General features: G+C 40.1%; 1 protein-coding gene across 1 annotated transcript; it reads right to left on the bottom strand.

The window, feature by feature from the left end:
• Positions 1–32989: 32989 nt before the first annotated feature.
• On the bottom strand, positions 32990–35242 carry LOC148017640 (uncharacterized). The gene is made up of 5 exons (XM_087662705.1): positions 34730–35242; positions 34271–34536; positions 33866–33987; positions 33659–33741; positions 32990–33538 (listed from the first exon to the last, which is right to left on the bottom strand). The coding sequence occupies exons 1-5, from the start codon at positions 34958–34960 to the stop codon at positions 33236–33238; spliced, it is 1005 nt and encodes a 334-aa protein (XP_087518831.1). The 5' UTR covers positions 34961–35242; the 3' UTR covers positions 32990–33235.
• Between the last annotated feature and the right edge of the window lie 36847 nt (positions 35243–72089).

Raw genomic sequence — 72089 nt, 5'->3', positions numbered from 1 at the left:
TCTTTTCCATGACATTTGACTTGCCCACTCGAGTTAGAGATTTCTCCATTCCTGAACTAGTAAGTTTGAGTCTGAGGAGCTCTTAAAACACCCATAATACAACATTGCATGGCACATCAAAGCCCAACATTGGGCACATAGGAGCTCAGCATTGCCATTTCTTTTAGAAAATGCATAGTTTTGGACAACTTAAAGTTTATGATGTTGCTGTGGGCTCAAGAGGGTGCAATGATTTGTGCTACCATGGGGATCTGTGATCACCCCAAGTGGGCTATCTAACTCTAAAAGGGTTTCTCATAATTCCTCCTTAGCTGCTCACACAGAGCAAAACCATAACTCCAGGTCTTCAAAACCATGAAAGCTTCATTGTAAGCTTTAGGGTTTTCTTAAATCCAATCACTATTTCAACTCTAGCCATGATTTCAATAACCGATTAACTATCTCTTGTACTCATTGTAGATTTAGAAGCTCTAAACACACTTAGTGGACATCACTAAGTTTATCAAAAGCCAACTTCTAGGCATATATTGTGAGATGAGTCCTTGTAAGCACTGACGCTACATCTCTTAGTCATGATGTTGGTTCAAATCAATATGTGAAAGTTATTTTATTTCTTGAGGAGATTAGGTTTCTTACTTTAATCATACTCTCTAAGTTCTTAACTCTCATCATCTCACTATTGATCATTGTAAGGCTATGGATCAAATATAAATAGATAGACCATTTCCATCTCTTCATCTAATCTTTTTTGTCTAAGTACACACTAGTTGCTTGGATTGAAACATTAATTTAATTTCTTCCGCTCTTATTGCTTGCCTTTCCATTACCTTGTGCAATTGGTGAGACCTTCTTGTCATGGCCTATGTTGATATAAAGCCTCAAATCCACAAGTTTGATGGGAGAGACTTCCACCCATGGCAAGTATTAGTGAAATATGAAATGATGGAGAGAAGTTATTGGCCCTTCATCTTATTAAAGGGACCAAAACCATTGATCCATCCAATCCTATGGATGTAGAAGATCATGAAAGAGCCCAAGCCATAATAATATTGCACTTGGATGAATCTTTTAATTCACCATATTAACGAACTTGCAATTGCAAAGGAGAATTGGGATGAGCTTGAGAAATTCTATGGTGCAAGAGGAAAGAACTTCAAAATATTTCTCAAAATAGAGTTCTTCATCTTGAAATACAAGCAAGCAGAAGACTTGGGAAAGTTTTTTTTTCACATGAAGGATTGATGGCTCGATTAGTTTCGATCCAAGATATGGTTGCTGAAGATGATGCCATTACAATACTTTTGAAAGCCCTAAGAAAATCATTTTTAACTCTTATCACTAACCTAAAAATTCTACCAAATCCTACACTTGAAGGTATCATTCAATCTTGTTTGGATGAGGATAAAATAAACCAAAAATAAGGTAGCACTCGCTTAGTATATCTACCTTTAAAACCCAACTCTTAGTCCATACTATTACTACTATATCCTCCTTTTTGCAACAAAAAAGGACATATCGTAAGCAACTAATGGAGAAGATAACCCAACAATATGAAGTGCAACAAATGTAAACAAACAGAGCGTACCACTAGTAATTTTCCTAACTCTCCTGAAGTACCAAAAGAATTGGAGACCAACTATGTCTCCAAAGCACATGATGACCAAATTTTCAAGTATCTATTGTATCATCTTTCCATAAACATCATTGTCACCTTTTTTATAAAGTTATCCCACTAATTCATTGAGGGGGGGGAACCATGTACATGCTATGTAATCCAATGAAACTTTGGCATTAGGAGGGATGTTAAAAGTATAGCTTGGGAGGCTTGAGTAAGAAAGGGTGCATGAAGAAGGTGAGATGTCGAATGAATGAAGAAAATAGGTGGGTAAAGACTAGGGACAACATGATGTCCATGACAGGCATGCTAAGGTAAAATTGTCATAACTTTTGATAGGCTACTCCAAATGGGGCAAAATGCATGTCGAAACAAAGCTTATGACATGTACTTTCAGGCCATGTAGGAAATGCATTCCTAACCTTTGGGAAAGTGAAAAACTTTTGTAAAATAGTGTGCAGTTTGTAGGGAGGGGTTTGTAGGGAGGGGGTGGTCAAACAGGGCCAGAACTGGCTAGTCTTCAGTTGGTTGGGTGTCTTTGAGGTGTGGAAATTCATTGACAATAGTGATTGGGTTCTAGGAGGCTTCTTCCAAGGGTAGGCCTTGCCATTTGATGAGTACTCCTTGATGGATTGAGATCTTAATTTCTTATCTCATTGCCCAATGATTGCCTCATGGGATATATTGAATGAACCTTCTTTGTTGATGGGGGGAAGTTCTTCCACATAGTCCACTAAGGTGCCAATGAAGAGCTTCAAGTGGTTGACATGAAACACTTTGTGAATCTTGGTAGTAGGGGGAAGCTCTAATCAGTAGGCCAAGTCAGCAATTCTCTTAAGGATCTGATAGGTGCCATAGGAATGGTAGGCCATCTTGTTAATACTCCCCTATTTGGGGATGGAGTAATGGGATTTAGGCACATTCAAGAGGACTGCTTCCCCTTCTTGAAATTCCAAATGCCTTCTTTTCTCATCAACATAGAGTTTCATGTGAGTTTTTTCCTTTTGAAGATTCACTTTGTATTTCAAAAGTAGGGACTGCAAGTGATCTAACTCAGCTTTGCTCTAAGGGTTGGTCTTATCATTGAAAAATACTATAAGGAGGGGAACCTTATAACCATATAATTCCTCAAAAGGGGAAACCCCAATGCTAGAGTGGGTGGAGTTATTATTGGAAAACTCAGTCAAGTGGAGCCATGTATCCCAAATGTGTTGTACATCATGGAAAAAGTGCCACAAGTATGTCTCAATTATTTTCTTTACTCTTTCAATTTGACTATCTCTCTAGGGGCAGTATGCGCTGGATGGAGCAAGCTTGGTGTCCATATATGTGAAAATTGTTTTCCAAAGTTTCTCATAAACTTAGCATCCTGATCATGCATTATGACTTGTGGTAAGCCATGCAACTTGAAGACATATTCCATAAATTGAGTGGCCACCTGAGAGAGAGGCAGCATATCATGTCTTAGAGGGGATAAAGTGGGTAGCTTTGGTGAGGTAATCAACTAGTACATATATACTGTTCCATCCTTTCTTGGTAACAGGGAGGCCCATGATGAAGTCCATGGTGGTATATGTTCATTTCCCTTTAGGAAGAGGGAGGGGCTACAAGAGGACAGTGGGCCTAAGTGTGTTGTCCTTGTTTTATTGGGCATGGAACACATTTCGTCACAAAATCCTTGACATCCCTCCATAAGCCTTTCTAGTGAAAGCTCTTGGCAATCCTATCATATGTTTTGAAAACACCCAAGTGACTAGCAGTAGTGGGGCAAGAGTGCATCTCTTTCATGATCTTTTGTGTGAAAGGAGAAGTGTGTGTGATGATAATCTTTCCATGGGACCAAATAAGACTATGCTTGAGCCGATTTTGGGAGTTTTTAGCCATTTCCCCATTTTGTAATTCCTAGATGATGTGGCTGAAGTCCTCATCCAAAAAATAAGCTTCTTGTGAAGATCTTCAATCCAATCTCCATGCAACTTTGAAACGGAGGATACTCTGCATGCCTACATCCGAGAGAGTGAATCAACCATTATATTGTCTTTGTCGCGAGTGTGACAAATCTCAATATCATAGTTTTGAAATAATTCTTTGCTTAGGAGTTAAAGTAGACTGATTCAAGAAGTACTGAGGACTTAATGGTCACTCTTTTCTTGAAAGCAGTTGCCATTTCTTGATAGCATGGAGGATGGCCAATATCTCTTGGTCATAAACATTCATTTGCATCTCCTTGTCATAAAGCTTGTGGCTCTCAAATGCAATCACACCATGCTCTTGCAACAAGAATACACTAATACCCGGCCACCACTGGCATCGTACTAGATGGTAAACATCTTGGAGAAATCAAAGCATACAAGGATGGGGACTGAAGTAAGCATTTCATTCAACTATTTATAGTTATGATTAGTAGTGGCATTCCAAAAGAAAGATTCATTTTCTAGTCGATCAGTCAAAAGTGCTGCAATGGTGGCATAATGCTTAATAAAGTCTCTATAAAATGAGGAGAGACCAAGGAAACCATGTAATAAAGTAGTGGTGGATGGAGTGGGCCAGTCCTTAACACATTGCATCTTCTTAGGGTCAGTTTGCATGCACTTTTTGCTAATAATGTGTCACAAGTACTTCACATATGTCTTCATGAAGATACATTTACTTTCTTTAGCAAAAAATCGATGCTCACTCAATGTATCAAATATCCTTCTGACATGTGCCAAGTGCTCCTTTTGTGAATTGTTGTAAATGAGAATGTCATCAAAGAAAACAAGCACAATCTTGAATATGAAGGGGTGAAGAATTTTGTTCATGAGGCTCTCAAATGTGGTGAGGGCGTTAGTCAATAGTCAACCTAAAAGGCATTACTAGAAAATGATAAAGCCCACAATCAATCCTGAAAGCTATTTTGATCTCATCACTCTCCCTCATACAAATCTGATGGTAGCCAAAGCGTAGATCGGTCTTACTGAAAAGAGTCTCTATAGAGTCGATGCACATGCGAAAAGAGTCATCTTTCTTTTTGACTAATAGGACAAGGGATGCATAAGGGGAAGAAATCGGTTCAATGAAACCCATCTCAAGCAACTCCTTGACTTCCTTTGCAACCTCTTCATGCTCACATTTGGAGAGCCTATAAGGTGGCTTGTTCATCACTGGCTTGAAATGGGGCTCTAAATCAATTGGTTGGTACACTTGCCTCTAAGGGGGAAGGGTTGTAAGCATCTGAAATAAATCACTATAATCCTCAATGTAAGGCTGAATCCTTGGATACTTTAGAGGTTTGATCTAGATTTTCCTTATTCATTTGTAAGACAAAAATCTCTGAGCATTTCTTAAACTCCTATTTGAGTTGCTTTGTTGTAATGAGCTGAAAATAAGCATTATCTTGAATTCCCTCTAAGTAGATGATCTATTCATGCATCATACACTCCATATAGAGCTAAGAGAAGTCCATAGAAAATTTTCCCAATTGTTTAAGCCAATCACAACCCAAGACAACATTGATGGGGCCCATATCCAAGGCAATTAGGTCAACCAATGCTACATAATTTTCAGCCAAGCATAGCCAGATTGCAGGACATACATTTGTGTTGATTTCTTTCTCTCCATTTGCTACTTGAACTTTTAGGGGGTGTTGTAATTCTGTAGGGGTACATTTCAACCAATCAATGGCTGATTTATTGACAAAATAGTGAGTACTACCACTATATCCACAAGGATAAATACGTGCTTTCCATGAATATTTCCTTGAATGAGCATGGTGTTGGGGCTCAGAGAACCTATCCAAGCATCCAAGGAGATAAAGAAAAGGGAGGTGGTTAGACTGGATATCAAATCAAGTGCCTAGGATGGACAACCACCCAGGTCAAAGGAAAACCCCTCTTTCGAATCGTAGAGCTACTCATGATCCACATCCTCAACATGCCCATCATTGTCAATAGGTAAGTCATCCTCATTGTTGTGTCAATCTTCAATTACATACATGCTTATCATAGAGATACTCATGATCCACATCCTCAACATGCTCATCATTGTCAATAGGTAAGTCATCCTCATCGATGTTGTGTCAATCTTCAATTACATACATGCTATGAACCTTAACCTTGTCTAGTAAGTACACTTGGAGGCATAGTTGACAATGTACATATCCCCACATATCAAACATAGGATTTTTCCTTCTATTCCCTCACAACATTTAGTAACATGAACCTGGAGCCATGGGAGGGTGATGCAGTGGACTATCTATTTTAGCATTATTACTCTTAGTATTCAAGCCAAATGTTGTCCCAAAAGTTCCTAATTTTGTTTCAGCATGGAAAGGGGGAATAAATGGATATTTTGGGGTTGTTATTAGGTATAGAATGGCCTCTAAAACCACCTCAACATGGGGTTGATCTTAAAGGGTATGGGGCTATCCATAACCTTGCTTGAAATTTTCATTCTTATGATACTTCATTGCATATCTTTAAACCCATTCCATTGCATCAAATAGTATGGTAGGGTTTTGAGCCATGACATATGCAGATAGGCTTGGTTCCAACCCATAGATTTTCGGGACCTAAAATGGGCCTCACACTAGCTCTATGGCACTAGTCTACGGGCCTCTTCTACATGCCTAAAACCACCTTACATGGCCTTGCAGCCAAGAGCGTCTAAGGGGTATACTACCCTAACCTCGAATATAGAACTTTGCATTTTTATGGATTGTGATCCAACAGATATCCCTTCCCACACTCCTCAAAGGGAGCCCCTACACATATTGGTGTTATACACCATGTAACCACAACCAAAGGGGCCACCCCCTAGTTGATTGCTGTGACACCACTACAACTCTCTTACACCTTGGGAATTGGTCTCAAGATGTGCCCTGAACACATAAATACCATTCAATACATAATCCACTCTCTTAATCAATTGATCCAGAGCTTAGGATACCTCACACTCAACGTAGATCACCGCTCATGAAAACAATTTCTATGCATCCAGAGTGATACCATATGGTGTGTACAATGAAATTGTGTACACTATAGTGCTCAAACAAGTTTATTCATTAATAAGCAGCATTGTGAAAATGCAAAAACATGTCTTTTTATGCCTTTTTTCTAATCGAGATTGTTGCATTGCTTAGGGCGAGCACCGAGCATTCTGGTGTTATTGGACCCTCTTAATTTTAAATCACATATATCCTATATGCCATGCATTAAAAAATATTAAAATTGAGTGTATTATGAGCACTTAACATCATGAGTTCTCTCTTCATCTTCCATCCTCCATAGCTTTCGCCTTTTCCATGCTCTAGATCCCGCATCTCTGACATGGTATTAGAGCCCAGACGGGCATGGCATTACTCCTTCAGCTCCATTTCACTTTCATCTAGCTCAGCTTGAGCTCAGCCCAGCTCAAGACTTCATCTTCTACTCTTTTTTCTCACTGCCCTGTTTGGCAGCCATAGCCAAACCTGCACCTACCTGCCTTTGAGGCCTTGGATCTCCCAAACAAAGCAATATCTCCACATGCTTCCTTCTGGAGGATTGTTCCTAAACTCCCCGCACTTCCCTCTGTTGCATAACAGTCTGACATTGGTCCGCTGTCTACGCTCCAGCATTGCTCAGATTCATGATCGTTGTCTAGATCTGCGCCTGTGCTAGTCGTACGTCTCGACTCTACCTCTGTGCTGCACGATTTACCCTGCGGGCTTAGGGCTTTTGAAGCTTATCCCATAGGCTTGCTTCTCATCAACCAGCACGCCGAAAAATCCATCCCACGAGCTGCAGCAGCCCAAAAACCAATCGTCCTGACTCTAGAAACCCTAAAGCTCCACCATAGCAATGTCAAGTTCAAGCTCATAAACCACTTGAAATTTTCACTCCTGTCAAGCTATTGCCACTTAGACAAGGCTATTGCAATTCAGATCTGAAGCTTCCAGCATCAAATCAGTAAAGGAAGATTCGAAGACATCAACACCAAGTCTCAAGCTTCTTCCTCCATTTGGTAAAGCAAGTACTATCACTCTAATCTGAGTATTTACTCAGTGTTCAGCAAGATTTTACCAACAAGGAGGGGACTCAAACAACGCGTTCATCAAGCAAAGGATCGGCATCAAGAATCACCATCTTCAACTCTAGTATCCCTTGATACTTAAGAGTGTTGATTTAACACTATCTTCACTTGTGTCTTTTGACACATTGAAGATCAACTTGGTTGCCATTTACTCACTGATTTGAAGCACATTCTTGGTCATATCTATGATAACCAAGAAGATTTCTATGTGGATACACTTCATGAAAAGTAACATGACCTGTGTTGCTTATCTACACTACATAGAAGATTTTTGTGATCTACTTGCAGAGAGACATGGAGTTGCTCACACTAAAGTGCAATCAATGATTCCATCTAAAGTTTTTGAAGACACTCTAGCTACCTTGGCCATCATGAAGAATGAGATGTCTTTGCTTGAGGGGGACAAAGACATGGACATGAAGACTAAAGCTGCAAGCAAAGTCAAAGAAGAAGCAGACCAAACAGACAATGAAGAAGAGAAGAAGGACAAGAAGAAGATCTGCCATGAAGACCAAATGATCACATCATTCAAAGCTGAAGAACCAAAGATGAAAGACAAGAAGATTTTCCATGCTGACAAAGAGAAAGCATATGCTGAAAAAGACCACAAGGGCCTATCGGTCCTTGTCTCTCATTTTCTATTTTAAAAGCATTGTACCTACCTTAATGTTCCTTTCATAAGCTTGTAAAAACTCCTCATGTAGCCTTGTACTACAGCCTCTGTACACTTTGTGAGGCCCCTGTTTACAGCCTCTGGATGCCCACCATGTTTATGGTACCCACACTTAGCCTTTTCTACGACAGCCTATGGTGTTTTGCCATGTTTGTGGTATGCCCACACTTTGCAGGTGTAGCTCTCACTAAAGCCTCTACACACTTTGTACTTTCAGGTTGTGATTGAGGAGGGGTGTTGAGAATCTACCAATCACACCCTACGTATGCCCCTTTGTATGGAACAACTAGGCTAGGAAGATCCAGTTCATTCTAGGAAGAGAGATAGATCCCATAGGCAGAGTGATGTAGTGTGCTACCAAGCAATCCTATATAATGATGTACTTGACTATCACTTTCATATGATGATAATGCAATAGTACTTGTCTCTTTCTATCAAGTGTTTGTGTCATTGTCAGTACTACACAAGAATGTCTTTATGAGTCCAAGTCTCAATCTTGGAACCTAATTCACTTGTGTAATAACAGTTATCTTCTTTGTCAATGTCATCATGAGTTCTCTCTTCATCTTCCATCCTCCATAGCTTCCGCCTTTTCCATGCTCTAGATCCCGCATCTCTGACACCCCTTCTCTCATACATTAATCCATGGAAACACACAATTAGAGGAGAGAGAAGAGGGGAGAGAGAAAGACTAGTTCCTTCTCTGTGAAGGGGGCTAGGAGGGAGCGTCCCATCTCCTCTGTGAGACGAGGGACGTGATGTTGTCCCTGATTTATAACATCAAACCTTGCAGGGATCAAATGGGGGGTTAAATGAACTTCGATCGATGAACCAAAACTTTCATTGCATTCGTGGCATCAAAATCTAGCTTACTAATCCACAATCTTTTCATTTGCATGCAAAATTGATCTTTTACGCCTCCCAAGCCACTTTCTACTTCAAAATGGGACCTAAAAATCTGCTCTCATTGGTAACCAGGGGATAGGGAAACTTAGCCCGTCAAATTCCACAAATTGATCTACACAAAAAACAACCATAAAAAGCATCAAACTACCACAAAACAGAATACATGACAAAGCACAAGAATAACTCTCACCCTACCCCATGACAAAATCAATGCATGACAATCCTCAAGTGATAGGCCTAGCATAATTTGACAAATATCTAAAGTGAATTGCTAACCAACTACTCCAACACAAATTGGCAAAAAAGAACTATCAAAAGTCATCATAGGTGGTGGTCTGAACTATAGACTCGACTAAGGATGACTAGACCAGGAACTCCTACTAAACAAGGACTCCTATAGCCTAGTCATCATAAAATTTCCTTTAACAAATTATTCTTTCAAATTTTCCATATTTAGGTATGTAAAAAGGTGGGAGCTAAGCATAGTGACCCAAGGAGAATAGAGCATCAGTCTCAGGTCTTGACTTAGTACCCACCAAGAACCTATCAAGCCCTCACAATGCAACACTTCAATCTTTTTCTTTTCTGATCACTTTTATTTTTGCTCCAATCTTCCCTATTTCTTTATGTTGGCTAGGTGCTACCCCTATGAAGAGGCTGCCAGTGTGTTTGCACCAGGTCAGAAAGCTACCTCTGTTGGCTGAAAATCAAGCCATTGATCATCTACAAAGTACTATAAAGCATGTTTGCACACTTTAGAAGGTACTTGAACACTACAAGAAGCTATTGCTTGGGTAGGATCTCTGTTATGAGCTGGAATCATAGTATACAAATCTGTAAAACAATCTTGAACTATTGGAAAAGTGAAAGGACAGCTTGGATTTGATCATCATTGAGCTATAGAAGCTCCTGATCATGCCCAAAAGCATTAACAAGACTTAGATAATTGCTTGGAGGCCGTATGTACATGTTCTTATGTGTTGGAGCTAGTTTTTTATGACTGAAATATTCTGATCTGGAAGCCATTGACAGGCTCAAAACTGTCATTGAATGCGGGCAGCAAGCATCATCCTCTACTGAAGTATGCTATGACACTGTTGATCTTTAACAACTGTATGCTATTGGGAATATATCTGGGAATGCTTGGAGCATTGAATCGGGCATTGAGCATGATTAAAAACTGAAATCTGAAGCTAAAATTGAGTGCATTTACATTGTCTTAGCTAGGTACAAACTATAAATGCAATGTATGCCACTAGCTTTTGAAGACAGCTTATCTATGGGTGTCCATATGGTCATGCAGTGACCTTGATATTTCAAAGTGGATGTATGTTTGTTTTTGAGATATTTTGGAGCTAAAAAAGGCTTGACTTCACTGGGTATTTGCTGACTGCAATCTGTGAACAAGTTATTTGACAATCATACTTGCTGGTTATGCACTGTTTTGTAATCGTATTCGTATGTCCAGACTGCCACATGTACTAGCAGATATTATGGAGGGTTTGGAACATGTATGACATGTATACACATTGATTTTGGCCTTGAAATTGCTGCTGGTTACTCACAGTTTACAGTTTTTAGGCTGTATGTATTTACCCTCGCAGTGAGGTTGCAAGAGTTTAAGCTGAAGTCACTGCATAGCATATGTATTGACCTTTATACGTACGGATTAGACCACTTGGTTGTGAACTATTTTGAGCAGTCATTGGGCTAAAATACTATCATAAACAATTGAGGATTAAACTTGGTCCCAGTCATACTTGTTGGCTTGTAGGAAGTCAAGTAGTGACTAAATATTATCTGGTACAATATGGCTAATGCAGAGAGGATTGACAACATAACCCAGATAGTGAGGGAAAAGCTTGATAGTAACAATTATGCCATATGGAAGTTCTGCATGGAGAACTTCTTAATAGGGAAAGGCTACTGGGAGTTGGTGACTGGAGCAAAAGCTGAACCTGAGCTCCTAGATCGACCTACGGCTGATCAGAGACGATTACACTAAGCTTAGACACAAAGAGCTCGTAGAGTCTTGCACTGGCTCTCTTTATGTATCTCAGATGTGCCATGGTAATGCAGATAATGAACTGCAACTCTCCTAAGAATGCATGGGACATTTTGGTCAAGTATTATGGCACAACCACAAGTGCCAAGAAGATACAGTTGAAGCAGAAGTTCAACAACATGGAGAGAAAGAGCAGATCTATAGAGGATTATTTCATCGAGGTTAAGACCATTGCGGATCAGCTGGCATCTGTTGGTTCATAGATTGAAGATAAAGTCATGGTTGCTGTGACTTTGAATGGTTTGGGGCCTGAATATAAGTCTTTTGATACTTCTATGTCTGTGAGGGCTGAAATGCCTGATTTTAATGAGCTGGTTGCATTGCTTATCCATGAGGGGATGTAGTTTTCTATTTAAATCAACGTGGCCGTGGCAGTCGTGGTAGAGGCTATGGATCTGGTAGAGGAGGCCAACAGAATGCATCCTATGGCAATAACAACCAGCAGGTATCAAACAAAAGAGGTGGTGGAAACTTTAGAGGCAGGGGGAGATCTAGCCCTAGAGGTAGAGGCTCCTAGCAACAGCAGCGTCCATCTGACAATCCGAACAAGGATAAGGATTGTCATTACTGTGGGAAGTATGGGCATATTGCCAAGGACTGCTGGAAGAAGAAGGGCAATTAGAAAGGCAAACAACATGGACACTTTGCTACGTCTAGTCAGGTAGATGATACTCCAGGAGATAGATTGTTTGCCATGCAGTATGTAAAAGATTGAGTTGCTGAAAAATCCATTGATGATGTAGTATGGTATATTGATTCAGGGGCATCGAACCACATGACTCCTCACGGTGATTGGTTCACTGATATGGTGGCTGAAAAACATGGCTATGTCTGTAATAGTGATGTCATGCAGCATAGCATTAAACATAAAGGCAAAGTGCCTCTTGTGGTTCATGAGGGTAGAAAGAAGATTTTGCATGATATATTGCATGTTCCATCAACTATGAAGAACTTATTGTCTATTGGTCAGATGACAGAGCAGAACTTGCAGGTTAGATTCAATAAGCATGGCTGCTTTATTGAAGAGTTTGGTAATGGATGCAAGTTGATAGCTCGCGGTCACAGGAATGGTAGAGCTCTTTACTCTTGATGCTACCTTTCCAGAGCTAAATCCAGCTATGTTTGCCCATGGTTCTAGCACTATCAGAGATTTGGAAATTTGGCACAAGAGAGTGGGGCATGTGAATTTGCAAAGGCTGCAAATTATGCAGAAAGATGCTGGAAGAGATGGATGACCAAATGAAGTCAATAAGACACGACATCCAAGCCGCCAAGGATAGATAGAAGACATACGCGGATTTGAAACGTCAAGATAGAACCTTCGATGAAGAAGACATGGTCTTCATTCGCGTACGCCCAAAGAAGAGCTCCCTATCCTCCTTAGGAGATTGCAAGAAGCTAAGCCCAAGGTATTGTGGACCAAACAAGATCCTCAAGTGCCTAGGACCCAACGCTTATAGACTGCAACTCCCTGAGAACCTAAAGGTTCATAATGTATTCCATATTAGCCTACTGAAGAAGTATGTACCTAATCCTAGCCATGTACTTGATGACCAACAAGTTGTTATGCCTAGCTAAGGAGTCCTTGAGCTACGGCTTGACAGGATCTTAGATGTTAGGGAGAGACAATTGAGATCTAGAACCTTGAGAGAATGCCTCATCCAATGGAAATATTATCCCGAGGAGGATGCCACTTCGATGGATGAAAGCACTCTCAACCAACAATACCCCCAGTTCTTCTGGAGATGAGGACATCTCGATTCCTCCAAGGGGGAGAGAATGTAATATTTCTACTCGAAATATTACCAAACTTGACTCCCCACACGTCATGTAAACCCTATGCAAGGTTATCTTCCGCATTGTAATTGTCGGCAATTTAATCTATAACCCGCACGCACAAAAATGGGACCTCTGCATTGGGAAATCGAGCCCGGGGGTTCAAATCCGCATAACCCCGTGGAAACACCCTCTTGGGAGGGGACAAAATGGATAATTTTAATGCAATTTTTTTTATTATTATCCCTTTCCCCTAGTCGATGCATGGCTGGAGGAGATGCAGTGTGGGGAGGGATGGGCTAGGTGGGAGATGTGGGCTGCATGAGGGGGGGGGAGCCATGCATAGCCCACATGGTGGAGCTTCTCTCCCCACCCATTAAGCCCTATATAAACCCCCCTTAGCCTTGGGGGGGATAAGGAGGGAGCAAAGGATGACGCCGTGCTGCAAGATCGAGGAGAGAAGGGAAGTCACTGCTGCCGCGCGCCTGCTGTATGCCGCCACCATGATCGCTTCCAAACCATCACCCATCGCTACCAATCGTCATCATCATTAGCACCATCTAATTCGTCACCCTCCTCCCCATTCATTACTTACGTCACGTTCTGTATACATCAGAAGCTTCTTATTAAGCTTCTAAGGGAGGGGGGCTTCAATAAGTCCCATTCCCACAGCTTCTAAGGGATAAGGCTTTGGGCCTTGTTCCTGCGGCCTTCCCGGGTTTAAAACCGAGCTCATTAAGCTCTATTCCCGCAGCTTCCTCGTAAAAGCCCAATTCCTACAACCCTTTTTCATAAAAGCCCCATTTTCCACCAACAAAGCTCCAAGCCCACAAGCCCTCCCATAAGCCCAAATCCCGCAAGCCTTGGTATTCTCAAGGATCTGCATTTCGGTGAAGGGATCTCCTGCGTATGAGGGAGAAGGGCAAGATCTTGATTCTTCTTACCAAGGTTGAGGAGATTCATCGATCGCGTAAGGGTAAAGGCAAACCGGAAGTTCGTAGTCACGCCTACGATGGCCCCCAAGAAGTCAGAAGGCGCGCCTGCGGGAGGTTCTTCTCCTAACATTCACGTGCACATTTCCCCGAGCCCACAAACCTAGGTTTTTACTATTTTGATTCCACGCAAAAGTAACGCTTTAAGCACCTATGCATGTTCAAATTCACCTAGCCTAGTTAAATGCAATTGGAAAAGAATTGACTATTTGAACAATTACTAGAATTAATTCATGACATGCAAATGGGTCATTGGTATTTTCAATGTGATGAGAACGCAAATTGTCTATCCATCTTATGATCTTAATAGTATGTTGCCTTGTTGTGCATTTCAAAGTGACGAGCCTAGAACACCTATTGCCTATCATTATAAGGTTGAAATTATTAAGTGCACCTTTGACTAGACATGGAAAGATTAAGCGTATGTATCATTTTTAGGCAATATCTTCATTGTAATGATTCATTAGGGAAAGTCGTTAACATCCGTAGGAAATAGCAGAGCACGGAAATGATTTTATGAACTTGCAGGTGGTATGTGCTTGTAAAATGGAATAGGTTAACTCTAGCTTTAATTAGCATGAACTTCATTTAACTACGTTGTAGTTAGGAAAAGGTTGCATGTTGCACATTTGTTGTGCGTAAAATTCATTCATCAAGAGTTGCATTTAGGGGAAGGTTGCATGGTTTATTAAAGCATGAAATTCTAAAGCTTAGAAAAAGAGTTGTAGGCATGATTCTTGAATGTAAGTCCTAGTAGGTTCTATTAAAAGTATTCTACAAACTATCATGCATTTTGATTTTAACAAGAAAGGTTAGGGTTATTGCGAATCTAGTGGTATGAAGAAGCAATGAATCGCGTGTTTACAAGTATTGTGACATGTTGCAACTAGTTTTCTCTTTTAGATCAAGTTTATCATCTCTGGGAATGGCTCATCCTTGTCGCAAGACAAGCAGATCGAATTATCTAAATCACCTAAACCGCAAGGGATTCATATAGGCATGGTTCAGTCCGATATGATAAATAACCCAAGTGCTAACTAGGGTTTAGCTCGTTAAGGATTTGGCCTAGTTTCGCACTTGTTGCCAAGTCGAAACCCTCATACCCAAAGGTCCTACCCACATTCATAGAACGTAGGGTCAATTGGACGCTCATGCAAGTAACGATCTAGGGTTTCTACCCTAAGGATCATTCATTCAAATGCTAACACTCAGATTGAGTTGGAATCCCTAAGACCAAACGTCGTTGGCCTAGTGCAATTAGGATTGGGTTGGGTAAGAAGACACCCTAAACCCTGCTTCTTGTCTAATCATAATTCCTTGACTAGAAAACACCGTTCAATGGGTGAAATGATCCCTTGGAATAGATGCAACACTTGTGCAACAAGTTGCGACGTCGCATGGTCTTATGGTTTGATCACAAGAGAGTTTTGCCATTCCTTGGAATGAGGTTGGCAGGTTGTTGCGCAAGTTTAACTTACAAGAGGATGAGTAATCATCCTGTTACATCACCTTTCTTGGGTAAAATTGCCAAGTTAAGGAAAGTTAGGTATTTTGCTTGGAAGCAAAGGATCAATTAAGTTAGAGTGACATGGTCGCCAGGATTTACTATTAATTTATGAAATATATTGTATTGGTTAAGTTGGGTTAACATGGTATGGCCCTAACCTAAGGAAAAAAGGGTGAACAAACAAACCCTTGGGGATCTTGCCAAGTCACAATTGATCCCGGATCAAATGCTGGATGCATTCAAAGAGAAGGATTTAATCCTTACCAATTGGCCAAAAATAATCGACCACTAGAATTGATTGTACTTGTAACAGTTTAGGAGCATTGTTTGCATTGTTTGCTCAAGGAACTAAAGGATGGAAAGATATTTAATGCTTCAGGTTGAAGGCCTGAAGGGAGAGGCAGCTTCAGTTGCCCTTGACTATCTACCTGACCCTGACCAAGGGGGTTGTTAGCAGCGCTGGGAACGTGGACCCAACCTGATGCGTGAGGTCTCTCCGTTGAGCGCTACTTAGAGTAGGAGGACGCTTGGGTGCCAAGGGGGCTCTGGCCATAAATCCCTTGCCTTCCGCGCCCTGCACAAGAGGCCAACATGAATCGAGATTGGATCTCGAGGCCCGCATACTAGTCTACGGGCGGAATCTTGGATAAGTAGTCCCTGTGGATTATGGATAGCCTTTGGGTGGATTATGGATTAGCCTACGGGCTGGATTTTATGGATGTATTCCAAAGATAAATAAGATAACCTGTTGAAAAGGAACTTGTTTGACAATGTTTTTCTATGTCAAGTGCTAAGATTACATGAAGAAACCAGTGTCTAACTGGCTAATTAAGGAATCTGCATGATGCATGTCCAATTAAATGTGGTAGGTAATTAGACAACTAAAGCAACCCTGAGGAAAGCGCGGTGGATGTGGCCATGGGTCCGTCCTATGGATGGATGGTCCTGATTGGCCGTGAACTTTTCTCAATCGAAATGGACAGCAAGGAGCTCCTCTCGAAGGAAATGAATAGCAAGGGCGCTGACCTAGATTTTAGGTTACTAGAGCCCTGATTTATGCTCTTTTAGGGGAACGGAATGGGACTAGGCCTTATGGGCAGAGAGGTTGAGCCTTGTATCCCTCTCGTTTCCCATTCTCCTTGAACCAAGTGCAGCATGAATCCGCTTCGTCCCTGGCATTTTTGCATAAATTAGTTCACTTGGGGTTCGACACTACCTACCGTTTAGGAAAGTGACTATTAGGGGAAACCTTGATTCAAGTCGGTCCTAAGTGGGAAACGGTCGGAATACTTCCGCTACATGGCAGACCCAGGAAGTCCTAAATCTCAAATCCCGTAACATTCCATGGGAGTGCTGGGCAGAGCTTTCTAGACTCTCTTCCTGATGGAATGCTAAGACGTGTCCTGAAAGAGAACAGGTGGAGACGTTACATTTAGGAACTAGCAGTCAAGGCATGAAGTCCCAAGATCGAGTTATAGGTATTTGGGGAGGTCTCATAAATTGTCCACCTCATGTGAAGGCATTGTCTGGTATAAAAAGAGCTATTTTTGAGAGTCCTCCTAATGACACTATCTTTCTAGCCTACTAGGCATTTGTTTCTAGGAAACTCTATTAGTTGTGAGGTGAATAGAGAAGCCTGCCAAATAAAGGATAGAGATGAAACAATGAATATATCTGAAGACTTTAGTATAATATGGAGGTGTGTAAAAAGGGGTTTTAACCCTTGAAAAAAAGAAAAAGAAATGAAAGAAAAGGAAAAAAAATTTCTAAGAGCAGATTATCATTACCTTGTGAAGGGCTAGTAGCTTCCTAGGAATGAGTGACTTAGGACTGATACCTTGTCTTCTTGGGTCACGATACACTCAGCTCCCTCCTTTTTACATATGCGAGTATCAAGTCGAGAAGTATTAAAAAGTAGTAAATTAAAAGGATTTGAAAAGAAAAGACCAGGCTATAGGAGTCCTCTCCTAGTAAGTAGGAGTTCCTGGTTCAGTTGTCCTAGGTTAGGTAGGCAGGTCAGACCACCACTTGGGATGACTCCTTTGATAGTTCTTTTTAGCCTATCTATGTTGAAGCAATTAACTAGCAACTAGCTTTGGATATTTGTTAGGATATACTTGGCCTATCCCTTGTGGATCTTTATGCCTTGATTTGGTCAAGGATAGGGTGAGAGTTGTGTTTGTGTTTGTGTTTTTTTGTGTGCTTTCTTTTTAAAGTAGCTTGATTGTCTTTATAGCTTCTTTATGTGCAAATCAGTTCATGGATTCGACGGGCTGAGTCACCATATCCCATGTAGTTGCCAATGAGAACTGATTTTGAAAATCGATTTAAATGAGAAAAAGACCTCAAAAATAGAAAATTTCTCATGAAAAATAAACTATTGTATGCAATATTTCCACTCGAAATATTAAATTGACCTTAAACCCCCCTGCAACAAGGCACCCCAAAGTGATCTCCCACATCGTAAAATGTTGGCAGTTAAAGGCTTACCCTGTATGCGCGATAAAAGACCCCATTCGCGTTGTGCAAATAAGGCCGAGGTTAAAACTCGCAAGCCGCATGAGAAACACCCCTTACGTAAAATGATCTAACTTCAAGGAGCCTTTTTGGCATAAGATTGCTCATAACCCTTCTATAGATGCATCAGTTGCACATGGAATTCCTTAATCCAATCATGATGTTGCAAGATGGGTGCTTCACTCAGACACTCCTTCAAAGTGTTGAAGTCCTTGTCACACTCATCTCTCCAAATAGACTCCATATCTTTCCTCAGGAGCTTATGTAGGGGGGCGACCTTTGTTGCAAACTGTGCTATGAACCTTTTATAATAGCCCACATGGCCAAGAAATCCCCTCTACTTTTTGAGGTTAGTTAGTGTTGTCAAGGCTACAATCTTTTCAATCTTTGCAAGGTCTATTGTTATCCCTTGTGTAGAGACAATGTGGCCCAATAGAACTCTTGGAGAGATTCCAAAGGTGCATTTATTGGGGTTGAGAAAAATCCCATACTTTGGCATTGGTCAAAGCATTGCTCCAAGTGTCCCAAATGCTTAGAGACTAGGCTATATACACCAAAGTCATCTACATACACCTCAATGGAATCATATAGATGGTTTTGGAATGTGGCCATCATCACTCATTGAAAGGTAGTAAGAGTGTTATAGAGCCTAAACAGCATCACTCTATAAGCATAGGTTCCCCATTTTATTGTAAAGTTTGTTTTGGATTAATATATTTCTGCAATGTGGACATGGTTGTATCCACTAAATCCATCCAAGAGGAAATAAAGCTCATGTCCAACTAGTGTGTCCAACAATTGGTCTATGAAAGGAATAGGTAAATGATCCTTCTTAGTCTTGGAGTTTGGCTTTTGGAAGTCCACACATATTTGCATCTTTTGATTCTTCTTGGGTATTACCACAATGGGTGAAACCCATTCACTATTAGCCAACTAGATAGATAAACTCAGTTTTAAGGAGCTTCAACAGTTTAGCTTTCATTAGGGCTTGTAATTTGGATTCAGACACCTCTGTCTTTGCCTCATGGGCTTGGCATCAAGCTCTAAGTCAATATGATGTTGATATACCATAGGATCCATCCTCTTTGGATCTTTATAGTACCATGCAAACACGTCCAAGTCCTCTTTCACAAGGTCATGCATGACTGACATCTTCTCTTTTGAAAGACTGATACCCACCTTCAAGTGATGTTCAGTACTATCTCCATCCACAAATGTTAATTGTTATTCACCTTCCACTTTGTGGATGAAGGTCCCACGGACTGCTTTTGGGTATAGATCCACCAACTCTTTCAAGGGAGTGGCCTCCTCATCAAATGCTCCGCGAGAACCGACCCATAGCCAGGGACTATGCCTTTATTTTATTGGGAAAGATATGCTTAACAGCCTCTTCATCTCTCAATGTGCCATCTATTATCTCATTGGAAGAGTCTATTAAGACTTCAATGGAAGTGGATCCATTATCTTTTTGCAATCCATACATATTTAATTCCACTTTTTTGGGTCCTCTACCTAGGGTTACAATTCCTTTGAACCAATCTGTCCGTGCCCTTGCTTCAAAAACCCATGGTCTTCCTAGCAACAGAGGATATGAGGTCCCATAGGAATTTGGTTTTACTACCAAATAGGTTAGCCAATAGACTCTTCCTACGAGGGTTTTTTGCACATATGGAAGAATGTCCAAAGGCTTAATTCTACTTTGGTCTGTGAGTCTTATAAGCCATCGTGTAGGTTGCATACCTTGCAAGCCTAGATCCTTCATTATCACACCCATCATTATGTTCGTTGATGAACCTCTATAAATGAATTCATATGCAATTAAGCAACCTTCAATCCACACATTGATCTCTAGGGTGTTGAGTTCTGTAACGTGTCCCCTAGAATCATCCCGGACACGTCTTAGCAGTCCATCGGAAAGGATGTCTAGAAAGCTCCGCCCGGCACTCCCATGGAATGTTACGGGACTTGCGATCTAGGTCTTCCCGCGTCTGCCACGTAGCGGAAGTATCCTGGCCGTTCCCACTTAGGATCGACCTGAATTTGGGTTTTCCTGTTTGGTCATTAGCTAGCAGCAACTAGCGTCAGACCCGAGCGAACTACTTTACGCCGAAACGCCAGGTCCGAAGCGGAATCACGCTGCACTTGGTTCAAGGAGAATGGGAACGAGAGGGATGCAAAACTCAACCTCTCTGCCATAAGGCATAGTCCCATTCCGTTCCCCTAAAACAGCGTAAATTAGGTAAAACATAATTCTCGGTCATTGCTTTCGATGAACCTCCCGCTGCTCTTCCAGATCTTTGAGAAAAGTTCCCGGCTAACTGGGACCACCCATCCATAGGATAGACCCATGGTCCATCCTCCGCACTTTCCTCGGTTTGTTTTAGTTATGTAATTACCTACCACATTAATTCGACATATATCAAACAGCTTCTTTGATTAACCCTGTTAAGCACTGGTTCCTTCACGTAATCTTATCACAGGACATAAAGAAAACAATGTCAAACAACTTCTTTATTATCATTTTATCCTTTTATCTTTGAAATACAAGGAGTTCCGCCCGTAGGCTTGTTCATAATCCGCCCGAAGGCTATCCAGTAATCCACCAGGGATTACTATTCCAAGTTTCCGCCCGTAGACTAGTATGCGGGCCTCGAGATCCAATCCCGAATCACGTTAGCCTCTTGTGCAGGACCCGGAAGGCGAGGGATTTACGGCCAGAGCCCCCCCTGTCACCCAAGCGTCCTCCTGCTCCAAGTAGAGCTCAACGGAAAGACCTCTCGCGGCGGGTTCGGTCCACGTTCCCGGCGCGGTCAACAACCCCCTTGGTTAGGGTCAGGCAGGCAGTCGGGGGTAACTGAAGCTGCCTCTCCCTTCAGGCCTTCAACCTAAAGCATTTATATATCTTTTCATCCTTTAGTTCCTTGAGCAAACAATGCAAACAGTGCTTTCTAAACTGTTACAAGCACAATCAATTCCAGTGGTTGTTTATTTGGCCATCTGTTAAAAAGTGAATCTTTCTCTCCGAATGCATCCAGCATTCGATCTGGGATCAAATTGCGACTTGGCAAGATCCCCAAGGGTTTGTTTGTTCCCCCTTTTATCCTTGGGTTAGGGCCATACCTTGTTAACCCAACTTAACCAATACCTTAGGTAATAGTAAATCCTGGCGACCATGTCGCTTCAATTTATTGATTGGTCATTTGCTTCCAGGTAAATACCTAATTCTCCTTTTACTTGGCAATTATTCCCCAAGAAAGGTGATGTAACGGGATGATTACTCATCCTCTTGTAAGTTAAATTTGCGCAATAACTTGCCAACCTCATTTCAAGAAATGGCAAAACTCTCTTGTGAACAAATCACAAGTCTATGCGATGTTGCAACTTTTTGCACATGTGTTGCATCTATTCCACGAGATCTTTTCACCCCTTGAATGGCATTTTCTGGTCACGGAATTACCTCCAGCCGAGTAGCAGGGTTTAGGGTGTCTTCTTACCCAACCAATTCCTAATTATATTGGGCCATGGTCCTAGGAATTTCCAACGCAGTCGGAGTTTCATCATTTGAACGAGTGATCCTTAAGATAGAAACCTTAGATCGTTTTATGCATGAGCATCCAATTGACTCAACATTTCGTGAATGTGGGTATGATCTTTGGGTTTGAGGGTTTTGACTTGGCAACAAGTGTAAAACTAGGTCGACTCCTTATCGTACTAAACCCAAGTGAGCACTTGGGATATTTGTCATGTCGACTGAACCATACCCATGTGAATCCTTTGTGACTAGGTGATTTGGGTAATTCACTATGCTTGTCTCGCGACAAGGATGAATCCTTCCTAGAGATAATAAAGTAGATCTAAAGAAGGAAAAATAGTTGCAACTACCGCAATACATGTAAACATGTGATTCATTGCTTCTACGCATCATATGGTTCACAATAACTCTATCTTTCCTTGATATAGTAAAAATGCATGATAATCTGGGTACTAACTTTCCTAGGACCTACTAGGACTTACATCAAATAACCATGCCTAAAACCTTGTTGTCTACACTTTAGAATCTCATGCTTTGATAAACCATGCGACCTTTCCTAAAATACGGCTCCTGATGAATGAAATTTCTGCATGATGACTATGCAACACGCAACTTTCCCTTAGCTACAATGTAGTTAATGAAGTTCATACCAAACTAAAGCTAGTGTTAACTTATTCCATGTTACATGCTACTTGCAAGTCCATAAGATCATTTTCGTACTCTTCTATTTCTTTTCGGATAATATCTTATGGGTGTTAACTTTTCCTCATGAATCATTACAAGGAAGATGTTGCCTAAAATGTGGCACACGCTTATTCCCACCATGTCTAGTAACCAAATGCACTTATCAATTTCATTTCTTTGCCCTATATGTTTAGACTCATTACTTTGACAATGTTTCAAAATAGCAACATGCAGCTAGTCTTCTAAGGCGGACAACTCTGGACTTGTGGGCTCGGGGAGATATCCACTTGTATGCTTGGAGATGAACCTCCCGCAGTCCCGCCTTGCAACTTCTTGGGAGCCATTGTAGTCGTGGTTACGGACTCCTTTACTCTCGCTTTTCGAGACGGCTAGGGGATCGATATCTTCTCCTTGTTTGGGAATAGGGATTTCCCTAACCGGATTCAAAACCGAGAAGTCGCGTAGGATCAAGGCCTATGGCCTTAATCCTTAGAAGCTTCTTAAGAAGCTTCTAAGAAGCTTCTGGGGCCTGCAGCAACGTCGAGGGGGGGTATCCAATGATTGGGAAGGGTCGTCGTGAAGAGGGCGGAATGGCGGCGGACTATGGCGGGCTGGCGGACTGTGGCGGCAGCGCGGCGGCTTCCTGCACGACGGTGACGGCCTGATCTCCCTCCTTTCCCCAACGGCGGGGCAGCAGCGTCCTCTCCTCCTTCTCACGGCACCGTCCCCTCCTTTCTCTTCTCTCCCTAACGGGAGTTCATATAGGCAAGGGGGGGGAAAGGGAAGCTCCACCACGTGGAGGATTCATGCCATTCCCTCGTCATGCATTCCCTACTCACTCTTCCTTAGGCCATTCCTCCCCACACTCCCTCTCCTCCAGCCATGCATCGGCTGGGGGAAGGGATAATTTAAAAAAATTTGCCTAAAATTTATCCGATTGCCCCTTCAAAAAGGGTGTTCCCTCGCGGCTTTTACGGTCTTCAACCCCAGCCTCTAATTCACAATGTGGAGGCCTCATTTTTGAGCGTGAATGGTATGGATTAAGCTACCAATAATATGATGTAGGGGATACCCTTGCACAGGATTTACACGGCGTGCGGGAAGTCAATATTTACGGTACGCAGTGTGCGGGAATATTACAAGTTCTAAGAAGGCATTAGCCATATCCCCTTCTTTCATAAGATCTGGGGCTTTGTTAGGACTTAGGGACAATGGTAGCAGCAATCCTTAGGCCATGCCTTCTTGTGAGTATGCTTTTGAATTTCTTTCAATAGTTGGGAGACAAGATCACCAACTGTCGGAATGTTAGGTTTGGTTTGAATGTGTCTAGGTCTTTGACGAAGTTATATTCTTTAAAAGGATCCACCGATTTCTCCAATCAGCTGGGGAATAGGAAAATCCCCACTTTTATCTTCCCTCTTTCTTCTAGAAGTAGAAAAATTTGCTTTTCTTCTACTACTAGAGGCACTTCTGCATCCTCTATCTCTTGGAGATTTGGTTTTGTATTTGTAATTGTATATATATCCTTCTGTAGTAGTAATAGACGGCTCTGTAATGTACCATTTTGTTCTGTTTCTCCTTAAGAAGATTGAACTTCACCATTTTCCAAGATCCGACAAAATCTCTCTTGATGAGTCTCTAACCATAGACCATGAGAAAAATGGATCAAATCTGAGTGAGATGGGATTTTTAGCATGATGGGTTTGATGTGGAAATCTCATGTGTCATAGTTAGGATGAACGGGTTGGAAGGAAGTCAATCCATCGAATGTGCATGTGTTTTTGTTTTCATTGGGCAGGCTTGGATTTTTGAAAAAAAAAATTGATTTAAGAAAAATTGGAAAAAATAAAAAACACAAATTATTATTGCTTGTCTATAACCACCATATCTTGCATTTTAGGCAATGGTGAGTGATTCGTCACTTGAATGTGCTTCATGGACTAAAACTCCATAATAATTGCAAGTTTCTACTCAAATTTTACTAATTTCCATCAATTTTACCATGGGATGCATTGGCATATTGCAGGGTCGGGAATTCGATTAACAAGTAGCTAGTTGAAGTTAATGCTCGATGACCTTTAAAGACTCTTGCTTGTGAATATCAATGCTATTCATGGTTGGGGATAAAAGACACATAAAAGGGTCATGAAAACATGTGGAATTTTCTATAGCTAATTCACATTTATTGATTTTGGAGCTTGACACAAGAAGTACATGAAACTTGTCGCACATGTAATAACTAGGTGCATTACTTGCTTGTAGTGATTTTTGGGAATAATTGGAAAAGGGTTAAGAACATGAGTATTGCTGGTATTTCATTGATGTTTTTGATATTCTTTGATGAAAATATGTGGTTTATGGTTTGGAAAATAATTCAAGAAAGGGTAGTAAGAGGGCACAAACAATCTAATCATAATTACTACAGTTAGTGTGAGAAGACTACAACATGTATGCTTGACAAAACAAATAGCGATGATTGCTTACATCAGTAAATTTAGTAAAAAAAAATAAGACTTGAATGCCTAATATTCATGAGAAATCAAAATTCCATGTTGGTTGTTTTTTCTCTTATTATCGAATGATTGCTAATAATTGATTGCAGTGAAGATAATGTGCTTAACAAACTTGCAATTGAGACTATTTTTGTGAAGCCATAGGATGATCTGTTTACTAAAAATTAATTGTAAAAATTCTTAGAAAGCATTAAATTTTCTAAATTTTCATTGTTTTGAATGAACTACTTGCACAAGAACTAGTCAGGGGCTGACTAGTTAATCCATGGTACTTATGAGCAGCCTATTCTTGGATGTGTTGTTAACAAAATGGTCAATAAGGTTTTTTGCTATAATTTATTATGTATGATTAGTAAAAAATTTTGAAATTTTATTGGGAATAACATCATTGGTTTTAAAATCCACTAGGGATGAATAGGTAGACAAACTAGCTACAATTGTGTTACCATTATCTAGTCGGCCTACAGTGGTATTACCATTAGCTAGTTGGACTAGTGACAGGTAAGACCAAACTGTGTGAGTTCCTAAAATTCTTGATGTGCCCAGCCAAATCATGGCACAAACCTACAAATTCTCTTATATTTGTTGAGTATTCATCACAAGTGTTGTAGACTTCGCATATTGCATTGAGACAGTCCTTTGCAATGTTGACTAGCTCCTTTCTACAGTCCTTTACAATGTTGACTAGATCCTTTCTACATGGAGATGAGAGTGCATAGTTTGAAGAGGTAATGGCTGAAGTATGAGATGACTTAATTATCATGTTTATTTTAGAAATATTACTATTATTTGCAGTATGGGAGGTACATTGAGTTAGTTAGAATTGAGGGTGCTATTGCAAGCACTTGGGAGACTCTTTGGCTTGGGTAAGTTACTCATGAATATATATGTGTGCATCATGTGAGTTTAATTTTTTTTTTAAAGAATACCAATTTTATATGTTTTTTACATACAAAAGGGTGTAATATGAAGGGTTTTTTACAGATTGAATAGAAAAGGGTTATGTTTTATTCAAGAAAAATTCACAGATAAGGATATTTATAAATAGGCCTTGAACGCATATAATGTAAATGATATACACATAGTAACTTCCCCGAGCTCTTTGGGAGGCCCAAAAAAGATAGTTTGGGGCACCTAGGGGACATACTTTCAATCTATTCATGCTCCTTGGTCCTTGTACTACTGATAATTGTGAAATTACAGGTTTTTGGGGATGAATCATAGGTTCGATACCAGTAAGGAACCTCTCATGCTCACTTGCTGATTGGGAAGTGATTGATAGGTAGGAAGTGGTTGACTAGACACTATCTAGTTAAGAGCTTGCCTTTTCGAGTTTGGCAGGATGACTTGCATGTGGTTTAGTGTTCTACCTCCTTTTGTTAGAGATTACCAAGTCATCTGTGAGGATTCCACACTCTGAAGTCAAACGGGGTAGCTTGGGACCTTGCAGAATCACAAGCAGGTCGTGACCTCTAGTTGCACTATGCTACAAAGCACTACTAGTGGTTGGAAAAATGTCATGAGGTCTGATCAAACTCATGTGATGGATTGAGTACCTCCTGGGTAAGGATTTAGTAATTATGGACTCTCAAGATATTAGGATAACCCATATTGACTTGAACCCTAATGCATTTGTTTATTCCAACTGCTTGAGTCACACTTGGACTATGATTTTCTAGGCAAGACAAAACCCCATCGAGGTCATTCACCATATTATTCTTAACACCTCATGACTTAATGCTCATCATTTTAGTCATCCAAGAGACACTCTCTTGAGGTAAGTTGGAAACCTTGACTCATCTTTGAGTGTAATAATTCCAAAAGAGAGATGGTCATAGCACACATTCAGATCTTGACAAGCAGTACCATATACAAGGGCGAACAAGAAGTGCCTACTTAGCCACTGATGGCTACAAAGAAACTAAGCTTAAGTACTTGCAAGTCCTAACATTACACCACATTGAATCAAGATAGACAATATCTCAATCATGCAAGGAACATCAAATAGGAACCCCTAGTACTTTGTCAAGGCTCATTAGCCTCATTGAGACACTTGTCACGCAAGAGTATCCAAAAAACATGGTAAAAACAAGTTTAAATGTTGACTCTCTGGAGTTTGATGCAATGAACTTCTCTACAAATATCTAGAAGCTAATATCAATCTATGACCAACACACACGAGTTGAACATAGAGGAAGAGATCATGGCAGATGTAGAAGCCAAGAGGAAACTTGGAAGGGATCTTGTTAGGCAAGTTGCAAGGTTCATAGGAAATCAAAGACTTGATCCAAGAGGTTCAGAAGCCTCAATGACATAGAAAATAACAACTTTGATACTTCCAAGAATTTGTTACCGCTTCCAAGAACACTTGTATGTGGATTTTCCTAGAAGAAAAGCATCAACAAGTGGCTCAAACATGCCATTAGTTACCTTAGGAATTTTTGGAATAGAGACGCTTGATGATGATGAAACATCAAGGATTCTAAAATGTTCATGTGTTCCTCCTTGCTCCATTGGACATGCTCTTTCTCATGGGTCAGCATAGCTATAGTCCTCTTGAGATCTTCATGTCTTTTAGTGCCTTTCTCCCACTACTCGACCAATTTGAGGGTTCTGTCCTTCATCAGCTTCACTTCTTCATCATCTAGCCATAATTGTACATTTTTTCGGTCTTTCTCCTTTAGCCGCTCTTCCAACTCTGCCATAGTTTTTGAGGCCTCCTCATGGAGGGATTTTTATTTTTCTCTATTCTTTGTCTCTTTTCTATACTATGCAAGTAGCTCCTCATATTTGTCATTATCCATTATTTTTCTAGCCAAGGTGGCTAGTGCTATTCTAAGAGTGTAAACGCCCCTAGTGTATTACCATTGAAGTGTTACATAAGCTTCATTTTCCCTTTCTAGGTCTAACACCCCTTTGCTTCTTTTCTTCTTCCTTCTCATCCCTTTGCTCTTCCAAAGTCTTGAGAAGGTCATCAAAGTCATGTGAAGTCCCTTAAGTGATACGGGGAACCCATGACGAGGTGTCCTCTAGCCACCATGGCACCTTCTCCATCCTCTTTTCTAGTTCAAATTTTTTTGTTGCAAGCTTCTTTGACCCTATAAGGCTAGATCCCAGTGATGGACTTCCTCACCAAAATGAGTAGAATTCTTCCACCCCTATTCTCGACCTTCCCTTGGTATTTGACTACCTCCTTTCAACCTAAGAAGAGGTGTCAACAACAATGGGGAAATAGGTAGTGTGGTTCTTTCAGGTTCTTGGGTAGGCTGTGGTGGTGGTGATAAGGGATGAACTGGCTCTTTTGGTATAGTAGAGGATAGAACCCAGCTGGCAAAAAAGATCATGAGAATCCTATAAAAGAGTTTTGTAAAGACTCTCACAAAAGTCACCAACTCGGAAAAAGAGGACCCAATGGAGGGATTGATGAGAAAAATCCAAGTGGCTAGCGAGTCCCTTTAGAACACCTTGGAGCCACTACCACAACTACTTGAGTATGAGTCCAATTGAGATAAAGTGGCCCAGCACCTTGAACAAGAAGGCCTCACAAGGGAGCAACTAGTAAGATTGGGATTTGTGATTCACAAGGAGCTTGACCCTTCATTAGTACAAATTGATCGAAATGTGGAAGAGTCATCCTCTTCAAGTGTAAACAGAGACCCAAAGCAATATAGGAAAAACAACTAGGTGAAGTGGAATTGAAGCTTAAATTGGAGCCACAATATGTGCCAAAGGTGTCCTTCCTAAGAGGAACACAAGAAGCTAGCATAGGTTGGGAAGAAGAGCTCTTAGCCCTAGAAAGAATGTAGTCATGGGATGCACCAATGACCTTTATTTTCAATAAAACAAAAAAGCTCAAGCAGATACTCCCAATGAACATCATGAATGTTGAGAAATGTGCAATCACACCCATTATAGCCTCTTTGTAAGGAACAACAAAGCAAAGAATCACATTGCAAATAAGCCTTAGGCTAGGTCATGTATGCACAATTTATTAAAACCATAGTTGGCAAATACCATGGTCCCTTTCCACCTTTTTCACCTACCAAAACCACCTACTGTAAGCCTATAAAAGGCACTCATCCTCACACTTATTTGATCAATTATTCTCATTCACTTGTACTTGCATTATGCTTGGATAATATCAATTGTTCTTCTTTGTCCTTACTTATGCCTCATTATAATTGTCTCTTTGCTCATCATTGATCCACCTTAGCATGCATCCTCAATATTTTAACAATGAAGCAAGTGACTAAGATTGGGGTAGTGTTAGGGAGGAGATGGCTGGATCAAAAGTTGCAAGATCGTGACTCATGCCAAGGAGAGGAGGCAAGGTACTAGCAGAATAATGTGTTGGAAAAGCCTATGGGTTTGAATCATAGCCAGCTTGGAGACTATCTTGGAGGAGAGCAATGAGGCATGGATGGCCTTCTATTGAGTATTGCTACCTAAGGAAAGAGGAGATCCCATGCATTTACCCCACAGACGAAGGCATGGTGTTCACTACTACAACCTCAACACACATGAAAGTTACCACTTTCCCCTAATATTCAGTGTGAAAGACAGTTGACTTGAGGACCTGCCTCTAATGTCAAGAGTTAGACCTGGCACCTTCATTCAAGAAGTTTATAGACACATTTCAGAATTGCCCAAATCCAACCTTTGTGACAACTTGTAACTATCTAAAGCTCTTGTTGTTGTTGCTAAGTCAAAAGAAAGCAATTGAGAAAGGGTGATTCCACCCCTTGTTTTTTGATATAAATGCGGGAATAGATGGGTATACCATCGCAAGGCTCATACTTCGAGCTACCATGCTACTTGCCTACTGCATGAAGCTTTTGGAAGACATGAACAAAAGCCGGTTCACCATATGTAATCATCTCTTATTGCCTCAACAACAATCAATATCCACTTATCGATTAAGACATACATGATGAGCAAGGTCTTCATTGAGAATCCATGAGGCCCCTACTTCCATCAACCCAAGATCAAAGGAGAGCTAGGAAATAGTTGCCAAAAAGAAAAGAAAACACTCTTAGGGATTCCCACGTGGGAAATGACCCATGGCCAGATCCACTAGCTCCTTTTAAACCTCCAAAACCCCCCTTCACTCTTATTTCAATCCCCGCTTTCCTCACAGTCATTCAGGTTGAAGGGCAGGACATCCCAAGAAACTGGTAGACATGTCACCCTAAACACCACATCATTGCACCTAAACCTCTCACCAATTCAGTTAATGTACCCTTTCTATCTAATTTTATATGTAAATTATATCTCTTGATATGAAGTCCTTTTATAGATAGTTGTGTTACTATGTTCAAATTTTAGAGCATTAAATATTTGAGACTTGGAAATATCATTGAATAGGACTCTTTTCTAAATGCATATCAGCATATTTTCTCTAACCCTTGTATGTATAGTACCATGTGGTACCAGGATAACTAAATGGAATTTCCAATCCTATTACCAACTTCCTCCATAGCTTCTATTGCCCCTCTTTCCTCTTGCATACTTACCACTATACTAGCTATTTTGAGGCTAATTTTGTTTTTTCTTTTGTTTCTTACTAACCTCCATAGCCTTGTCCTCTAACTTGGCCTCTTGCATTACTATCACCACTTTTCTTGCGACCACCTATGATCATTCATTCTCTTCCCTCTTGCTAATGAACTAGTGGTTGCACTTCTAATGCTAGAAAAATATATCATCCTTGTTTACTCCCTTAATAGTGGGATGAGAGAATGATTTAATATTGTCTCCAATATCTAGTATGCTAGTGAAATGCTTTTTAACAATCCATATAGGCATGTTGCCACTAAACCATTGTCATCAACCTTCACAGAAAGACTACACAACTAGTCCATAATGGTGCAAAGCTTTAAAAAGAAATATTGAATACTAGCAAACTCTTTCTCTACATCATATAACTCCTACATCAATAGTGGGTTCTAAGACATTATGCTAGTCTTATCCTATACATGGCCAATAGAATACTTTGTTCTAGAGTGATAAATATGTGATGTGTTAACTAGTGTGTCTTATAAACCGTTGAATTAATATGTGGGTTTACATTGTCATATGGAAACTTCACCTTACTCTTTCATTGGCTGTTTGGCACAATTTGTTTACCCATATGCGTGTTTTTTTAATGTGAAAGTTTTGTGGTGGACAATTATTTCTATGTAGCTTTGCATCCTAGTTACATTTACATATGCATTTAGTAGCCATTTCATACAATGATTTTTTAAATAAAAATTATCGTGATGCCATCTCACATAGCAAAATGCATCCATTACTTCAATGGATACTAATGTGCACATAACCACTATCTCAATAACACCAAAACATGCTCTCAAGGGTGCTTAGATAGTGAGAGCTTCTATCCTACGTCCACATCTCTTCAACATGTATGAAAACATAATATCCTAATGCTCAATGCTAGCTCAAACCCTTAATAAAATCATCTACAAAGTACAATGTCACTAGTGGCATATGTCATACATTCAACCCACTCCTTAGCCAAGAACAACCTCAAATTTACATCTACTTGCTATTGGAATACATTATAGCATATGTATCAGAAAAATCTATTTACACTTCCAATACACTTGTGAGGCATATCTTCCAAAAGCTTGCAATTCTTTTATGACATATAAATGCTTCTAAAATGGTATGAATAGTGGATCCATAGCTTCTTACCTCATTCCTTATCAAAGGAGATCCACAACAAGATATTGATGATTCAAAATTGACAATAGATGCATCTAGAAACAACCAATTCTATGTTATTGTCCCAATAAAGGACTATTCTATTTTGTGCAAAACAAGAAGTTGTAAGACTCATAAAACAAAAATTGTGATCACACAAACATGCAGGTTTGTTGTGCTCTTTGTTTGACACATTAGAACTCCTCAACCCAACATTGGATGAGATAGTTATGGTTGAAATGGTGAAGGGATGCCAAACTACCATTTTTTTTGCACAAAGCTATTATAGCAAGCATATTATTGTGAAACTTAATTTTTTGTTTGTGAGTCCAAGATAGAAATGCTAGAACCTAATTCACTTGAGTTATATTAAATATATTTAGATGGATTGCATCCTCCCTAGCCAATCTAATGTACCTCTAAATCCACATGAATGGTTTCTTGATATTAGGACTACTCGAGGCTAGATTTGGCTAGATCTATCTTGGAATACGACTCAACATCATTAGAATTACCTCATCTATAATGAGCCATTTTAATTAGACTGGATGCCATAATTCAACCCATCTCTTTATCCCATTTTCTTGTTTTCTTTTGGAATTCATGGGATGGCTCTAAACAAAAAAAAAATCCCCCATCATAAGCATTGCCAAAGGACCATGTCAACTCTTTCACTTTTCATGTATTTTTTTTGGGCAACTTGGGATGGCCCTTGATAGAAATAAATCGCTCATTATAGGCATCACCAAAGGACCATGTCAATTATTGCAAAGGGGAATCATGCCTACCATCCACTTCACAAAGTCAAAATGGTTTCCTATATCTTGTTCTTTGAAACAATGACAATTGTCAATGCTTCCAGTGAATCCATCCATTAAGTTGTTACAGGAAGTTGGTAGTGTGACATCTAGTGTCTCATAACCTCAACCCATGGTTGGTCCTAAGCAACTCTCATGATCCTCGTGGAATTGTGCAGACCTTCCCCTACAAGGTAGACTCCAGTGATCTTAGGTAGTAAAGTCCACAACATTCCAAGGGAGTTCAGAACGGCGTTGCCTAGAATGATCTCTTGATGGACTACTCAATCGTGCTGTCAAGGGGGGATCTGGCAAGCACATTAAAATATTAACCTATCTGCTTAAATTACTAGAAAACATTTTGGTTTTTCTTATATGCCATAAAATGACTTTTTTCCTCATGCCTTGTAACCTCTATCTTGTTGATCAAGAAATTGTCTTCCCATTTTCATGTAGCAATAAATTAAAAGCCTTGTGATATCTGTTGCAACAAGACCCAATTCTCATCACTCATTCGGATATCTTGCTAATGGAGATATTCTCTTTTCTTTTCTTAGGAAGCTAGCATAAATATGTGTCTATTAAGGGTTTCAAAAGCAAACAACATCTAGCAAGGAAAGTAAACATGAGAATTCAATCTTTTTCATGCATACTGAGACATTACAATACCATCACTTTGGATGTTATTACAATTTACACCCAAAAGTTATTTAGGCTTCTAAGAGATTGAAGAGTAGTGTGAGAACTTCACACACAATGTCAAGGCGTTTGAGGAATCAAAGAAAGCCAACTTAACAATAATAATAGAAGGATAACTTTCAATAATAAAATAGCAGTGTAACTTTGCATACCGTTTTAATGGGCGATATTTATTAGGCATTCGAGGCATTCAATTACATTTTTTAGCTTATCAGAAGCACTTTTCCACCTCTGTTGTCCTTTTTAGACTCTCGGATGGCTGCCCCGAAGTCTTCCAGCGGGAACTTTTGGCCAGCCAAGGGCGTGATGACCTTCGCCTCCAGCAGCTTCAAAACCTCTGCGCACGCGCGAGCTCGTCTCTCTGCATCCTCGACGTATTGCCAGCCGTTCCAAAAGCTCACTTGCACTCCCCTCATCAGATCCAGCGCACTAAAGCTGATGTCCCATCCAGATAGCCCTCCATACACAAACACTTTCCCACCATCCCTTACACTCGCACCCACAACCTAAAATACAACAAAACAGACAATTACACAGCAACCCATCATGAAAGGAGATGCTTGCTCACAATCTCTCCTTATTAGATTGATGAATAAACAAGGAACAATTCAAAGGGCCTTACTTACCTTGGTCAAGCTGCCAGCAACGGCATCAAAAGCCCCATAGGCTCCTTTCCCACTTGTTATTTCCTTCACTAACTGAACCACATCTGATGTAGTGCGAACGCACACATGTTCCCATTAGTTCATATAACTGAATATTCTTGCCTCCATCTTTAAGCAAAAGGGGTCAATCAACGCCATCCATACACATACACAAATGCCTACAATTACCTTCTGTCTCGGAGTTGATCACATGGTCCGCACCAAGGGCTATCAATTCATCTTTATATGTGTCTCTTCTAACCACATTGATGGTCTTCAGACCCCAATGTTTAGCTAGTTGTATTAGCTGCCTGTTGCTCAAGGCAGGATGGAATGAAAATCTCTCTCTCTCTCTCTCTCTCTCTCTCTCTCTCTCTCTCGCATGCGTTCTGCACAAGCAACTATATTAACTGGTACAAGCAAACCTATCTAGCATCTAGCAAGTGCTTTTTAGACCATCACATATGCTGTCGTTCTAAACCTCACTGAGAACAGTAAGCAAGCATCGTCTCTATCGTGAGTTTCAGATGTTTGATATAAGATCACTGATCATGTTAATGCAGCATGCACATACAGGACTAGGGACACACAGACCTGCCAAGGACAGATGCCGCTGCTGTGTGTAATATGTATTCGCCCTTGGGAGCAGCCAGATCCTCGAGAAGGCCAAAGGCAGTCCAGGGGTTCACAAAAAACTGGGCAGCTGTCTCATCGCTGATGCCATCGGGGCAAGCCACGATGTGTTCCTCTGGCAGCGCCACATAGTCCTGCCAGGAACCCTCTCCCGTTTTCAAGTGCTCCATCCAGACAAGGGGGATGACACGCTGGCCAGGCTTAAACTTGCTCACATTACCGCCAATCTGGCCAAGGTTTGCAACAGACAATCAGGACTCAGGAGAAAGATTAACCCTAATTAATTACTGTACAAACGGTCAGAATGATCGACATGCTCACAGCTTATAACGAAGTTTTCAACTGTCAAGCAGGAGAAAGAAGAACGAACCCTAACTTACTGTACAAAGGGACGTCAGAATATGGTATCTATGATTATACCTCTTCGACTATCCCGAAGCCCTCCGTGCCAATGATGGGGTGCCTGTCGTTGAGCTGATGGACGAGGCGGCCCGAGCGTACAAAGATGAGGTCGACTGGGTGGATGGGGCGGACAATCATCCTCACAAGGACGTGCCCTGGCGATGGCAGACCGTGCTTCTCCTTGATGGTGACCAACTGCATCACCTCCTCGGGCTCTCCTTCTCTTGTCTGAACCAGTGCTCGAGCCATCGCTTCCTCTCTCTCTCTCTCTCTCTCTCTCTCTTGTCAGCCTGCTGCTGCTACGTAGGTATAGTAAGCTGCAATATCTCGACGTCTGGCTTCTGAAAATGAGCTCCTGCCGCACACTTATAATTAATTACCAACCCAAGTAGCATTACAATTTTTATATTATATGATCAGAATTCAGCAGTTTTGCTATCATGGGAGTTTCGAGTCACAACGACTCGTGTAAGAATTCCCAAGAGAAGTCACAATGAAGCCTAAGGAGAGTCCTATTAAAGGATCAATTTACAGATTGTGCCTCTTAAAAGAAAGTTATAACCTAGAGGAAAGAGGAGTTATTTACACATCATCGCACTCAATGTGCTTCTATTGGTAATATTTGTGGCATCTAAATTGATAAAAAGCACCCCATGAGAGGCCATGTCTTAATGCGTCCTTAAATCAAAATCCCTAGAATCCCCTCACATTCCCTTATCCTTTTTAGCTCCATGCTCTATCGGCCTTCCCCAAGCTTCTCTTACTAGGTTCTTCTAGCCTGCCACATGATGTCATTAGGGGTGGATTGGACAACTGACAACACCTCACTTGCTTATAGTTAGTCTAGTGATAGGGACAATGAGGCAAGAGGATAGGAGGGGAAAGCGTTTTGAGAGGAGGAGAGGGAAGCAAGCAACGCGAAGTGATGCAAAGCAAAGGATGCATCACTTGTCTTGCCCAAACTTTTCTATCGTGCGTGATTCATAGAACAAATTGAAAGTCGCCACGTCAACCAAATGCCCCTTCCTTTTGTATCCCAAATTGGCTTTCAGGGTGTGAATGTAACTAGCCTAAGATGTGGGACAACCGAGACTATAATACTAGCAAGTTGCAAGGGAAGTAGGGTCTCCCTAACCGTGTGATCATGCATGTTTTAAAGGTAAGCATACATTTGTGCACAAATGTGTCAGTCAATAGAAAAAACTTACTCTTATCTCAAACTACCAAATTGTTATCCACGTAAACTAAGTTAGTGTGTCTACATGCATATCAAACACATAATGTGCACATGCACATGCATATGCAAACATCATGTGTATATCCAGAATAGTTTTGGAATTCACATAAGATAGAGGTGAATTAGTTCGTGGGATATTTGAGAAACAATTATATTACTTGGTATAGGAGCATAATTGTCAATTCTTGTATGGAGGCATGTTCCAATTAGGAAATACCCAAAAAAAAAAACTTAGGAAATGCTATCACGTATAGGATGATGTCATGATTAAAAGAAAAGGCACGTGAGAAAGACATCTACTTAGAGATTTAAAGTATAGGGCCTTGAGACCAAGCAATGCAAGTCAATAAATTTGGTCTTCTTTAGAAAAATGGAGCTTGATGGAGATGGTCTTGCTTGACACTTTTAACATAGGAAGACAAAAAACACATGCACTTTCCTACTAAAAGGTGGTTACTTTCACTTCCTTTTGACGTGCATAAGAAGAAATTTCTTCATACACAATTGAAAGTATGCATATCTCTACAGTACACAATGAAGACTAGTCAAGTAATCTTGTTTGAAATTACAAATTCGTGAGTCTTTTTGAAGTAATGAGTAGTGGTAATAGTCAAGATGATCAAGGTATTCATTGTATTCAAAATTATATCTTAAGCATATGTATTTATTGAGCTATAGCATGTTAAGATGTGTTACAAACTTCAATGCAAGTTCACTCAATAATATAGAAAGCACAATAGGAAATTTATAACATTCATCCACAAAAACCCTTTGAAGTTGCTACTATATTATTCTCTAGAGAAAAAAATGATTGAAATATTAATGCTGCCCAAAGCTCATGATTGTCTATGTGCTACACAAAGGGTCAGGGAGTTATCTCTAAAGACATAGCAAAGCCATCACCATCTTAACTATGAGTGTAGACATTGAAAGGTGCACACATTCTCAATTAATAGATTACACCTAGTAAGCTATTATAAGGAAACCCTCGAAGTTTTGTTGGTGTTAAAATGAATTTCCAACATGAGGTCTAAATCAATCATCGGCTAAGTGATGTTATAATTGTACACAAGCTTTATACTTACAAAGTTACATCAACTTTTGAGATTAAAATTCTTTATGAGGAATGGTATTATTTGGAGAGTCAAAAAGAAGTTATGAGAGGAAGTAATATATAATCAAAGCTTGAAATGTATGCATTACATATTCGAGAACCGATAAGTTATGTTAATTAAAATGTAGACTTCTTGTCTTCATTGATATCCAAAGCAAATCACATACCTACAATCTTTCATGTTTTAATATATGGTACGTGATGGGAAAATTCGATTGCTATAATAAATTCTCTTTTATAAAGCTGGGAATGCATGGATTACATATTTAAGAATCGATAAGTTATGGTAACTAAATAAAGATTTTCATATATGTCTTTATTAATATCTAAAGCACACATATACCAACAATCTTTCATGTTTTAATATAATGTATGTGATGAGAAATTTTGATTGCTACAATCATTTCTCTTTTATAAAACTTGAAATATATGGATTACATATTCAAAAACTGATAAGTTATGGTAATTAAATTGTAAACTTCCATATATGTCTTGATTGCTATCCAAAGTGCATCACATACCCACAACTTAACAAATGGGTCGACAAAAATGGAAAATAAGCATTACATTTCTCTCCATCAATAGTAGGAAAAGGAAGTTTCAACTATGAAGCATGAGACCTTTAGTCAAGTAGATCAATTAAAAGGTAAATATCAAGTATAAATTGTATTAAATGCTATAAGGTCATAAAATGACACCTTTTACTTTACTAAACTTATAGATTTTTTACCAAATTGTAATTAAAAAATCTCTTTTATAAATATAATCCTGTAATTTCACTAACTAAAATTTAAAAATCCCTTTTATAAATATAATCTTGTAAATTTCACTAACTAAAATATCATTTCTTTTGAACTCACATAATATCATCATCAAATGCTACACTGATAGATCCAAGAGCTTCGATAATGCTCTTGATCTTTGATGCATAATTCTTGATGGACGTGTTTCCTCTTTTAACTTGATTTAGCTCTGACTTGAGTAACAACTTTTTGGCCTTTATGTTTACCTCAAACAACCTTGCTAGATTCTTCCAAGCAACAGTGGGGGTTTTAGATTACTATAAATAGTCCAATATACTATTTTTGATACTCACAAATAGCTAATACATCACTTTACTCTAGGCTTGCTCCGATCCTTCTTAGTCTTTATCTGTTCTGCATTAGCATTTTGTTGAGGGGCTTTGGGTGCCACTACTATGTCTCTTGAAATGTAGTTCCAAGTTCCCTTTAAGAAAATTTTTATCTTAAACTTTCATGCTTGATAATTATTATTATCAAGATTCTCACTGATGATCCAGTTAAAATTATCAAAGATTTTGGAAAGACAATAAGCAACCTCGCATAACTTGTAATCTACAACCAAGCTTATCAATAAAACCAAAATATACAATCTTTTTTAGTAAATGCACAACAATAGCTATAATTTGCAATCTATATGCAAATATCCTTTGTTCTACAACCTAGTAGACACCTCACACCTTAGAGATTTGAAATCTATAATCTCCATACCTATAAGAATTAAATATAAGTGAAACTATAGTATACCTAGAAATTAGTTTTGACTAACTTGCAAGACCCAAATGGAGACCAAAATGACCTCTAATGGGAAAAAAAATATTGGAAAAGCTTTAAAGGGTGAATCTCTAGTATCTGTATTGTTGAGATGGCAAGTTCAATACTTGCAAATATTGATAATAGACCACCTAGTTAAATGGATTCGCATGTCTACACTTAGCACATAGGTGATCATTATGATCTTCACATGGCCACTAACTTATCACTTATTATATTTGGTTTGTTATATCTATCTACATTTGGCATAATTATAGTGCCATAATCGATTAGTGTAGTCAATTATGCACAATTTGACTTAGCATGCAACTTTCCTTTATGTTGAATCTAATCTATACTTTCCTTTATATTGAATCTAATCTATACTTTATGTGAATTGTATTATGCGAGAAAGAAGGAATAAGACCAACAAGAAAACGTTTTAGGCTCCATCTCAGTTCTTGTATTCTTGGGTGAGCTTTCTCTTGTGTATATTGTGTGTGTTTGACATAGCAGCTCAAGCAAGTCTTTCCATCACACGATTTGTGAAATGGTATTAGAGCACTAACACTAAAGAGGCTACTTTTGAAGGCTGAAGTGAAGGAGAAGGAGAAATAATTCAAGCAAGTAAACAATAAGTAAGAATCTCTCCCATTTTCTCTCTCTTTCCCTTGGATAATGACTGTGGAGGCACCAAAAGCAAGGTAGAGCAAAAATCTCAAATTGCTATGAGATTTAGTGTGAAAAAAAAATGGTGTATATACTACAAATAGGCCCTTTATGGATTTCTCACTATGTTTTTGGCCATTCAAGGTCATTTGAAGCCTTGTTTTAGCCCTACAAGGTTGCATACAATAGTTTCAGGAGGAGGTGCTTTAATTTTGGTATGTTGGCCATTCTCTAATACACATGTTATAAATTTTAAATCTATAAGTTCTAAGGTGTTTGTCAAGAAGTAAACATAAGGTTTGTGTGCAAACACATAGTTAATTGTATGTATTATTGAGCAATCATTGAAAAAGCCTACCCAATTTATTGTCATACACATTTTGTGAGGGGTTGCAAAAGTTTTTCTTGTTGTTAGATACTCAATTTTGTGATAATAGCTATGAATAATGAAAATCATATCATCAAGAAGCTAGACAAGAATCCATCATGGAAGTTTTGTGTAACAAACTTTGTTATTGGAAAGGGCCTCTTCAAGTTTGTTTCAGGTAAAGAAAGGAAACCAAAGCTAAGTGATCCTACGACTATAGAAAAATTAAAGGTATGGAAAAAATGGAATGTAAAAGACAAGAGTTTAATGTATTGGCTGCCTATAGTCATCGATAACACTATGTTGGGGCATATGAGAAATGCAAAAAGTTCACATGTAGTTTGGACAACCTTTGAGAATATTTTTTCAATAAATACAAAGATACAAAAGATTCAACTCAAGCAAGAGTTGAATATTTTGAAGAAAGGGAAGATCTATGTAAATGAGTATATTTTGAAGGTGAAGAGCTTTGTAAATGGCTTAGCAACTAGCGATGTAATGTCTGATGATGACAATTTGGTTTCATCTACTTTGGGTGGCCTTGATAATGAGAGGCCTAGAAATCATTTGTTACATCTATGAAAGTATAGAACCCATTTCCACATTTTAATGAGTTGGTCTCTCTCATGATCATTGAAAAAATAAAAATATAGAGTGAATCATGTAAAAGAAGTGGTGAAGAGGTCCAAAATTTTTACTCAAGTTCAAGAACGGGGTATAGTAGATCCTCTTCAAGCGGCCATGGTATGGGTTTGTTAGTGGTAACCAACAAAATAGGTTAAATAAATAGTTTCATGATATGAAAATTATAGGAGGCCATGGTACTTCTGGAGCCAAGGGGAGCTCTAGAGGAAGAGATGAATGGTAGAACATAGGCCCTAGTAATAGTGGAATTGTCTATCATTGCCATGGAGAAACATATCATACTGCAACCCATGGTTTTCATAAGAAGGATCATATTCATAGTGGTTGGCAAGTGGTACTAAGAAAATTATGTATTGTTCTCAAGATAGAATGATGATAAAAAATGATTTCACATATTAAAAAAGTTTCATTATCCTTGTATGATGGTCATACAAAGTGTTTGTTGGATGTTTTATATGTGCCATCCATCATTAATAATTTGGTATTTTAGTACTAAAAAATGGTAGAACAAGAGTATAAGTTAGATTTAATGCAAAGGGATATTTTGGCAAAGATTTCAATAATAAGTGCAAGTTGATTGTAAAATAAAGAAAAGTTGGCCACACGTTTACTTTAGATGCTAGAAGGGTCCTGTTATAAATGCCGTTATGTATGCTAAAGGCAAAGGTGTAGTTGCGAACATTGAAATATGGCACAAAAGAACTAGACATGCAAATCTAAAAAGGCTGAAATGAGTGCAATCCGAAGGGTTTGCTAACATTTAGAGTTGTAGAATTACATAAAGTTTGTGAAGCATGTCAGTTTGGAAAGTACGCAAAGCAGCTCTTCTCACATGATAGAGATATAAGCAAGAATATACTTTATGATATATATATAGATATTTGGGAGTCTAACCATTTTGTCACATTTATTGATGATTATTCTAGAAAACTCTAGATATAGTTCATGAAGGAAAATACTAAAGTATTTAAGTACTTCAAAACTTTTAAGGTGTAACATTCCCGGTGTTTCCCCCATGCCTGCCCCATGCGAACCTCCCCCCTTAAATTTTTAAATTTTTTCAAAAAAATTCCTCCCTCTCTCTCCCCTTGCCGTCTGCATGCCAGGGGGAGAGAGAGTGAGGGTGAGTAATGGAGAGAAGGGGGGGGGCATGTAGCCCCTCCAAATGGCGGCGGACAACCGCTTTCTCCCCCCACCTTATAAAGGCTCCCCCCTCCCTCCGTTGGGAGAGCGCCCCCCTAGTAGTCCGCAGAAGCTTCCCCCTCATCCATCTGGAACAGTGCCCCTGGCTGTGACGTCAACACCCCCCCTCATAATTTCAGTGCCCCTAGCCGTGAAGAAGGAGTAGGGAGAGATAGAAGGAGAGGAGAGGAAGAAGGAGAAGAAGGAGAGAGAGGAGAAGAAGAAGGAGAAGAAGAGGGAGAGAGAGAAGGAGAAGAAGAGGGAGAGAGAGGAGAAGAAGAAGGAGAAGAAGAGGGAGAGAGAGGAGAAGAAGAGGGAGAGAGAGAAGGAGGAGGAGGAGGAGGAGGAGAGGGAGAGAGAGGAGGAGAAGACGAAGGAGAAGAAGAGGGAGAGAGAGGAGGAGGAGGAGAGGAGGAGGAGGAGGAGGAGGAGGAGAGGGAGAGAGAGGAGGAGAAGACGAAGGAGAAGAAGAGGGAGAGAGAGGAGAAGAAGAAGGAGAGGAAGAGGGAGAGAGGGAAGGAGAAGAAGAAGGAGAAGAAGAAGGAGAAGAAGAGAGAGAGAGGAGGAGAAGAAGAGGGAGAAGAAGAGGGAGAGAGAGGAGAAGAAGAAGGAGAGGAAGAGGGAGAGAGGGAAGGAGAAGAAGAGGGAGAGAGAGAAGGAGAAGAAGAGGGAGAGAGAGGAGAAGAAGAAGGAGAAGAAGAGGGGGAGAGAGGAGAAGAAGAAGAAGAAGAAGAAGAAGAAGAGGAAGAAGAGGAAGAAGAGGAAGAGGGACAGAGAGGAGAAGAAGAAGAAGAAGGTGAGAAAGAAGAGAACTTGAAGAGAAATCAGAAGGCCAAACACGAAGACTCATTCGCGGCCATCAAGAAATCAAGGACACTCAGGGTTACACGGATGCATGAGACCGGAAGTCCGTGGATGGCTCATGACACCTAGCAAGACAACATTGAGCACCCCTCGAAAATGGTGTCCTCTAACCCTCCCACTATTCTTATTGCTCATACTTAAAGTGCATGATTATGAAAAGTCAGGTGCATGAGTTGCATGAAATATTGACTAGCCTAGTACATGAAATATTGTTGCACGAAATATTACAAATACGGGATGATTGCATGGGAGTCAAGTGGACAAATAGAATGGATTCCACATAGATTGATGCACATGAAATGATACGGTTTTCATAAAATTTTACATAAAATGAGAGAACTTCGCATAGAGCAATGTTTAAATTAACCAATAATAATCACGATTTGCATCTACATAAAAATTAAACACATGAAAGGTTAGTTTCCATTCATAGGATGCAATTGCACCGATGGATAGAAACCTAGACTTTCATATACGCAAGTCACATGAGATCTGGTGCATTGGGAATAAGTATTTGTTGTCAGGTACGAAGAGAGTTAATGGTCGCTTAGGATGTACTAATATATTAAACGCACCATGTGCATGATGGGTAAGTTTGATTGGAAAATTCTGCATAGTACCACATCAAGAGAGATGGATGGGACGCATGCATCTAGACTATATCCTGAAGGCCTAGGTGAAAAAGTCTTGCGTTGCCAAGTGTGTTAACTTTACTTGGTTAGAGAGAAATGAGTAAAGAACTAGAAGAATAAAGGCTCTTAGATGGGTTGCAAATAAGGCTTGTCCGTTTCCTGGGTTGAACAATCAATACTTTGGGTTAGGACTAAGTTACCACAAGGAAACACCCAAGGGGAAGAGAGCTTCAGAAGAAGTTAAGAGGTTAAGTATAATTGCTTGCGAATTGTTTTATCGATCTTGCTATAGACTATCGCAAATGGATACGCTCCTAGCTTAATAGAAGTTGGTGACCTAACCCTGAATGGATTATTGACCCAAGTTATGCTTGGTTGTTTGAAAAGGTTGTAGATTCCTTGAGCAAGTGTTTTGATACATCCAAGTTAAATTATGGTTGTAAATGCAATGGGATCGCCATACCTTGAAGCAAGAGGTTGTGCATTCAACTATTTGTTGATGTTGTTTTGGATGCTAATCCAAGTTGTTTGTGATTGATGATTTCATGGCCGGGTCTATCATGACTGATTGCCATGGGAACAAAAGGGATGTTTTCCCTAGTAAATGTTATTAGGCTGGTTGCTTCAGCTGTGGATGATTTCCTAAAGGGATAATTAAGGAAAGATGGTGCTAGCTATCCCCCGAAAACCGCCAAACCCTAACCAAGGGGGTTATGAATCCGTGCCGGAAATGTGGATCGAACCCATTGCAAGAGGTCTCTCCGTGGAAATTACTTAGCGTAGGAGGACGCTTGGGTGCCAGGGGGCTCTGGTCATAAATCCCAATGCCTTCGGACCCTACATAAGAGTTCTATGTGACTCGAGATGGGATCTCGAGGCCTTGATACTAGTTACAAGGCAAAATCTTGGTAGAATAAACCTTCAGATTTTTATTTCCGAGATGTGAAAGGATTATTTCTGCGGAGGCAGAGAGGGACACTTAATTCTCCTGTATGGGCGGGAGACAAACATTAATCTAAAGATAAGTTAAGGAAGTGTTTGATCTTGTTATATTGTGTTCGTGTCTGTGCCCTAAATTATGTAAAGGAACATGTGATTAACAGGTTAATTAAGGAAGCTTCTCTTATGTGTCTCACATAATGTGGTAGGTAATTAGATAACTAAAACAACCCCCGAGGGAAGCGTGGTGGATGTGACCAATGGGTCTATCCTACGGAAGGGTGGTCTCGGTTAGCTGAGAGCTTTCCTCAAAGGAAATGTTAATGTGAAATGTTAGGAAAAGTCAGACAATGACCTTAGACAATGTAAGTTAAAAACTTGATTCATACCGTTTTAGGGGACCGGAATGGGACTATGCCCTACGAGCAAAGAGGTCGAGCAATGCATCCCTCTCATTTCCCATTCTCTTTGAACCAAGTGCGGTATGAGTCTATTTGGGTCCAGTCGTATCTACGCAAAATGGAGCGGCTGTCGATCGATGCTAGAAGGCTGTTAGAAAGACTCAACTGTTAGGAACCCAGACTTTAGGTCAATCCTAGTGGGAATGGCCGGATAAGTTCCATTGCGAGGCAGACTCGAGAGACCCTAGTTGGCAAACCCCGTGTCATTCCTGCCGGGCAGTGTCTTCTAGATTGATCTCACGATGGGCTGCTAAGACATGTCGTCCCGGAATTTGAGGAGTGGGCACGTTACAGTTGGTATCAGAGCAAAACTTCATAATGATACATGATTGATTAATGTTCGGTTCATAGACATATCCTAAATAGAAATAACCTAAGTGGTATGGCTTGATTGTCAGACACCTTCTGCACCCACGAATGCTGAGACACAAGAGAAGTTCATTCTCAAACAAATTAAGCCACCCGAGTTTGATAGCAAGGGAAGGACTATTCAAGCCAACGCTGAGATCTGGATTGATTCCGTTGAGGAATATTTTGAGGCAGCACGAACTGCACTTTCTAATCAAGCCATGCACGCTAAACTTGAGCTTATAGGCAAAGCGAGACTTTGGTGGAAACAATGGTGCAGAGACCAAGCGATCTCGGAGGGGATAGTCACTTGGGAGAAGCTTAAGAAAGCTGTGCGAGGGAGGTATCTGCCACCTGCCTACCACACACAAAAGATGAATGAATTCTATGACTTGAAGTAGCTAGGATTATCCCTTGAAGCATATTATTCAAAGTTCGTTTCACTCCTAAAGTATGCACCCCCAATGGTTATGACACAACATGTATCAAAATTTTGTGTTGGGTTGAATCCACCCATAAACACTCGATTGGAATCAATGCACCCAATGGACTTGCAAGACGCGTTACTCTGAGCGAATCCAATTGTCCAAGAACTTAAATCGGGCAATTGTAGCAAAGATGACTATGGAGATTAGGATAAGAGATGTCATACATGTGGAGAGATAGGGCACATCTGTAGGAGATGTCCCTACCGTCAATGCTTCCATTGTAAGGAGCTAGGACACATCCAAGTAGACTACCCTGATCTAAGTCCAGAAGACTTTGAGCCTCCAAGAAAATGAAGCTACATAGGTGCAGTCTATGGATATAGAGATGAATCAGATGAAGACAAAGATCTAGAGACCACTAAACCTTATTAGGAGGACTAAAATTCCTAGAAGCTTAATGGACATATAACACAATTGAGAATAAATCCTACTCTTGTACCTATGGTTAATTCGAATAATATGAGTGCACTACTTGAAACATCAAGAGTAGCGTAGCGGATGCATGGTGGGTCTTAATTCATAGGTCATAAGCCCCATTAGTGCTTGTCTTCCCCAGTTTCTCTCGAGATGAGGTCATAGGCCCCATTAGATGCTATATATACAGATATTTGTATTTGAGTACTTCAAAACTTTTAAGGCTATTGTTGAAATCTATTTCGAGCACATGTACCATTGAAGCATTTTCTTGAAGAAATAATTCTTCCACATTATCGTCTACTTCATCCACCATATCAATTGTTTGTGCATATAAATCCTCAAGAATAATATCTTGATTTGGAATATGAGAATTAGCCAATTGAGTATGCAAATCAGCAATTACATTATCCTTCTCAAGAGCATTAATGACCTTAGAATAATAAGAAAATTTCAAATCCATTGCAGTCATGACATAAAAACCTCTCGTTGAAGCCATGCTTTTCCTTCTTAAAGACGATTAATGAGAGATAAAGCTTCAACTGCTACAACTTTAGCTGCATTTCTCTCCTTTTCCAACTCATAAGAAAGACATTGAATCATCTCAATTGAAGATTGAGTCATAGGACATAACTCATGAAAATCTTCATGAAAACCACATGAATGGATTGATTTCTACAATTCCTGACTTGTAGCCTGCTATTGTAAAGTTGTACCTTGCTGAAAACTGTTCACTTACTATCCTAAAACTTACTCAAAAGTGATTTGCTATTGTCTTGAAGCTTGATGTCCTAAAAACTACTCATATAGGCAAAATGCTTGAAAATTTACATAAGTGAAAACTGGCTGAATTTCATTAGGATGAACATCGAAAAAGTTTCATTATCCTTGCATGATGGTCATACAAAGTGTTTGTTGGATGTTTTATATGTGCCATCCATCACTAAGAATTTGGTATTTTGGTAGTCAAAAATGGTAGAACAAGAGTATAGGTTAGATTTAATGCAAATGGATATTTTGGGGAGGATTTCAATAATAAGTGCAAGTTGATTGTAAAATAAAGAAAACTTGGCCACATGTTTACTTTAGATGCTAGAAGGGCCCTGTTATAAATGCGGTTGTGTATGCTAAAGGCAAAGGTATAGTTGCAAACATTGAAATATGGCACAAAAGTACTAGACATGCAAATCGAAAAAGGCTCAAATTAATGCAATCCAAAGGGTTTGCTAACATTTATAGTTGTAGAATTACATAAAGTTTGTGATGCATGCCAGTTTGGAAAGTACGCAAAGCAACTCTTCTCACATGATAGACATGTAAGTAAGAATATACTTGATGCTATATATATACAGATATTTGGGAGTCTAACCATTTTATCACATTTATTGATGATTGCTCTTGAAAACTCTAGGTATAGTTGATGAAGGAAAATACTAAATTATTTGAGTACTTCAAAACTTTTAAGGCTATTGTTGAAATCTATTTCAAGCACATGTACCATTCAAGCATTTTCTTGAAGAAATAATTCTTCCACATTATCGTCTACTTCATCCACCATATCAATTGTTTGTGCATATAAATCCTCAAGAATAATATCTTGATTTGGAATATGAGAATTAGCCAACTGAGTATGCAAATCAGCAATTACATTATCCTTCTCAAGAGCATTAATGACCTTAGAATAATAAGAAAATTTCAAATCCATTGCAGTCATGACATAAAAACCTCTCGTTGAAGCCATGCTTTTCCTTCTTAAAGCCGATTAATGAGAGATAAAGCTTCAACTGCTACAACTTTAGCTGCATTTCTCTCCTTTTCCAACTCATAAGAAAGACATTGAATCATCTCAATTGAAGATTGAGTCATAGGACATAACTCATGAAAATCTTCATGAAAACCACATGAATGGATTGATTTCTGCAATTCCTGACTTGTAGCTTGCTAGTGTAAAGTTGTACCTTGCTGAAAATTGATCACTTACTATCCTAAAACTTACTCAAAAGTGATTTGCTATTGTCTTGAAGCTTGATGTCCTAAAAACTGCTCATATATGCAAAATGCTTGAAAATTTACATAAGTGAAATCTGGCTGAATTTCATTAGGATGAACATTGAAAAAGTTTCATTATCCTTGCATGATGGTCATACAAAGTGTTTGTTGGATGTTTTATAAGTGCCATCCATCACTAAGAATTTGGTATTTTGGTAGTCAAAAATGGTAGAACAATAGTATAGGTTAGATTTAATGCAAAGGGATATTTCGGGGAAGATTTCAGTAATAAGTGCAAGTTGATTGTGAAATAAAGAAAACTTGGCCACATGTTTACTTTAGATGCTAGAAGGGCCCTGTTATAAATGCGGTTACGTATGCTAAAGGCAAAGGTATAGTTGCAAACATTGAAATATGGCACAAAAGTACTAGACATACAAATTGAAAAAGGCTCAAATTAATGCAATCCAAAGGGTTTGCTAACATTTACAGTTGTAGAATTGCATAAAGTTTGTGAAGCATGCCAGTTTGGAAAGTAGGCAAAGCAACTCTTCTCACATGATAGACATGTAAGCAAGAATATACTTGATGCTATATATACAGATATTTGGGAGTCTAACCATTTTATCACATTTATTGATGATTGCTCTAGAAAACTCTAGGCATAGTTGATGAAGGAAAATACTAAATTATTTGAGTACTTCAAAACTTTTAAGGTTATTGTTGAAATCTATTTCGAGCACATGTACCATTGAAGCATTTTCTTGAAGAAATAATTCTTCCACATTATCGTCTACTTCATCCACCATATCAATTGTTTGTGCATATAAATCCTCAAGAATAATATCTTGATTTGGAATATGAGAATTAGCCAACTGAGTATGCAAATCAGCAATTACATTATCCTTCTCAAGAGCATTAATGACCTTAGAATAATAAGAAAATTTCAAATCCATTGCAGTCATGACATAAAAACCTCTCGTTGAAGCCATGCTTTTCCTTCTTAAAGCCGATTAATGAGAGATAAAGCTTCAACTGCTACAACTTTAGCTACATTTCTCTCCTTTTCCAACTCATAAGAAAGACATTGAATCATCTCAATTGAAGATTGAGTCATAGGACATAACTCATGAAAATCTTCATGAAAACCACATGAATGGATTGATTTCTGCAATTCCTGACTTGTAGCTTGCTAGTGTAAAGTTGTACCTTGCTGAAAATTGATCACTTACTATCCTAAAACTTACTCAAAAGTGATTTGCTATTGTCTTGAAGCTTGATGTCCTAAAAATTGCTCATATAGGCAAAATGCTTGAAAATTTACATAAGTGAAAACTGGCTGAATTTCATTAGGATGAACATTGAAAAAGTTTCATTATCCTTGCATGATGGTCATACAAAGTGTTTGTTGGATGTTTTATAAGTGCCATCCATCACTAAGAATTTGGTATTTTGGTAGTCAAAAATGGTAGAACAATAGTATAGGTTAGATTTAATGCAAAGGGATATTTCGGGGAAGATTTCAATAATAAGTGCAAGTTGATTGTGAAATAAAGAAAACTTGGCCAGATGTTTACTTTAGATGCTAGAAGGGCCCTGTTATAAATGCAGTTATGTATGCTAAAGGCAAAGGTATAGTTGCAAACATTGAAATATGGTACAAAAGTACTAGACATGCAAATTGAAAAAGGCTCAAATTAATGCAATCCAAAGGGTTTGCTAACATTTACAGTTGTAGAATTGCATAAAGTTTGTGAAGCATGCCAGTTTGGAAAGTAGGCAAAGCAACTCTTCTCACATGATAGACATGTAAGCAAGAATATACTTGATGCTATATATACAGATATTTGGGAGTCTAACCATTTTATCACATTTATTGATGATTGCTCTAGAAAACTCTAGGTATAGTTGATGAAGGAAAATACTAAATTATTTGAGTACTTCAAAACTTTTAAGGCTATTGTTGAAATCTATTTCGAGCACATGTACCATTGAAGCATTTTCTTGAAGAAATAATTCTTCCACATTATCGTCTACTTCATCCACCATATCAATTGTTTGTGTATATAAATCCTCAAGAATAATATCTTGATTTGGAATATGAGAATAAGCCAACTGAGTATGCAAATCAACAATTACATTATCCTTTTGAAAAAAAACTTTCTGAAGAGCATTAATGACCTCAGAATAATAAGAAACTTTCAAATCCATTATAGTCCTAACACGAAAAACCTCTTGTTGAAGCCATGTTTTTCCTTCTTAAAGCCAATTAATGAGAGATAAAGCTTCAACTGCTACAACTTTAGCTGCATTCCTCTCCTTTTCCAACTCAGAAGAAAGACATTAAATCATCTCAGTTGAAGATTGGGTCATAGGACATAACTCATGAAAATATTCAAGAAAACCACATGAATGGATTGATTTCTGCAATTCCTGACTTATAGCCTACTATTGTGAAGTTATACCTTGTTGAAAACTATTCACTAACTATCACTACAACAGAAACGAGGCATAGACGCGCATGTTAGACGCGCAAAGTGGGGCGCGTCTATCATTGCGTCTATAAGTGCGTGTAAAAGTGCATGTAAATAGACGTGAACTTTGCGTCTATATATCTGCACAAATAGACACCAATATAGACGCGCTAGCAGACGCACAATTATTTAACCACCTACAATTGGAATTCACATAATTAAAAAACCAAAGTTAATAATTATTTAACCACCTGAAATTGATTCTTGAGCATGCACGTGTGCGCATGATAAAAACCATAGAATTAAGAATACACATTGAATCATTGAATTTAAAAAATAGAGTTAATAATTACTTTTTCATTGCTCTCTAATGAATGGCAGTTCCTCCAGTTGACAAGCCTGATATAAGTAATTAGCGGCAAGCGACAAAAACCTTACAATTAGTAGCAAGCATTGCAATATGTATCTCGTAATTTCTCTACTTGAAGATGATAAAAAATACTTCCTTTTTATTATGGAAAATTAAATTTAGCTTTAAACTTGACTATTGATTCTTGAGTATGCACATGTGCGCATGATAAAAACCATAGAATTAGGAATACACATTGAATCATTAAGCAAATTAAGTATGTTACAATAAATGATCCATCTCATCTTCAATGAGATCAGCCCTTGCTAAACTATCTACTTCTAGGTCTATGTTACCAAGAGGTAACGAAATAAATAAGTCTATCCCACTATCAGATGTGTTGCTATATTGCTCAATAACTTCATCAATATCATCGACAATCACATTATTGTCTTCTTCTGCGTTTCCTTGAACATCCTCACGAGGTTCATCTTGTACTATATCACGCATATCATCCATTATGGTGTCATCATGCACATCATCATTAATTGTTGGATTGTCATCTGCTATCTCCATGTCGGTAAAATTACCATATATTGGTTTTGAACGATTAGATATAGGGATGACATACCACCATCGGTTATTGTTTACCATTGGATGATACACAACCTGTATTTGAAAAACAAAAGCAAGAAACTTAAATACTTATTATATTGTGTATATGTATCACATGTATATATATTAAAAAATTAGCCTTTGCATATATACCTGTTCGCATTCTTGAGGTAGTACTAATGTGTCATTCTTGTTTTGGTGAAATTTTGTAGAGTCAATGATTACAAAACCACTTGGATGACATCTGATTGTGCAATGCTCACCATTTGTTACCACTTCTTTAAACCACTTCACATCCAGTACATATATAAAGAATCGTCTGAAGTCAAGCTTCAGAATATCTTGGATCAAGCCACAATAACCTTCCATGGTACCATTGGCATCCTCGAAGTGAGCAAGGACACCACAATCTTGGGTATTTCTCTTTTCATCTATACGTTGAGTTCGAAGATGTTTACTCTCACACCAAAGTGCATTGAATAATGTGCACTAGTAGTAAAAGATAAAAGATCAAACATATCAATTATTTATATAAAATAAAACTTATAGAAACAAATTAATTGATAGTATGTCTCACCTTTGATAAGCAGCCTCGTGCATATTCCCACTCTTCTTGAGATATATTAATTTCCTCCTCTTTTTCCATTCTCTCTATTTCCTCATGTAACCAATCTATATCAATATGACGTGGGAGCGCATTTAGATGATCTGGAAATGAGACATTACATCCATATCTAGTGCGAAATTCTTGTCTTTCGCTTTTTCTTCTTGCCCTTACTTCATTATATAGTGTCACCCATTTGCTCATTACATCACTATTGAGCACACAAAAACTATTTAACTTACGAAGTTCTTCTTTTGTTAACACTTTACTCATTCCTTTTCCTTGAGGTACTATAGAGGTCATCCTTAAGTCTTCATCATCTTTCCATAGTCGTGGTTGAGAGGGATCCAATTCAGCAAGATATTCAGAGATATAAACAAGGGATGATTGCACTAACCAACCCTCAGCCATGCTTCCCTCAGACCGTGCTTTTTGCCTCACAAAAATTTTCAAGGTTCTCATGAAGCGCTCAAGAAAAAACATCCACATTACATGAACTGCCCCACAACGTGCGATCTCATCAATCAAATGTATGAGTAAATGTAATTGAGTAGTCAAAATAGATCGAGGAAAAATTTCCTCCACCAAATAAACCACCTCAACAGATAATACTCGAGCATCTTGCAATGTGTTTGGATCAATTTCCTTCGAGCTCACGTATCTTTCAAGATGTATTTGAGAATTGTTTATTTTTGTGTAGAAATTCAAAGATATATAATGAAAAAATACAATGTATACACACCTCACAAGCTCTCCCATCTTGTAAATGATATCACGTACATCTTTGGATACACAATAGGATATGCTAGTAGGAAGTACGAACTGAATGTAAACAATATTCATAGATCAAATGAATAGTTGAGGAAAAAGTCATCATACCCCAAAGTTTACACATAGTTACTCCACTAATTACTATATTCATGGTTAGAGATACCCTTACTTGAATCATTTTGTGCCAATCGTGGGACTTCAAACCAGATATTTGCTCCACACCTCTTTTCTTTTTCTTTATGAAGGCTCCCTTGAGACATCTCATACATCCTGTGGATGTTCAAAAGCTGTATATTTGTTCCTTCACTATTTTTTCCTCATTCTTTGACAACATCCAAGGTGCATAGGGTAGCTTAATCTTTTCTCTGGGTCCAATGCATGGCCAGGCTCGTCTCATGCGACCAATGTTACGTAAATCCTCCCTTACATTAACTGAATCACGAGCCCCTATCAGGTGATCCCATAATGTAGATACAAAATTTTTGAATATGTGCATGGGGTCCTGATCTTGAGTTCAGTCCAGTACGGAAGACGAAAAAATATAGAGAACCTAACAAACAAACAATATATTATGTAAACAATTCATCATGCTAAATACTTTAAAGTCAATCGAGAGAAATGCACTTCTTACCCTGACTCATGCCGAGTGGAGGGTGGCTGTCAACATTAATCCATCTCTCCTTCCAATCTCGAATGGTTAGAGATTGTGGAGTCATTCCATTAGTAGGGAGAACATATTTGGGATGGTCAATAGGAAGAAATCAATGACGATTGTCATAGATAACCTTCTTTAAACATGCTGGCCTAGAGGAAACTAGAGAGGAACCGCAAATAGGACATGCATGATATCCTGATGTGGTTAAACCTGAAAAAACAAGTGAATTAATAAAATGCAATTGATTCAAGTCTTGAATTTCAAATATAGAGTTATATACATGTACTTGAACATTCTCCGTATCCTGGAAAGTCATGCATGGTCCACAACAACATGGCCTTCAATGTGAAATCTCTAGAGGATGCAGATGCACTTGCATCTTGCACCTCAATACATTCCCATAACATTTCTAACTCTTCAATCAAAGGCTCTAAGTAAATTTATCCATGTTTTTTACCTTGTGCTTTCCAGGAATCAGAAGGGACAACATTACATGTCCCTTTTTAATTGCCATGGATGGAGGAATATTATAGTTCACCAATACCACTGGCCATACACTGTATGATGTGTTTTTGATGCCAAATGGATTGATTCCATCCTGTAATATATTAAAAGGGAAATTTAAAAAAAAATCGCCTTCACGGTGGTGTGTCGAGCAGGAGCTTATAAGGTGGAACGGAGGAGCCAGCAAGCTCCTCGCTGGAGCTTGCTTGGCTCCCTTGCCATGCATAATGACAGGTAAGGAGGGAAGGATTCTTTCCCCCCCCTATAAAAATAAGAATAGAGGAGGGTGTAAGGGGCAGAACGTGGTACAGTGTTGCTGCCATAAGGAGAGAAGCTTGCTTGTGCTGTTGGTAAGGAGGGAAGGATTCTTTCCCCCCCCTATAAAAATAAGAATAGAGGAGGGTGTAAGGGGCAGAACGTGGTACAGTGTTGCTGCCATAATGACAGGTAAGGAGGGAAGGATTCTTTCCCCCCCCTATAAAAATAAGAATAGAGGAGGGTGTAAGGGGCAGAACGTGGTACAGTGTTGCTGCCATAAGGAGAGAAGCTTGCTTGTGCTGTTGGAGGGTGAGAGAAGGATCGTCACGGTGCTACTGAAGGAGGACAGAGGCACTGCTATGAAGCCTTAAGGGGACGCCGTCGACATTTTAGAGAGGGAGAGAGGGAGGCTCTGTGAGGGAGGGAGAGATTGAAGACACCCTCACTGTGAAGAAGCAGTTGCTCAAGCCGCGCAGTCCCAGCAGCTATCGTCAGGCTGCCATTCGACACGTCACGGCCGCCTTCACACAATCAAGTCCCCCCCCGTGATATCCAGAAGCTTCTAAAGCTTCTAAGGGGGGGGATTTATAAGCCCCTCCCCCCCTTAAGAAAGCTTTATCTTAAAAAGGCCTTCACACGACCCTTAAGCCTTCCTCCCACCCCTTTAAAAATTCCTCCCTAAGGGCTCCCTTAGGCACTTTCCCCCCACCCCCCTTGCCCCCCGTGCTTTTAAAAGTCACATAGCCCCTTTCCTTAAGCCCCTTTTTCATATTTTATAAATCCTCAAGCCCCCTTTTCCTTGGAACCACACCCCCCGTGTATTAACCCTTAAACCCTTTCCTTGGACATCCTGAAACCACACCCCTCGTGTTAATCCCTTAAATCCCTATCCCTTTTCTTTGGGAACCACCTCTCTTTCTTCCGTATGTATACCTTCCCTAGCCCTCCCCTTCTGGTGTATTGAAACCCCCTTTTAAGTTTGACTTAAGGGTCCTTCGACCTTATTTATAACCTTTACGGTTACTATATCCCCTTTGAAGTTCTCTCCCGCACCTTGTGTTTTTTCCATCCCTTTTTCGTTCCTCGTTTGAGCGAGTCATTAAAAGACCATTAAGCCTTCCCCATGGCTTCAATGGGTCTTAATCGTAGAAGACTCTGAAACACCCTTTTGAATTTCCCTGACTTCCAAGGAGGGAGCCTTCCAAAAACTACTATCGACAAGCAGTGCAAGGAAGTGACGGTGGAATTCCTAGGAGGAGTTGTGGAGCTGCTTCCACATTCGAAAAACTACAATTGCGATGCCTCTTAAGAAAGTCCAAGGCGTAGCCGCGGGAGGGTCATCTCCCGGTATCCATGTGGATATCTCACCCCAAAACTAGGTTTTTCTTCTTAGCTTTAATTTGGTTTTAAGTCGATCATGCAAAGAGAAATTGTTAGGGATAGGATATATTTGTCCGAGTTATTTGTAATGAAGGAGTTTAGCTTATTTAAATGAATTATAATGTATAGAACTTAGTTTCCTTCGAATTGCATCAAGCATTATAAATTACGAGCAAGATTATCCATTTACTATAGTAGTATATTTTAGTTAAATCCTAAAAGTATAGAATTTATATCTTGCACCATTAGTCTTATTCCTTTTCGCAATGAAGTATTGTAAATGATTAAATTCATGATAGGTTTATTTCGTTGCTCAAATTACTAGGAAGTTATCATTGCTAATTGTACATCTTAGCAAGGGAAATGTTTGTTATTTGACATGAGTTCATCTGCAAGGAAAAAGGAAGTTTAAATTGAACTGTATTGACTGAAAAGTAAATTGTCACAAGGATAGCAAAATCGTGACAAGACGATTAATATTACCTTCCAAAAGATAACCAAACCAACTAAACATAGAAATATTCATACCCTAAGCACTTGACTACTTTCCTTATTGTAGGGTCAAAAAAATTCGTAAAAATAAAGAATTAGGGTTGTCCCCTAGATTCTTAAAAAGAAACCCTAGGGCCGACATATGTCAGCTTAAAGGATCTAAAACGGATTATTCCATCGCAGGACTTGCGCAACAAGTACGAAATCATTTAGTCTTGTGATTGATTCACAAGGAGAAAGGGTAAAAACCCTCAATAAGGATGGCAAGTTATAAACCGGAAATGTTTGTGTTTGCTAGAGATTTTAGGGCTCTGTTTGAATTATGAATTAAAAATTAAATGAGTACCTATACTTCAGGTTAAAGGCTGAAGGAAGAGGCAGTTTCAATTACCCCCGACTACCTGCCCAGTCCTAACCAAGGGGGTTGTTTCCGCACCGGGAACGTGGACCGAACCCACCGTGAGAGGTCTCTTCGTTGAGCTCTACTTGGAGTAGGAGGATGCTTGGGTGCCAAGAGGGGCTCTGGCCATAAATCCCTCGCCTTCCGGGTCCTACAAAAGAGGCTAACATGACTCGGGATTGGATCTCGAGGCCCGCATACTAGTTTATGGGCGGAAGCTTGGAATAGTGATCCCTGGGGATTACTAGATAGCCTTCGGGTGGATTATGGACAAGCCTACGGGCGGAACTCCTTGTATTTCAAAGATAAAATGATGAAATGTTAAAAAAGAACTTGCTTGATATTGTTTTTCCATGTCACGTGATAAGATTACGTGAAGGAACCAGTGCGTAACATGATTAATTAAAGAAGCTGATTGTTATATGTCAAATTAATGTGTTAGATAATTACATAACTAAAACAAACCAAGGAACGTGCGGAGGATGGACCATGGGTCCGTCCTACGGTTGGGTAGTGCCGGTTAGCCGGGAACTTTTCTCAAAAATCCCAAAGAACAACGGGATGATCATCAAAACGAATAACGAGAGCGATGACCTAGAGTTACGTCTTACCCGATTTACGTTGTTTTAGGGGAACGGAATGGGACTATGCCTTATGGCAGAGAGGTTGAGCCTCGCATCCCTCTCGTTTCCCATTCTCCTTGAACCAAGTGCAGCGTGAATCCGCTTCGGACCTGGCGTTTCTGCGTAAAGTAGTTCGCTCGGGTTTGACGCTAGTTGTTGTTAGCTAATGACCAATCAGGAAAACCCTAATTCCGATCGATCCTAAGTGGGAACGGCCAGGATACTTCCGCTACATGGCAGACGCGGGAAGACCTAGATCGCAAAACCCGTAACATTCCATGGGAGTGCCGGGCGGAGTTTTCTAGACATCCTTTTCGATGGACTGCTAAGACATGTCCTGGATGACACTAGTAGACACGTTACAGTTGGTATCAAAGCCGACCAACAATGGAATTGTTTTTATAAGATCTCAATAAAATGAAGTAAAGAAATTGTTGCTGTACCAACATTTTCTCACCTTCAATGCTGTCTTGCGGAATTATGAAGCGTGGAACAAGTTTTTGGTATTTCGGGTCATGTTTATGACTGCAATGCATTCTCCCCTTTATACACAAAGAATTGGGATGATGAACATCCTGGAGCAGATTTATAATCCATCACCTTTATACATAGAACGAAGATGGATGGGGTCTTCAGGAATCTACTATATAGCTACCCACTGGTTTGCTTATCTACAGACCAACCTAAAAAGGATCAAGTTGTTGGAAGACTTGAAAGTCGTGAAGCTGTTCATTTTTGTGGAAGCTCACGTAAATTCGACTTTACATATTCAAGGTCGGAGGGTTGAAATGAACTCATATGTATATGAGGAAGTAACCCGTGTAATCCCAGCCAACAGGATTAAAGTGTTGGGCCACCATGAGAAGTATGGATTCCAACGGAAAGGGTATCCTGAACTTCCAATGAATTATCGATTCCTAAAGATCCATGACCCAAAACCCTACTATTACACAGTTCCTGTAGACAAATGCAATACAACGTTGTTCTCCCCAAACTGAATGTAATGATTGGCTTATCATCACACGAAACGTTGTATTCAAAAAGGCTATGCCCATGTAAATACAAATAAAGACTTCTTTTTATCAATATCTGGCTGTGCATAAGATTTTTTAAAAAGTTAAGTAGCTACATTGTTTACGAGATAGCTGAACTAAAAATGAAAGATAAGGTAACGTCGATTATCATATAATAACGTTAAGAAAACTTTTATCCACGCACAACCCCAGGTACAAGTTCCAAATTCGCCTCCTACATCAAGTACTCTTGTGACCCAAGAGAAGAAGTTCCTCCTCAAGCAGATAAAGCCACCTGAGTTTGATGGGAGAGGCAGATTCGTCTAGGCTTATGCTGAAATTTGGATTGAATCCATGGAGGATTACTTTGAAGCAGCTGGTACTGCACGTACTAATCAGGCTATGCTCGCCAAGTTAAAGCTCACCGACGAAGCCAGACTTTGGTGGAAGCAATGGTGCAGGGATCAAGGGATTTCAGAGGGGTCCGTTTGTAACGTGTCCACTAGTATCATCCAAGACACGTCTTAGCAGCCCATCGGAAAGGATATCTAGAAAACTCCGCCCGGCACTCCCATGGAATGTTACGGGTTTTGCGATCTAGGTCTTCCCGCGTCTGCCATGTAGCGGAAGTATCCTGGCCATTCCCATTTAGGATCGGAATTAGGTTTTTCATGATTGGTCATTAGCTAACAGCAACTAGCGTCAGACCCGAGCGAACTACTTTACGCAGAAACGCCAGGTCCGAAGCGAATTCACGCTACACTTGGTTCAAGGAGAATGGGAAACGAGAGGGATGCAAGGCTCAACCTCTCTGCCATAAGGCATAGTCCCATTCTGTTCCCCTGAAATAGCGTAAATCGGGTAAGATGTAACTCTAGGTCATCGTTCTCGCTATTCGTTTTGATGATGATGATCATGCCGCTGTTCTTTGAGATTTTTGAGAAAAGTTCCTGGCTAACCGGGACCACCCAACCATAGGACGAACCCATGGCCCTTCCTCCGCACTTTCCTTGGTTTGTTTTAGTTATGTAATTATCTAACACATTAATTTGACATATAATAATGAGCTTCTTTAATTAATCTTGTTAAGCACTGGTTCCTTCACGTAATCTTATCACGTGACATAGAAAAACAATATCAAGCAAGTTCTTTTTTAACATTTCATCATTTTATCTTTGAAATACAAGGAGTTCCGCCCGTAGGCTTGTCCATAATCCGCCCGAAGGCTATCCAGTAATCCCCAGGGATCACTATTCCAAGCTTCCGCCCGTAAACTAGTATGCAGGCCTCGAGATCCAATCCCGAGTCACGTTAGCCTCTTGTGCAGGACGCGGAAGGTGAGGGATTTACGGCCAGAGCCCCCTAGCACCCAAGCGTCCTCCTACTCCAAGTAGAGCTCAACGGAGAGACCTCTCGTGGCAGGTTCGGTCCACGTTCCCGGCGCGGTGAACAACCCCCTTGGTTAGGGTTAGGCAGGTAGTTGGGGGTAACTGAAACTACCTCTTCCTTCAGGCCTTTAACCTGAAGTATAGGTACTTATTTAATTTGTAATTCATAATTCAAACAGAGCCCTAAAATCTCTAGCAAGCACAAACATTTCCATTAATCAACCGTGTTGTTTGGCAAACTGCTAAAGAAGTGTTCTTTCCTTTTTGAGTGTATCAGCACTCGTTCCCAAGGTGTCTTGTAAATTGGCAAGATCCTTTACATTCCGGTGTAGGGCGTACCTTATTAACCCGTCTTGGTCAACCCTAAGTTCCTTAGATATGCTAGTTTCCGGTTTACAACTTTCCTTATTTAGGAGGATATGCAAAAATACGTCCTTTTTCAAGATAACTTGCGTAGGGTCTGCCATCCTTGTTTAGGGTTTTTACCCTTTTTCCTTGTGAATCAATCACAAGACTAAATTATTTCGTACTTATTGCGCAAGTCCTGCGATGGAATAATCTGTTTTAGATCCTTTAAGTTGACGTATGTCAGGCCTAGGGTTTCTTTTTTTAAGAACCTTAGGGACAAATCCTTGTTCTTTATCTTTACGAATTTATTGACCCTACAGTAAGGAAAGTAGTCAAGTGCTTCGGGTATGAATGTTTCTATGTTTAGATTGGTTTGGTTATCTTTTGGAAGGTAATATTAATCGTCTTGTCATGATTTTGCTATCCTTGTGACAATTTACTTTTCAGTCAATACAGTTCAATTTAAACTTCATTTTTCCTTGCAGATGAACTCATGTCAAATAACAAACATTTCCCTTGCTAAGATGTACAATTAGCAATGATAACTTCCTAGTAATTTGAGCAATGAAAGAAACCTATCATGAATTTAATCATTTACAATGATTCGTTGCGAAAAGGAATAAGACTAATGGTGCAAGATATAAATTCTATACTATTCTCTTTGCATGATCGACTTAAAACCGAATTGAAGCCAAGAAGAAAAACCTGATTTTGGGGTGAGATATCCACATGGATACCGAGAGATGACCCTCTCGCGGCTACGCCTTGGACTTTCTTAGGAGGCATCGCAATTGTAGTTTTTTTGAACGTGGAAGCAGCTTTACAACTCCTCCTTAGAATTCCACCGTCGCTCCCTTGCATCGTTCGTCAAAAGTAGTTTTTTTGAAAGGCTCCCTCCTTGAATTCGGGAATTTGAAAGGGTGTTTTAGAATCTTTTACGACTAAGACGCATTGAAGCCATGGGGAAGGCTTAATGGCCTTTGTAAGCTCGCACGAACGGGAAAAAAAAGGTGTGGAAAAGACACAAGGTGCAGGAGAGCTCTAAGGAAAATAATAACCGTAAAGGTTATAAGTAAGGGTCTAAGGACCCTTAGGAAATTTTAGGAGAAAAGGGGCTTATGAGGGTTTACACACGTAGGGGGGAAATGATTCCGAGGCCAATGAGGAAGGGCTAAAGGAAAATTAAAAAAAAACACGAGGCTTGGGTTCCAACTATGGGAAGGGGTATATAATGCTTTAAACACGGGGGGGGGGTAATAGAAAAAAGGTTTCGTAAGGCACAAGAAGGGGGTCTTGGGAGGTTTTAGGACACAGGGGATGAAAGGGGGCTTAAAGGAATAAAACACGGCGGGGGGGGTTGGTTCCCAAAGCCAAGGAAGGGGCTTAAGGGGGAAAGGGGGCTTAACAGGCCCCTTAGAAGCTTCCCCTAGGAAGCTTCTAAGGCTTCTACGCCACGTGGGGGGGAAGAAAGGAAATGACGCCGATCGATGGTGTTCTGATGCTCGGAGGCGTAGTCATGACGGTAGAGGGCATCGACAGCCTGGTATACAGCGGCAGCAACGACAAATTCCCTCCCTCACGAGTTGAACAAAGAGATTCTCTCTCTCCTCGTAGATCAGCCGGCGACAACACTCTCTCCTCACAGCAACAACAGGCGATAGCACCCCCTTCAGTGTGTGCCCCCTTGATTTAAATAGGGGAGGGGAGGGGGATCCTCCCTCCCCTGCGTGGCATCACACATGCCTTCTTCCTCACTCCAAGCTCCACCAAGGAGCTTAATCACTCCTTCTATTCCCCTCCCCCTCCAGCTCGTCAGTCGGCTGGGGGATAAGGGGAAAAAGAGAAATTATTTTTTTTCATTTATCCAATTTCATTTTTATCAAGGCAGTTCATGCGTGCCTTCGGGATATTACATTCTCTCCCCCTTAGAAGAATCGAGATGTCCTCATCTCGAGATAAACTGGGGATATTTGATGAGAGTGCCTTCATCTACCCAAGTGGCATCCTCTTCGGAATAATCTTTCCACTCGACGAGGCATTCTCCTAAGATTCTAGATCTTAACTATCTCTCCCTAACATCTAAGATCCTATCCGGCCTTAGTTCAAGGACTCCTTGACTAGGCATTACAATTTGTTGATCATCAAGTACATGATTAGGGTTGGGTACATATTTTTTCAATAGGCTGATATGAAATACATTGTGAACCTTTAGGTTCTCAGGGAGTTGCAATCTATAAGCATTGGGTACTAGGCATTTGAGGATTTTGTATGGCCCACAATACCTTGGGCTTAGCTTTTTGCATTCTCTTAGGGATAGAGAACTCTTTTTAAGGCGTACTCGAATGAAGACCATGTCTCCTTCTTTGAAGACCCTTTCTTAACGTTTCAAATCTTCGTATGCCTTTTGTCTATCCTTAGCTGCTTGTATGTCTTGTCTTATTGACTTTATTTGATCATCCATGTCTTCCAACATCTGTCTTGACGCTTCAACTCTTAGGGTTGGATCAGAAAAATTTAGGGGACTTCTGCAATCATGACCATATAATGCTTGAAAAGGGGTCATCTGAATGCTTTGCTGGTAAGAAGCATTGTAGGAAAATTCAACCAAAGGCAAGTATTGAATCCACCTCTTCGGCTCTCGACAGCAGTATGCCCTAAGCATATCCTCGATGACTTGAGTTACTCGCTCTGTTTGGCCATCCGTTTGGGGATGGTAGGCGGTGCTAAAATAGAGTTGAGTCCCAATAGCTTCAAAGATAGCTCTCCAGAAGTGTGATGTGAAGAGAGAATCTCGATCACTAATGATTCTTCTAGGTAACCCATGTAGCTTGAATATCTCCTTGATAAACAATCTTGCAATGTCTGAGGCTTTATAGCTTGTCATTACTGGAATAAGGTGTGCAACCTTAATAAGCATGTCAACCACAACCATGATGGAGTTGTATCCTCCCTGGACTTGGGGTAGGCCTACAACAAAATCCATACTAATGAATTCCCATTTCATTTGGGGGATGTCAAGCGGTTGTAGTTTCCCTGGCATCATAACATGTTCGGCTTTGATACGTTGGCAAGACAAACACTCAGTGACATACTTGAGAACGTCACCTTTAAGCCTCTCCCAATGGTAGCTCTTTCTAACTGCATTAAGAGTTTTAGCATAGCCAGGATGTCCTGCGAAAGGAGAATCATGAGCTTCCCATAATATCTTCTGCTTAAGTGACTGGCTTGCTGGTATACACAGCCTTGTTCTGTAGTACACAAGTCCATTATCAATGGAAAATTCCTGATACTTAGCTTGCAACTTCTGATTCTGCTCCTTGGTAGATATTTCCTTTATCATTGTTTGGTAGGCCAAATCATGGCATGCTTCCTCTCTAGCTAGTTCAAGTATAGGGTTGTTTGGCATAGATACTTTTGTAGCCAGAGATCTGGCTGTTCATGGATTCTGCAAGATTAGGGAATTTAGGAATACCTTGTGTGACTGAGTGCATCGACAACTACATTATCCTTCCCTGGTCGGTACTTGATTTCAAAATCATATTCCTCCAATACTTCAATCCACCGACGTTGTTTCATGTTGAGCTCGTTCTGGGTAAAAATCCATTTGAGACTCTTATGATCGGTTACTAGAGTAAACTTGTTACCCAACAGGTAGTGTCTCCAAAGCTTTAGAGCATGGATGACAACTAGTAATTCCAGATCATGCGTGGCATAATTCTTTTCATGACTCTTCAATTTCCTTGAAGAGTATGCTACTGGATGACCTTCCTTCATAAGTACACACCCCAAGGCAAGAATGCTAGCATTAGTTACTACCTCAAACTCCTTATTGAGGTCATGAAGTTTTAGAGTAGGTGCTGATACCAAAGTTTGCTTCAATTTGTCGAAGCTATTTTGTTCGGAAGTTGACCATGTAATGGAAGTCTACTTCTTTAGTAAGTCTGTAAGAGGTGCTGCAATCAAAGCATAGTTTTTGATGAAGACCCTACACCATCCTGTCAATCCAAGAAAGCTACGTATCTCTTTGACGGATACTGGTATTGGCCATTCAAGCACATCTCTCACCTTGGCTGGGTCTACTGATATTCCTTCTGATGATACTATGAATCCCAGATATTCAATCTGATGCTTGAAGAATGCACACTTCTTCATTTTTTCATACAACTTATGAGACCTCATTGTCTCAAGGACAATCTGAAGTTGAGGTTCATGATCTTCTTCATGTTTAGAATAGACTAAAGTGTCATCGAAGAAGACAAGCACGAAATCATCAAGATATGGTCTAAAGATATCTTGCATTAATCTATTGAAGGTGGCAGGTGCATTTGTAAGCCCGAATGACATAACCAGGAACTCAAAGTGCCCATATCTTGTATTGAAGGCCGTCTTTGGAATATCTTCTTCCTTGATCCTTATCTGATAGTAACGTGACCTGAGATCAATCTTGGAGAAGATCTTTGCACCTTGAAGACGATCAAGAAGCTCATCTATTCTAGGAATAGGATACTTGTTCTTGACTGTTGATTGATTCAACCCTCGGTAATCAATACATAGTGGAAGTGTCCCATCTTTCTTTTTCTGGAATAGTAGTGGAGCTCCCCATGGTGAGTTGCTAGGCCGGATGTAACCCTGATCTAACAGTTGCTTTAGTTGTTCCTTCAACTCAATTGCTTCCGGTATGGACATTCTATAAGGTCTCTTTGCAATTGGTGCAGCTCCAGGCACTAGCCTAATCTCATGATCTACTTCTCTTTGAGGTGGAAGTTCAATCAATTCCTCAAGGAATACATCAGCGTATTCCTTTAGCCAAGAAGGTCCTTCATGAGACTCTTGCTTTTGATCTAATTTGTTGAGTTTTGATCAGGTAAACGGGTAATCCTTTTCTGACTCCTTTTATGATCCGAGATACTTTGGCTAATTGGATTCTTGGCACTCCTGCCTCACCTTGAGTTGTGACAAATTCCCTTTCAGAGTTTCGAAAGGAAACTTGCCACCTTTCCACAGTGGATGTGCGCGTCGCTGGGCTTAAGCCAATCCATCCTGAGTAGACACTCATGGATACCTAAATTCATGACTCTGAATTTGATTGAAGTCTTCTTTCCTCCCAGAAAGAATTCCACCTTAGTAGTTTGCCTGGTACAAGTTACCTCACGACCGTTTGCCAACTCCACAAGCAGTGTAGGTGCTTCTACTGTGGTTATTCCTAAACTTTTTGCACATATTGATTATTCCTAAACCTTGATAGTCCGACGGTAGGGTAGGTGAGATAAAGGAATGTGGTTATTCCTAAACCTTGATAGTCCGACGGTGTCTGAATCACCGAGAACTGGCGATTCGGTACTTTCTTGTGTAAAGCGGCATGGACTGTCGCTTTTTCGAATTCAGCTTCCATAGTCGGATCTTCCTCTTCTTCTTCTTCACATCTTTGCCTATTGGCAATGCAAGCGGTTCTTCCTCTTCCATGGGTAACGGCTCCTTGACCACGGCCTGCACCTTGGAAAGGCGTTTGACGATGTCCTCTGCTGAGCTTGGGACATTGCCTTTTGAAGTGACCGGGTTCGTTGTAGTGGAAACAATGGAGGTTTCGGCCATTACTTTGAGTAGGAACAAAGTTGTTGACGTTATTTGTCCTTGCTTTCTTCCTTTGTCCCTGATTATGACCTTGAACTCTCTTCATTTGAGGTGTGAATGCTCCTCTGTTCGGGTCACTATAGGACCAAGTTTTGTTACCCCTTGGTCTAGCTTGCACCTCCTGAATTATAGGCGCCGCTCGAATGAGTGCATCTTGAAGATCTGATGGATGCATAGATTCGAGACGGGTATTTACGGGTGGATTTAAGCCCACACAAAATTTGGACACCTGCTGTGTCATGTCCATCTGTGGCGCATACTTTAAAAGTGAGACGAATTTAGAGTAGTATGCGTCAAGAGTGAGTCCTAGCTATTTTAGCTCGTAGAACTCATTCATTTTCTGCGTACGATATGCAGGTGGTAACTGTCTTCCCTGCACGGCTTTCTTTAATTTCTCCCAGGTAACGAACCCCTCTGAAATCCCTTGATCCCTGCACCATTGCTTCCACCAAAGTCTGGCTTCGCCGGTGAGCTTTAACTTGGCGAGCATGGCCTGATTGGTAGGTGCAGTACCAGCTGCTTCAAAGTAATCCTCCATGGATTCAATCCAAATTTCAGCATTAGCCTGGACGAATCTGCCTCTCCCGTCAAACTCGGGTGGCTTTATCTGCTTAAGGAGGAACTTCTTCTCCTGGGTCATAGTAGTACTTGATGTAGGAGGCGAATTTGGAACCTGTACCTGGGGTTGTGCCTGGATAAAAGTTTTCTTAACATTATTATATGATAATCGACGTTCGCTTATCTTTCATTTTTAGTTCTGCTATCTCGTAAACAATGAAGCTACTTAACTTTTTAACAACTCTTATGCACAGCCAGATATTGATAAAAAGAAGTCTTTATTTGTATTTACATGGGCATAGCCTTATACAATGTTTTGTGTGATGATAAGCCAATCATTACATTCAGTTTGGGGAGAACAATGTTATATTGCATTTGTCTACAGGAACTGTGTAATAGTAGGGTTTTGGGTCATGGATCTTTAGGAATCAATAATTCATTGGAAGTTCAGGATACCCTTTCCATTGGAATCCATACTTCTCATGGCGGCCCAACACTTTAATCCTGTCGGCTGCGATTACACGGGTTACTTCCTCATATACATATGAGTTCATTTCAACCCTCCGACCTTGAATATGTAAAGTTGAATTTACGTGAGCTTCCACAAAAATGAACAGCTTCACGACTTTCAAGTCTTCCAACCACTTGATCCTCTTTAGGTTGGTCTCTAGATAAACAAATAGGTGGGCGGCTATATAGTAGATTCCTGAAGACCCCGTCCATCTTCGTTCTATGTATAAAGGTGATGGATTATAAATCTGCTCCAGGATGTTCATCATCCCAATTCTTTGTCTATAAAGCGGAGAATGCATTGCAGTCATAAACATGACCCGAAATACCAAAAATTTGTTCCACGCTTCATAACTCTGCAAGACAGCATTGAAGGTAAGGAAATGTTTGGACAGCAGCAATTTCTTTACTTCATTTAATTGAGATTTTATAAAAGCAATTCCGTTATTGGTCGTCTCTTATACCAACTATAACGTGTCCACTAGTATCATCCAGGACACGTCTTAGTAGTCCATCGGAAAGGATATCTAGAAAACTCCGCCCAGCACCCCCATGGAATGTTATGGGTTTTGCGATCTAGGTCTTCCCGCGTCTGCCACGTAGCGGAAGTATCCTGGCCATTCCCACTTAGGACTGACCGGACTTAGGTTTTTCATGATTGGTCATTAGCTAACAGCAACTAGCGTCAGACCCGAGCGAACTACTTTACACAGAAACGCCAGGTCCGAAGTGGATTCACGCTGCACTTGGTTCAAGGAGAATGGGAAACGAGAGGGATGCAAGGCTCAACTTCTCTGCCATAAGGCATAGTCCCATTCCGTTCCCCTAAAACAGCGTAAATCGGGTAAGACATAACTCTAGGTCATCGTTCTCGTTATTCGTTTTGATGATGATCATCATCCCGTTGTTCTTCGAGATTTTTGAGAAAAGTTCCTGGCTAACAGGGACCACCCAACCGTAGGACGCGGACCCATGGCCCATCCTCCGCACTTTCCTCGATTTGTTTTAGTTATGTAATTATCTAACACATTAATTTGACATATAACAATCATCTTCTTTAATTAATCCTATTAAGCACTGGTTCCTTCACGTAATCTTATCACGTGACATAGAAAAACAATATCCAGTAATCCCTAGGGATCACTATTCCAAGCTTCCACCCGTAAACTAGTATGCGGGCCTCGAGATCCAATCCCGAGTCACGTTAGCCTCTTGTGCAGGACCAGGAAGGCGAGGGATTTACGGCCAGAGCCCCCCCTGGCACACGCAAGCGTTCTCCTACTCCAAGTAGAGCTCAACGGAGAGACCTCTCGCGGCAGGTTCGGTCCACGTTTTCGGTGCGGTGAACAACCCCCTTGGTTAGGGTTAGGTAGGTAGTCGGGGGTAACTGAAACTGCCTCTTCCTTCAGGCCTTTAACCTGAAGTATAGGTACTTATTTAATTTATAATTCATAATTCAAACAGAGCCCTAAAATCTCTAGCAAGCACAAACATTTTCATTAATCAATCGTGTTGTTTGGCAAACTGCTAAAGAAGTATTCTTTCCTTTTTGAGTGTATCAACACTCGTTCCCAAGGTGTCTTGTAAATTGGCAAGATCCTTTACATTCTGGTGTAGGGCGTACCTTATTAACCCGTCTTGGTCAACCCTAAGTTCCTTAGATATGCTAGTTTCCGGTTTACAACTTTCCTTATTTAGGAGGATATGCAAAAATACGTCGTTTTTCAAGATAACTTGCGTAGGGTCTGCCATCCTTGTTGAGGGTTTTTACCCTTTCTCCTTGTGAATCAATCACAAGAGTAAATGATTTCGTACTTGCTGCGCAAGTCCTGCGATGGAATAATCTGTTTTAGATCCTTTAAGCTGACGTATGTCAGGCCTAGGGTTTCTTTTTTTAAGAACCTTAGGGACAAACCCTAGTTCTTTATCTTTACGAATTTATTGACCCTACAGTAAGGAAAGTAGTCAAGTGCTTAGGGTATGAATGTTTCTATGTTTAGATTGGTTTAGTTATCTTTTGGAAGGTAATATTAATCGTCTTGTCACGGTTTTTCTATCCTTGTGACAATTTACTTTCCAGTCCAATTTCATTTTTATCAAGGCAGTTCATGCATGCCTTCGGGATATTACACCGTTACCTGGGAGAAGTCGAAGAAAGCCGTGCATGGAAGATATTTACCACCTGCATATCGTACGTAGAAAATGAATGAGTTCTACGAGCTAAAACAGCTAGGACTCACTCTTGATGCATACTACTCTAAATTCGTCTCACTTTTAAAGTATGCACCACAGATGGACATGACGCAGCAGGTGTCCAAATTTTGTGCGGGCTTAAATCCACCCGTAAATACCTGTCTCGAATCTATGCGTCCATCAGATATTTAGGATGCACTCATTCGAGCGGCGCCTATAATTCAGGAGGTGCAAGCTAGACCAAGGGGTAACAAAACTTGGTCCTATAGTGACCCGAACAGAGGAGCATTCAGATCTCAAATGAAGAGAGTTCAAGGTCATAATCAGGGACAAAGGAAGAAAGCAAGGACAAATAACGTCAACAACTTTGTTCCTACTCAAAGTAATGGCCGAAACCTCCGTTGTTTCCACTGCAACGAACCTGGTCACTTCAAGAGGCAATGTCCCAAGCTTAGCGGAGGACATCATCAAACGCCTTTCCAAGGTGCAGGCCGCACTCAAGGAGCCGTTACCCGTGGAAGAGGAAGAACCGCTTGCATTGCCAATAGGCAAAGATGCGAAGAAGAAGAAGAGGAAGATCCGACCATGGAAGCTGAATTTGAAAAAGCGACAGTCCATGCCGCTTTACACAAAAAAGGGCCGAATCGCCAGTTCTCGGTAATTCAGACACCGTTGGACTATCAAGGTAAAGGTTTCAAAACCTTGATTGATTATGGCAGTACACATTCCTTTATCTCACCAACATGTGCAAAAATTTTAGGAATAACCACAGTAGAAGCACCTACCCTGCTTGTGGAGTTGGCAAATGGTCGTGAGGTAACTTGTACTAGGCAAATTGCTAAGGTGGAATTCTTTCTGGGAGGAAAGAATACTTCAGTCAAATTCAGAGTCATGAATTTAGGTATCCATGAGTGTCTACTCGGGATGGATTGGCTTAAGCCCACCGACGCCCACATCCACTGTGGAAAGGGTCAAGTTTCCTTTCAAAACTCTGAAAGGGAATTTGTCACAACTCAAGGTGAGGCAGGAGTGCCAAGAATCCAATTAGCCAAAGTATCTCAGATCATAAAAGGAGTCAGAAAAGGATTACCCGTTTACCTGATCAAACTCAACAAGTTAGATCAAAAGCAAGAGTCTCATGAAGGACCTTCTTGGCTAAAGGAATACGCTGACGTATTCCCTGAGGAATTGATTGAACTTCCGCCTCAAAGAGAAGTAGATCATGAGATTAGGCTAGTGCCTGGAGCTGCACCAATTGCAAAGAGACCTTATAGAATGTCCATACCGGAAGCAATTGAGTTGAAGGAACAACTCAAGAAACTGTTAGATCAAGGTTACATCCGGCCTAGCAACTCACCGTCGGGAGCTCCAGTGCAATTCTAGAAAAAGAAAGATGGGACACTTCGACTATGTATTGATTACTGAGGGTTGAATCAATCAACAGTCAAGAACAAGTATCCTATTCCTAGAATAGATGAGCTTCTTGATCGTCTTCAAGGTGCAAAGATCTTCTCCAAGATTGATCTCAGGTCAGGTTACTATCAGATAAGGATCAAGGAAGAAGATATTCCAAAGACGGCCTTCAATACAAGATATGGACACTTTGAGTTCTTGGTTATGTCATTCGGGCTTACAAATGCACCTGCCACCTTCAATAGATTAATGCAAGATATCTTTAGACCATATCTTGATGATTTCGTACTTGTCTTCTTCGATGACACTTTAGTCTATTCTAAACAGGAAGAAGATCATGAACCTCAACTCCAGATTGTCCTTGAGACAATGAGGTCTCATAACCTGTATGCAAAAATGAAGAAGTGTGCATTCTTCAAGCGTCAGATTGAATATCTGGGATTCATAGTATCATTAGAAGGAATATCAGTAGACCCAGCCAAGGTCAGAGATGTGCTTGAATGGCCAATACCAGTATCCGTCAAAGAGATATGTAGCTTTCTTGGATTGATAGGATGGTATAGGGTCTTCATCAAAAACTATGCTTTGATTGCAGCACCTCTTACAGACTTACTAAAGAAGCAGACTTCCATTACATGGTCAACTTCCGAACAAAATAGCTTCGACAAATTGAAGCAAAGTTTGGTATCAGCACCTATTCTAAAACTTCTTGACCTCAATAAGGATTTCGAGGTAGTAACTGATGCTAGCATTTTGGCCTTGGGGTGTGTACTTATGCAGGAAGGTCATCCAGTAGCATACTCTTCAAGGAAATTGAAGAGTCATGAAAAGAATTATGCCATGCATGATCTGGAATTACTAGCTGTCATCCATGCTCTAAAGCTTTGGAGACACTACCTGTTGGGTAACAAGTTTACTCTAGTAACCGATCATAAGAGTCTCAAATTGATTTTTACCCAGAACGAGCTCAACATGAAACAACGTCGGTGGATTGAAGTATTGGAGGAATATGATTTTGAAGTCAAGTACCGACCAGGGAAGGAGAATGTAGTTGTCGATGCACTCAGTCACACAAGGTATTCCTAAATTCCCTAATCTTGCAGAATCCATGAACAGCCAGATCTCTGGCTACAAAAGTATCTATGCCAAACAACCCTATACTTGAACTAGCTAGAGAGGAAGCATGCCATGATTTGGCCTACCAAACAATGATAAAGGAAATATCTACCAAGGAGCAGAATCAGAAGTTGCAAGCTAAGTATCAGGAATTTTCCATTGATAATGGACTTGTGTATTACAGAACAAGGCTGTGTATACCAGCAAGCCAGTCACTTAAGCAGAAGATATTATGGGAAGCTCATGATTCTCCTTTCGCAGGACATCCTGGCTATGCTAAAACTCTGAATGCAATTAGGAAGAGCTACCATTGGGAGAGGCTTAAAGGTGACGTTCTCAAATATGTCACTGAGTGTTTGTCTTGCCAACGTATCAAAGCCGAACATGTCATGATGCCAGGGAAACTGCAACCGCTTGACATTCCCCAAATGAAATGGGAATTCATCAGTATGGATTTTGTTGTGGGCCTACCCCAAGTCCAAGGAGGATACAATTCCATTATGGTTGTGGTTGACATGCTTACCAAGGTTGCACACCTGATTCCAGTAAAGACAAACTATAAAGCCTTCGACATTGCAAGATTGTTTATCAAGGAGATATTCAAGCTACATGGGTTACCTAGAAGAATCATTAGTGATCGAGATTCTCTCTTCACATCACACTTCTGGAGAGCTATCTTTGAAGCTATTGGGACTCAACTCTGTTTTAGCACTGCTTACCATCCCCAAACGGATGGCCAAACAGAGCGAGTAAATCAAATCATGGAAGATATGCTTAGGGCATACTGCTGTCGAGAGCCGAAGAGGTGGATTCAATACTTGCCATTAGTTGAATTTGCCTACAATGCTTCTTACTAGCAGAGCATTCTGATGACTCCTTTCCAGGCATTGTATGGTCATGATTGTCGAAGTCCCCTAAACTTTTCTGATCCAACCCTAAGAGTTAAAGCGTCAAGATAGATGTTGGAAGACATGGACGATCAAATAAAGTCAATAAGACAAGACATACAAGCGGCCAAGGATAGACAAAAGGCATACGCAAGTTTGAAACGTCAAGAAAGAGTCTTCGAAGAAGGAGACATGGTCTTCATTTGTGTACGCCCTAAAAAGAGTTCTCTATCCCTAGGAGAATGCAAGAAGCTAAGTCCAAGGTATTGTGGGCCGTACAAAATCCTCAAATGC

Source organism: Lygodium microphyllum, chromosome 22, assembly GCF_053477565.2.
Source record: "Lygodium microphyllum isolate KBCC chromosome 22, Lygodium_microphyllum_v1.1.10, whole genome shotgun sequence".
Taxonomy (NCBI): Eukaryota; Viridiplantae; Streptophyta; class Polypodiopsida; order Schizaeales; family Lygodiaceae; genus Lygodium; species Lygodium microphyllum.
Note: the sequence above shows the minus strand (reverse complement) of the source record. Positions and strands in the feature narration are given on the sequence as shown.

Excerpts from the sequence above, each read along its gene's own strand:
- LOC148017640 (XM_087662705.1), bottom strand. The coding sequence starts at position 34,960 with ATGGCTCGAGCACTGGTTCAGACAAGAGAAGGAGAGCCCGAGGAGGTG. Across the intron at positions 34,537-34,729 it reads GCTTCGGGATAGTCGAAGAG|ATTGGCGGTAATGTGAGCAA; the intron begins GTATAATCATAG and ends AACCTTGGCCAG. Across the intron at positions 33,742-33,865 it reads GATCAACTCCGAGACAGAAG|ATGTGGTTCAGTTAGTGAAG; the intron begins GTAATTGTAGGC and ends GCACTACATCAG.